We start from the raw sequence: 57,588 nt of genomic DNA, 5'->3' as shown, positions 1-57,588 counted from the left end.
CTAGATCCTATCTTGCAAGTCTATAGTCACCTATTATGTGTTATGATCCATTAACCCCGAAGTGACAATAATCGGGATACTTACCGGTGATGACCGTAGTTTGAGGAGTTCATGTATTCACTATGTGCTAATGCTTTGTTCCGGTTCTCTATTAAAAGGAGGCCTTAATATCCCTTAGTTTCCATTAGGACCCCGCTGCCACGGGAGGGTAGGACAAAAGATATCATGCAAGTTCTTTTCCATAAGCACGTATGACTATATTCGGAATACATGCCTACATTACATTGACGAATTGGAGCTAGTTCTGTGTCACCCTATGTTATGATTGTTACATGATGAACCGCATCCGGCATAATTATCCATCATTGATCCAATGCCTACGAGCTTTCCATATACTGGTTTACGCTTATTTACTTTCCCGTTGCTATTGTTACAATCACTACAAAATACCAAAAACACTACTTTGCTTTCGTTACTCTTTTGTTACCGTTACTAACACTATCATATTACTTTGCTACTAAACACTTTGCTGCAAATACTAAGTTTCCAGGTGTGGTTGAATTGACAACTCAGCTGCTAATACTTGAGAATATTCTTTGGCTCCCCTTGTGTCGAATCAATAAATTTGGGTTGAATACTCTACCCTCGAAAGTTGTTGCGATCCCCTATACTTGTGGGTTATCAACCCACATGTCAAATTATCAAAGTACCCGAACGTGAATCATATGAACATGATGAAAACTAGCTTGACGATATTCCCATGTGTCCTTGGGAGCGCTTTTCCTTATATAAGAGTTCGTCCAGGCTTGTCCTTTGCTACAAAAAGGATTGGGCCACCTTGCTGCACTTTATTTACTTTTGTTACTTGTTGCTCGTTACAAATTATCTTATCACAAAACTATCTGTTACCACTTATTTCAGTACTTGTAGAGAATACCTTGTTGAAAACCGCTTATCATTTCCTTCTGCTCCTCGTTGGGTTCGACACTCTTACTTATCAAAAGGACTACGATAGATCCCCTATACTTGTGTGTCATCACTCGTCTAGTCGCCCAAGGCTATACTCAAGTCGAAGGTATGGACTACGGTGAGACATATGCCCCCGTTGCTACACTTGAGTCCATCTGCATCTTACTTGCCTATGATAACCACCATGATATCACTTTATAACAAATGGACATTAAAAGTGCTTTTCTAAACGGTGAAATTGAGGAGGAAGTTTATGTTAAACAACCTCCCGGCTTTGTCAATCCTAAGAAACCCGATCATGTTTACAAACTTCACAAAGCTCTTTATGGTCTTAAACAAGCTCCTAGAGCGTGGTATAAATGCTTAACCAAGTTCCTTATTGAAAAAGGCTTTGAGATGGAAAGATAGACTCTATTCTTTTTACTGAAAGGGTTAATGGTGAGTTATTTGTGTGCCAAATTTATGTTGTGTTGGAAATATGCCCTAGAGGCAATAATAAAAGGATTATTATTATATTTCCTTGTTCATGATAATTGTCTTTTATTCATGCTATAATTGTGTTATCTGGAAATCGTAATACATGTGTGAATACATAGACACCAACATGTCCCTAGTAAGCCACTAGTTGACTAGCTCGTTGATCAACAGATAGTCATGGTTTCCTGACTATGGACATTGGATGTCATTAATAACGAGATCACATCATTAGGAGAATGATGTGATGGACAAGACCCAATCCTAAACATAGCACAAGATCGTATAGTTCGTTTGCTAGAGTTTTTCCAATGTCAAGTATCTTTTCCTTAGACCATGGGATCGTGTAACTCACGGATGCCGTAGGAGTGCTTTGGGTGTACCAAACGTCACAACGTAACTGGGTGACTATAAAGGTATACTACGGGTATCTCCGAAAGTGTCTGTTGGGTTGACACGGATCAAGACTGGGATTTTGTCACTTCGTATAACGGAGAGGTATCTCTAGGCCCACTCGGTAATGCATCATCATAATGAGCTCAAAGTGACCAAGTGTCTGGTCACGGGATCATGCATTATGGTACGAGTAAAGTGACTTGCCGGTAACGAGATTGAACGAGGTATTGGGATACCGACGATCGAATCTCGGGCAAGTAACGTACCGATTGACAAAGGGAATTGTATACGGGGTTGCTTGAATCCTCGACATCGTGGTTCATCTGATGAGATCATCGAGGATCATGTGGGAGCCAACATGGGTATCCAGATCACGCTGTTGGTTAATGACCGGAGAGCCATCTCTGTCATGTCTACATGTCTCCCGAACCCGTAGGGTCTACACACTTAAGGTTCGGTGATGCTAGGGTTGTAGAGATATAATATGCAGTAACCCGAAAGTTGTTCGGAGTCCCGGATGAGATCCCGGACGTCACGAGAAGTTCCGGAATGGTCCGGAGGTGAAGAATTATATATAGGAAGTGCAGTTTCGGCCATTGGGAGAGTTTCGGGGGTCACCAGTATTGTACCGGGACCACCGGAAGGGTCCCGGGGGTCCACCGGGTGGGGCCACCCATCCCGGAGGGGCCCATGGGCAAAAGTGGGGAGGGGAACCAGCCCATAGTGGGCTGGTGCGCCCCCCTTGGCCCACCCCATGCACCTAGGGTTGGGAACCCTAGGGTGGGGGGCGCCCCACCTGGCTTGGGGGGCACTCCACCCCTTGGCCGCCGCCCCCCCTAGGAGATCCCATCTCCTAGGGCCGGCTCCCCCCTAGGGGAGCCTATATAAAGGGGGGAGGGAGGGGCAGCCGCACCCTTGAGTCTTGGTGCCTCCCTCTCCCCTTCTACACCTCTCCCTCTCGCAGTAGAACGGCGAAGCCCTGCTGCGGTGACCCCTGCATCCATCACCACACCGTCGTACTGCTAGATCTTCATCAACCTCTCCTCCCCCCTTGCTGGATCAAGAAGGAGGAGACGTCACGTTGACCGTACGTGTGTTGAACACGGAGGTGCCGTCCGTTCGGCGCTAGGATCTCCGGTGATTTGGATCACGTCGAGTACGACTTCCTCATCCCCGTTCTTTGAACACTTCCGTGCGTGATCTACAAAGGTATGTAGATGCAATCCGATCACTCGTTGCTAGATGAACTCGTAGATGGATCTTGGTGAAACCGTAGGAAAAATTTTGTTTTCTGCAACGTTCCCCTATAGTGGCATCATGAGCTAGGTCTATGCGTAGTTCCTTTTGCACGAGTAGAACACAATTTGTTGTGGGCGTAGATGTTGTCAACTTTCTTGCCGCTACTAGTATTATTTTGCTTCAGCAGTATTGTGGGATGAAGCGGCCCGGACCAACCTTACACGTACGCTTACGTGAGACCGGTTCCACCGACTGACATGCACTAGTTGCATAAGCTGGCTGGCGGGTGTCTGTCTCTCCCACTTTAGTTGGAGCGGATTCGATGAAAAGGGTCCTTATGAAGGGTAAATAGAAGTTGACAAATCACGTTGTGGCTTTCACGTAGGTAAGAAAACATTCTTACTATGACCCTATTGCAGCCACGTAAAACTTGCAACAACAATTAGAGGACGTCTAACTTGTTTTTGCAGCAAGTGTTTTGTGATGTGATATGGCCAAAGTTGTGATGAATGATGAATGATATATATGTGATGTATGAGATGTTCATGCTATTGTAATAGGAATCACGACTTGCATGTCGATGAGTATGACAACTGGCAGGAGCCATAGGAGTTGTCTTTATTTTTTGTATGACCTGCGTGTCATTGAGAAACGCCATGTAAATTACTTTACTTTATTGCTAAACATGTTAGCCATAGTAGTAGAAGTAATAGTTGGCGAGCAACTTCATGGAGACACGATGATGGAGATCATGGTGTCATGCCGGTGACAAGATGATCATGGAGCCCCAAGATGGAGATGAAAGGAGCTATGTGATATTGGCCATATCATGTCACTATTATTATTTGATTGCATGTGATGTTTATCATGTTTTTGCATCTTGTTTACTTAGAACGACGGTAGTAAATAAGATGATCCCTCATAATAATTTCAAGAAAGTGTTCCCCCTAACTGTGCACCGTTGCGACAGTTTGTTGTTTCGAAGCACCACGTGATGATCGGGTGTGATAGATTCCAACGTTCACATACAACGGGTGTAAGACAGATTTACACATGCAAACACTTAGGTTGACTTGACGATCCTAGCATGTACAGACATGGCCTCGGAACACAGAAGACCGAAAGGTCGAGCATGAGTCGTATAGAAGATACGATCAACATGAAGAGGTTCACCGATGTTGACTAGTCCGTCTCACGTGATGATCGGACACGGCCTAGTTAACTCGGATCATGTTATACTTAGATGACTGGAGGGATGTCTATCTAAGTGGGAGTTCATTGAATAATTTGATTAGATGAACTTAATTATCATGAACTTAGTCTAAAATCTTTACAACATGTATTGTAGATCAAATGGCCAACGTTGTCCTCAACTTCAACGCGTTCCTAGAGAAAACCAAGCTGAAAGACGATGGCAGCAACTATACGGACTGGGTCCGGAACCTGAGGATCATCCTCATAGCTGCCAAGAAAGATTATGTCCTACAAGCACCGCTAGGTGAAGCACCTGTTCTCCCTGCAGAACAAGACGTTATGAACGCTTGGCAGACACGTACCGATGATTACTCCCTCGTTCAGTGCGGCATGCTTTACAGCTTAGAGCCGGGGCTCCAAAAGCGTTTTGAGAGACACGGAGCATATGAGATGTTCGAAGAGCTGAAAATGGTTTTTCAAGCTCATGCCCGGGTCGAGAGATATGAAGTCTCCGACAAGTTCTTCAGCTGTAAGATGGAGGAAAACAGTTCTGTCAGTGAGCACATACTCACTATGTCTGGGTTACATAACCGCTTGACTCAGCTGGGAGTTAATCTCCCGGATGACGCGGTCATTGACAAAATCCTTCAGTCGCTTCCACCGAGCTACAAGAGCTTTGTGATGAACTTCAATATGCAGGGGATGGAAAAGACCATTCCTGAAGTATTTGCAATGCTGAAATCGGCAGAGGTAGAAGTCAAAAAGGAACATCAAGTGTTGATGGTGAATAAAACCACTAAGTTCAAGAAAGGCAAGGGTAAGAAAACCTTCAAGAAGGACGGCAAGGGAGTTGCCGCGCCCGGCAAGCAAGCTGCCGGGAAGAAGCCAAAGAATGGACCCAAGCCCGAGACTGGGTGCTTTTATTGCAAGGAAAGTGGTCACTGGAAGCGGAACTGCCCCAAATACTTAGCAGACAAGAAGGCCGGCAAAACGAAAGGTATATGTGATATACATGTAATTGATGTGTACCTTACCAGTACTCGTAGTAGCTCCTGGGTATTTGATACCGGTGCAGTTGCTCACATTTGTAACTCAAAGCAGGAGCTACGGAATAAGCGGAGACTGGCGAAGGACGAGGTGACGATGCGCGTCGGGAATGGTTCCAAGGTCGATGTGATCGCCGTCGGCACGCTACCTCTACATTTACCTACGGGATTAGTTTTGAACCTCAATAATTGTTATTTAGTGCCAAGTTTGAGCATGAACATTGTATTAGGATCTTGTTTAATACGAGATGGCTACTCATTTAAATCCGAGAATAATGGTTGTTCTATTTATATGAGAGATATGTTTTATGGTCATGCTCCGATGGTGAATGGTTTATTCTTAATGAATCTCGAGCGTAATGCTACACATATTCATAGTGTGAGTACCAAAAGATGTAAGGTTGATAATGATAGTCCCACATACTTGTGGCACTGCCGCTTTGGTCACATAGGTGTCAAACGCATGAAGAGGCTCCATGCAGATGGACTTTTAGAGTCTCTTGATTACGAATCATTTGACACATGCGAACCATGCCTCATGGGTAAAATGACCAAGACTCCGTTCTCAGGAACAATGGAGCGAGCAACCAACTTATTGGAAATCATACGTACTGATGTGTGCGGTCCAATGAGTGTTGAGGCTTGCGGTGGTTATCGTTATGTTCTCACCCTCAATGATGACTTGAGTAGATATGGGTATGTCTACTTAATGAAACACAAGTCTGAGACCTTTGAAAGGTTCAAGGAATTTCAGAGTGAGGTTGAGAATCAACGTGACAGGAAAATCAAGTTCCTGCAATCAGATCATGGAGGAGAATACTCAAGTCACGAATTTGGCACACACTTAAGAAAATGTGGAATAGTTTCACAACTCACGCCGCCTGGAACACCTCAGCGTAATGGTGTGTCCGAACATCGTAATCGCACTCTATCAGATATGGTGCGATCTATGATGTCTCTTACCGATTTACCGCTATCTTTTTGGGGCTATGCTTTAGAGACTGCCGCATTCACTTTAAATAGGGCTCCATCAAAATCCGTTGAGACGACACCGTATGAGTTATGGTTTGGGAAGAAACCTGAGCTGTCGTTTCTAAAAGTTTGGGGATGCGATCCTTATGTCAAGAAACTTCAACTTGAAAAGCTCGAACCCAAGTCGGAAAAATGCGTCTTCATAGGATACCCTAAAGAAACTATTGGGTATACCTTCTACCTCAGATCCGAAGGCAAGATCTTTGTTGCCAAGAATGGATCCTTTCTAGAGAAGGAGTTTCTCTCGAAAGAAGTAAGTGGGAGGAAAGTAGAACTTGATGAAGTATTACCTCTTGAACCGTAAAATGGCGCAACTCAAGAAAATGTTCCTGAGGTGCCTGCACCGACTAGAGAGGAAGTTAATGATGATGATCATGAAACTTCAGATCAAGTTGCTACTGAACTTCGTAGGTCCACAAGGACATGTTCCGCACCAGAGTGGTACGGCAACCCTATCTTGGAAATCATATTGTTAGACAACGGTGAACCTTCGAACTATGAAGAAGCGATGGCGGGCCCGGATTCCGACAAATGGCTGGAAGCCATGAAATCCGAGATAGGATCCATGTATGAAAACGAAGTATGGACTTTGACTGACTTGCCCGTTGAGTGGCGAGCCATAGAAAATAAATGGATCTTTAAGAAGACAGACGCGGATGGTAATGTGACCATCTATAAAGCTCGGCTTGTCGCTAAGGGTTATCGACAAGTTCAAGGGGTTGACTACGATGAGACTTTCTCACCGGTAGCGAAACTGAAGTCCGTCCGAATCATGTTAGCAATTGCCGCATTCTATGATTATGAGATATGGCAAGTGGACGTCAAAACGGCATTCCTTAATGGTTTCCTTAAGGAAGAATTGTATATGATGCAGCCGAAAGGTTTTGTCGATCCTAAGAATGCTGACAAGGTGTGCAAGCTCCAACGCTCGATTTATGGGCTGGTGCAAGCATCTCGGAGTTGGAACATTCGCTTTGATGAGATGATCAAAGCGTTTGGGTTTATGCAGACTTATGGAGAAGCCTGCGTTTACAAGAAAGTGAGTGGGAGCTCTGTAGCATTTCTCATATTATATGTGGATGACATACTTTTGATGGGAAATGATATAGAGCTTTTGGACAGCATCAAGGCCTACTTGAATAAGAGTTTTTCAATGAAGGACCTTGGAGAAGCTGCTTATATATTAGGCATCAAGATCTATAGAGATAGATCAAGACGCCTCATAGGTCTTTCACAAAGCACATACCTTGATAAGATATTGAAGAAGTTCAATATGGATCAGTCTAAGAAGGGGTTCTTGCCTGTGTTGCAAGGTGTGAAATTGAGCTCAGCTCAATGTCCGACCACGGCAAAAGATATAGAAGAGATGAGTGTCATCCCCTATGCCTCAGTCATAGGTTCTATTATGTATGCCATGCTGTGTACCAGACCTGATGTAAACCTTGCTGTAAGTTTGGTAGGTAGGTACCAAAGTAATCCCGGCAAGGAACACTAGACAGCGGTCAAGAATATCCTGAAGTACCTGAAAAGGACTAAGGAAATGTTTCTCGTTTATGGAGGTGACGAAGAGCTCGTCGTAAAGGGTTACGTCGACGCTAGCTTCGACACAGATCTGGATGACTCTAAGTCACAAACCGGATACGTGTATATTTTGAATGGTGGGGCAGTAAGCTGGTGCAGTTGCAAGCAGAGCGTAGTGGCGGGATCTACATGTGAAGCGGAGTACATGGCAGCCTCGGAGGCAGCGCATGAAGCAATTTGGGTGAAGGAGTTCATCACCGACCTAGGAGTCATACCCAATGCGTCGGGGCCGATCAAACTCTTCTGTGACAACACTGGAGCTATTGCACTTGCCAAGGAGCCCAGGTTTCACAAGAAGACCAGGCACATCAAGCGTCGCTTCAACTCCATTCATGAAAATGTTCAAGATGGAGACATAGATATTTGTAAAGTACATACGGACCTGAATGTAGCAGATCCGTTGACTAAACCTCTCCCTAGAGCAAAACATGACCAACACCAGAATTCCATAGGTGTTCAATTCATCACAATGTAACTAGATTATTGACTCTACTGCAAGTGGGAGACTGTTGGAAATATGCCCTAGAGGCAATAATAAAAGGATTATTATTATATTTCCTTGTTCATGATAATTGTCTTTTATTCATGCTATAATTGTGTTATCCAGAAATCGTAATACATGTGTGAATACATAGACACCAACATGTCCCTAGTAAGCCTCTAGTTGACTAGCTCGTTGATCAACAGATAGTCACGGTTTCCTGACTATGGACATTGGATGTCATTGATAACGAGATCACATCATTAGGAGAATGATGTGATGGACAAGACCCAATCCTAAACATAGCACAAGATCGTATAGTTCGTTTGCTAGAGTTTTTCCAATGTCAAGTATCTTTTCCTTAGACCATGAGATCGTGTAACTCACTTATGCCGTAGGAGTGCTTTGGGTGTACCAAACGTCACAACGTAACTGGGTGACTATAAAGGTATACTACGGGTATCTCCGAAAGTGTCTGTTGGGTTGACACGGATCAAGACTGGGATTTTTCACTCCGTATAACGGAGAGGTATCTCTGGGCCCACTCGGTAATGCATCATCATAATGAGCTCAAAGTGACCAAGTGTCTGGTCACGGGATCATGCATTACAGTACGAGTAAAGTGACTTGCCGGTAATGAGATTGAACGAGGTATTGGGATACCGACGATCGAATCTCGGGCAAGTAACGTACCGATTGACAAAGGGAATTGTATACGGGGTTGCTTGAATCCTCGACATCGTGGTTCATCCGATGAGATCATCGAGGAGCATGTGGGAGCCAACATGGGTATCCAGATCCCGCTGTTGGTTATTGACCGGAGAGCCATCTCGGTCATGTCTACATGTCTCCCGAACCCGTAGGGTCTACACACTTAAGGTTCGGTGACGCTAGGGTTGTAGAGATATAATATGCAGTAATCCGAAAGTTTTTCGGAGTCCCGGATGAGATCCCGGACGTCACGAGGAGTTCCGGAATGGTCCGTAGGTGAAGAATTATATATAGGAAGTGCAGTTTCGGCCATCGGGAGAGTTTCGGGGGTCACCGGTATTGTACCGGGACCACCGGAAGGGTCCCGGGGGTCCACCGGGTGGGGCCACCCATCCCGGAGGGCCCCATGGGCCAAAGTGGGGAGGGGAACCAGCCCATAGTGGGCTGGTGCGCCCCCCTTGGTCCACCCCATGCGCCTAGGGTTGGGAACCCTAGGGTGGGGGGGCGCCCCACCTGGCTTGGGGGGCACTCCACCCCTTGGCCGCCGCCCCCCCTAGGAGATCCCATCTCCTAGGGCCGGCGCCCCCCCTAGGGGAGCCTATATAAAGGGGGGGAGGGAGGGGCAGCCACACCCTTGAGTCTTGGCGCCTCCCTCTCCCCTGCTACACCTCTCCCTCTCGCAGTAGAATAGCGAAGCCCTGCTGCGGTGACCCCTGCATCCATCACCACACTGTCGTGCTGCTAGATCTTCATCAACCTCTCCTCCCCCCTTGCTGGATCAAGAAGGAGGAGACGTCACGCTGACTGTACGTGTGTTGAACACGGAGGTGTCGTCCATTCGGCGCTAGGATCTCCGGTGATTTGGATCACGTCGAGTACGACTTCCTCATCCCCGTTCTTTGAATGCTTCCGTGCGTGATCTACAAAGGTATGTAGATGCAATCCGATCACTCGTTGCTAGATGAACTCATAGATGGATCTTGGTGAAACCGTAGGAAAAATTTTGTTTTCTGCAACGTTCCCCAACATGTTGATGATATCATATTTGGCCCAACTAACCCTCATTTTAGTGAGAAGTTTAGAAAGCTAATGTCGGAGAAGTTTGAGATGTCTATGATGAGTGAACTCAAGTTCTTTCTTGGTTTGCAAATCAAGCAAACAAAGGAAGGCACCTTTGTCTCTCAAACAAACTACACCAAGGACTTATTCAAGAAGTTCAACATGCAAGAAAGCAAAGGTATGAAAACTCCCATGCCTACTAGTGGACATCTTGATTTCACTAAGGATGGTAAACCAATTGATCAAAAGGATTATCGCTCTATGATTGGATCATTCTTATATCTATTGTTATATCATTGATTATGCTAAGTGTGTGCATGTGTGCACGATATCAAGCGGCCCCCAAAGAATGTCATCTTAAGGTTGTGAAATGGATAGTGAGATACTTAATACATACACCAAATTTTGGCATTTGGTATCCTAAGAGGACCTCTTTTGATCTTGTTGGCTATTCCGACTCGGACTATGCCGGAGAGAAGGTTGATAGGAAGTCCACTTCGGGTACTTGTCAATTTCTTTGTAGATCTCTTGTGTCTTGGTCTTCCAAGAAACAAAACTCGGTATCATTATCCACCACCGAAGCGGAATACATTACCGCTGGTTCATGTTGTGCTCAATTACTTTGGATCACCCAAACTCTTAAAGATTATGGGATCAATGTGAAACATGTTCCATTGCTTTGTGACAATGAAAGTGCTATTAAGATTGCTCAAAACCCCATGCAACATTCTCGAACTAAGCATATTGAAGTTCGTCATCATTTCATTCAAGATCATGTTGCCAAAGGGGACATTGATCTTAAGCATGTTCGCACCGATAAGCAGTTGGCGGATATATTCACCAAACCGCTTGATGAGAAAGTCTTTTGCCGTTTGAGAGGTGAATTGAACATCATTGATGCTTCAAACTTGGAGTAGGAAGTCCATTTGGATAAATGCAAGGCATGAATCTATGACTAATCCTTGATATTTCTCTTATGATGATATTCATATGTCTTGGATATATTTGCACCCTTGTATGTTATCTAACCCTTGTAGGTAGTTGGATGGATCTAAATCTATGAGATTGCGACTCACTCACATCTTGAGCAATCTCTACATCACCAAGTCTCTACACAATGGTGGTTGATGACGAGGAAGCATGAAACCCCTCAACATATCCTTTGACAAATTCTATATATCAAATTTCACTTGGTATCAAATTTCATGATTGTCATTTTGGATACACAAGTGCTCTTCCTTGCAAAAACTAACCCATGTAGGTAGATGAACTCACTTCCAAAGTGGTGCTCCAGACTCTTGATGAGCTACATCAACCTCGAGCAACTCACACAAGTTCAACTTCATGACTAGGATCAACACCACCACCCAAGGTATGTCATTCCATATTATAGAAGCTTTACGTCAAGTCATAGGTCAAAGCAACTCAACAAGATGTGAATACATCAAATGCTTAAACAAAAAATGGTAACCCCATTTTGAGCTTAAACGATGAGTATGACTTATGATCAAGTGTTCTCGCTGGACTCCTTAGTCAATATACTCTAACATAGGTGACTTTGTCACCGCCCAATTCTAGATGAAGTTCTCTAGTGTTTCCTTGAGTTTTTGCACTTGTCCTTTGCATATTTATTCCCTTTCCTTTTTCAAAAAAATACTTCATCTAGATTTTATTTTATCTGTTTTGTTCTACATTCCCTGCATCCAATTCATTGCAAATCCTTCAGTTAATTCCTTGCAAATCTTTGTGAGATCTTATTTGCCCAGTGAGCTGAGGTGACAAGTGTTCTCTCTGTGTTGAACTCGGTCACACCGGTCTGCCATTTTCGGTCAAACCGACACCTTTTGGTGCTACTGAAGTAAACAACTCGGTGTCACCGATTTCTACGCAGAAAAGACCATTTGCCACTTGTTCCTACACTTTTGTTCCAACTCCGCTCGATGATTCTTGTCCTCTACCAGCATCACAATCTATATGCTGCTTTGCTCTGTGACTCAAGGACCAAACCTTTTGACTCACATTCCAGAAGATTCCTTCTTGGAAATTGATGTCAAAGGGGGAGAGAGATCACATCAAAGCTTATTCTCTTCAAAGGGGAGAGAGAATAAAAGGGGGAAAAGAGAAATCACATCAGAGGCCCCAGATGCTTGGTGTTCAAGAGGAGAGAAGTCACATGTCTTTAAGAGGGGAAAGACATGTCTATGTTATGTTTATGTTTATGATCTGTTTTTGCTCTGATTTTGTTTCCCTACATTCTCCCATTATCCAATACAAGATTCAGGGGGAGAAAGACTGCTAGGGAAGGAAATCTTTGAATTCATTGCATATCTTTTTCCTTTGGGGATATGTCTTCATCCAATAGAGTACTCAGTACTCACTCTCTACATGTCATCCCAATCTTGGTACTCTTGTGGTTCCTTTTGTTTGCTCAGGCTAGTAGATGTATCCGTGTTATCTAACCTTGTTTACTCAGGTTCATCCCTTTCTAAGCCAACTCAAGACCACAAGGTAAGTATATGCATCACACTCATGTGCATGAGGATTTCTTGCTGATGTACATACTGTTTGCAAGAAGTACTCATGAGCATGAAGGTTCATTTCCTATACTCACATCATTTTCTCTGATGCATATAGCCAAGATACATGTAACACATTGCTTACTCTTTCATGATTATGCATTCACATGATCTTATATTCCACATTTACATGATTGCATACATATAGGGGGAGCCTATGCATGCTACATGTCTTTCCAAAGCTTTACTTGTTATTCTCTATATCTTTATCTAAAGCTTTGATGTATGTTGTCATAAATTACCAAAAGGGGGGAGATTGAAAGCACAAGTGCTCCCTGGGTGATTTTGGTAATTAATGTCAACATATCTCTTGTTGGACTAATGTTTTCATCTAGTATGTTTCAGATAAGTTCAACAATGGAGTGGCATGGACTAGAGGATGTGGAACCCCTTCAAGATGATAAGGAAAAAGGATTGGCTCAAGCTCAAAGCTCAGGACTCTACATTTTTCATTTTAGTGATCCAAGATCACATTGAGTCCATAAGTAAGCCAATACTATTAAGAGGGGATGAGGTGTTGCTTAATGGCTTGCTTGCTCAAAGTGCTTAGTGATATGCTCCACAACCCTCAACCACTTTCTCACATCCACATATGTCCCAAACCAAAAGTCAAACTCGGCCCCACCGAAACTTTCTATCTGGCGCCACCGAGTTCTCTTGACATAGCCACTGCCAGAAACCCTAATCAATTTGGTCTCACCGATGGGATCTCGGTCTCACCGAGATGGGTTTGCAAACTCTCTGCCGCCTATTGCATTAATTTCCGTCTCACCGAAATATGAAATCGGTCCCATCGAGTTTGCTTGGCCAACTCTCTGTTTAGCTTATTACCAAAATCGGGCCCACTGAGTTTGTGTAATCGGTCCAACCAAGATAAGGCTTTACCCTAAACCTAGCACATCGGTCCCACCAAGTTGATAATGTCGTTCCCACCGAAATGCCTAACGGTCACATTATGAACCAAATCGGTCCGACCGAGTTTTATAATTCGGTCCCACCGAGTTTGGACATTTGTATGTAACGGTTAGATTTTGTGTGGAGGATATATATACCCCTTCACCCACTCTTCATTCGTGGAGAGAGCCATCAGAACATGCCTATACTTCCAACATACATTTTCTGAGAGAGAACCACCTACACTTGTGTTGAGGTCAAGATATTCCATTCCAACCACATAAATCTTGATCTCTAGCCTTCCCCAAGTTGCTTTCCACTCAAATCATCTTTCTACCAAATCCAATCCTATGAGAGAGAGTTGAGTGTTGGGGAGACTATCATTTGAAGCACAAGAGCAAGGAGTTCATCATCAACACACCATCTATTACCTTTTGGAGAGTGGTGTCTCCTAGATTGGTTAGGTGTCACTTGGGAGCCTTCGTCAAGACTGTGGAGTTGAACCAAGGAGTTTGTACGGGCAAGGAGATCGCCTACTTCGTGAAGATATACCCTAGTGAGGCAAGTCCTTCGTGGGCGATGGCCATGGTGGGATAGACAATGTTGCTTCTTCGTGGACCCTTCGTGGGTGGAGCCCTCCGTGGACTCGCGCAACCGTTATCCTTCATGGGTTGAAGTCTCCATCAACATGGATGTACGATAGCACCACCTATCGGAACCACGCCAAAAATCTCTGTGTCTCCAATTGCGTTTGCCCACTCCAATCCCATCCCTTTACATTCTTGCAACTTGCATGATTTACTTTCCACTGCTCATATACTCTTATCATGCTTGCTCAATATGTATTGTGAATGTTTGAACTTGTGCTAAAACTCCACTTCAACTTAAAGAATTAAAAAACTGCAACTTTTCTTGCTAAGAGTCTATTCACCCCCCCTCTAGACACCTCTTCTCGATCCTTTCAGCCTGCAATGCGATCATGGAGCGCATGGGTTTTGGGTTAGCCTACCCGGTGATCGAGAAACGCTGGAGGGTTGGTTTGCCGGGTGGGGGCGAGTTGGACGCGGCTCACCATGGAAGTTGCGGTCGATTGGGGGAGCCGAGGAGGGGAGGCCAGGTGCACCGTGGAACAATGAAGGCGACGACGCTAGGGCTAGGGCTAGCCCCTAGGTGAAAATGGGGAATGTTTACGCATGGTTAGGCGTTTATTAGACTAGACTAGAGTAACTTGTTGGGACTTTGATATGTCGTAAATTTGTGTAAATACTCTTTATTACAATTGCAAAGAAAAAAAGAGTCTAATACCACAATGTGACAAACTAACACTTTGTTTATGTCATTTTCTTAGGCCGTCTTATCTTTCTCTTGCGGCAACTGATACGTCCTTTTTGCATCATGCTTTTATATCGATATTTATCGCATTATGGACTGTTATTTCACTTTATGTCACAATACTTATAGCTATTCTCTCTTATTTTACAAGGTTTACATAAGGAGGGAGAATGTCGGCAGCTGGAATTCTGGGCTGGAAAAGGAGCAAATATTAGAGACCTATTCTGCGCAACTCCAAAAGTCATGAAACTCCACGGAACGTCTTAAAATAAATAAAGAAAAATCCTCGCCAAAGATGAAGGCCAGGGGTCACGGAGGTGCTGCGACACCCTCAGACCATTGAGATGCATGATGGGTTGTTGCACATCCACGATGTTGAGGGACCAAAGGGAACCGGAAGCGTGGAGACGAGGCTCGAAGCAGTGGAGCAACAAATTTTCAAGTGCAAGGGGATAGTGGGGAGTGGAATCAACGCTAGCCACACGATGCTCGCGGAGTTCACTAACAACTACAAGCCAGATGCCAAGAACACCGAGGAGGCCATCTTCAAGCTATATGAGAAGATCGAGCACCTCCAAGCCCAAATCTATGACCTGCAAAACCAAAACTGTGAGTATGAATATAGATTCAAAAGAATGAGTTTGTTTGCAGATTCGAGGATTCCGGAGACTCGATCATCCTTCTATGATGGTGAACCTATGCCTTGGAAGATGGATGACAAGCCCGCATCATCAACAACACCTCCACCTTCTTCACCGACAAAGGAGATATAATCACTTGGGTATGGGCACTCCCCTTGGCAACTGCCAAGCTTGGGGGAGGTGCCCCGGTATCGTATCACCATCACAACTCCTATCTTTACCGTTTTTCTTAGTTCGATCCTATTAGTAGTATCTTGATCTAGTAGAATAAAGTTTATGGCATGATCTAGTTTTTAGTTTTGCTTTATGATCCCTCTATGTAATCGAGTCCGTGAGTTATATATAATAAAGATTAGTGTTGAGTCAAGGGCTTGATTATTTTGCCATGATCTTGGGTGAATAAAAGAAAAGATAAAAAGAATAAAAAGAAACAAAAAGTTCATATTGATCTTATTGAGAGTAATGACTTCACATAGAAAGAGTATTATGATTAAAAGTTGTTGGGAGTTGGCAGACATAGCTTTGGTCATTGTTGCAATTAATAGGAAGTAATAAGGAAGGAGAGGTTTTCACATATAGATATATTATCATTGACATCTTTTATGATTGGGAGCACTCATTAAAATATGACATGCTAAAGAGTTGATGTTGGACAAGGAAGGCGACGTAATGAGTCATGTCTTTCTTATATATGAGATAAAGTATGTTGTCATGGATCCTCTAACTTGTTGAACTTGCCTTTCCCCCTCATGCTAGCCAAATTCTCATCACCAAGTAGAAATACTACTTGTGCTTCCAAATACCCTTAAACCAGTTTGCCATGAGAGTCCACCATATCTACATATGGATTGAGTAAGATCCTTCAAGTAAGTTGTCATCGGTGCAAAGCAATAAAAATTGCTCTAAATATGTATGATTGATTGGTGTGGGAGAAATAAGCTTTACACGATTTTGTGATGTGGAAGTAATAAAAGCGACGGACTGCATAATAAAGGTTCCTATCACAAGGGGCAATATAAAGTGACGTTCTTTCGCATTGAGATTTTATATATCCAACCATAAAAGCGCATGGCAACCTCTGCTTCCCTCTGCGAAGGGCCTATCCTTTATTATTATCTTCTACCTTATGCAAGAGTCATGGTGATCTTCACCTTTTCTTTTACATTTTATCCTTTGGCAAGCTCAGCATGTTGGAAAAAACATGATATATATATATATATCTAATTGGATGTAGGGGAGCATGAACCATTATTGTTGACATTACCCTTGAGGTAAAAGGTTGTGGGGCAAAACTATAAGCCCCTATCTTTCTCTGTGTCCGATTAAAACTCCGTAGCCACAAGTATTGTGTGAGTGTTAGCAATTATGGAGGACTAAATGATAGTTGAGTATGTGGACTTGCTTTTTAGCTCTGACATAGACTCTTTCCGATGTTATGATAAATTGCAATTGCTTCAATGACTGAGATTATAGTTTGTCGGAGCCCAATAAGGTTTATGATTTATACTTATGCATTGTGAATAGATCATCACTTGAATATAAGTAATCATATGACAAAATCTATATATGATGTTGTTATGAGAATAATCATGATGCCTTCATGTCCGTATTTTATTTTTATCGACGCCTCTACCTCTAAACATGAGGACATATTTATTGTTATCGGCTTTTCGCTTGAGGACAAGCCAGGTCTAAGCTTGGGGGAACTGATACGTACATTTTGCATCATGCTTTTATATCGATATTTATCGCATTATGGACTGTTATTTCACTTTATGTCACAATACTTATAGCTATTCTCTCTTATTTTACAAGGTTTACATAAGGAGGGAGAATGCCGGCAGCTGGAATTCTGGGCTGGAAAAGGAGCAAATATTAGAGACCTATTCTGCGCAACTCCAAAAGTCCTGAAACTCCACGGAACGTCTTAAAATAAATAAAGAAAAATCCTCGCCAAAGATGAAGGCCAGGGGGCCCACACCCTTCTCACGAGGGTGGGGGGCGCCCCCCCCCCTAGGGCGCGCCCCCTACCTCATGGGCCCCCTGGTGGCTCTCCGACGCCCATCTTCTCCTATATGAGGTCTTTCGATGAGAAAAAAAATAGGGAGGAACTTTTCGGGATGAGACTCCGCCGCCACGAGGCGGAACCTTGGCGGATCCAATCTAGAGCTCCAGCAGAGCTGTTCTGCCGAGGAAACTTCCCTCCGGGAGGGGGAAATCATCACCATCGTCATCACCAACGCTCCTCTCATCGGGAGAGGGCAATCTCCATCAACATCTTCACCAGCACCATCTCATCTCCAAACCCTAGTTCATCTCTTGTATCCAATTCTTGTCTCAAAGTCCAGGATTGGTGCTAGTAGGTTGCTAGTAGTGTTGATTACTCCTTGTAGTTGATGCTAGTTGGTTTATTTGGTGGAAGATCATATGTTCAGATCCTATATGCATATTATTACCCCTTTGATTATGAACATGAATATGCTTTGTGAGTAATTACGTTCGTTCCTGAGGACAAGGGAGAAGTCTTGCTACGAGTAGTCATGTGAATTTGGTATTCGTTTGATATTTTGATAAGATGTATGTTGTCTAGCATCTGGTGGTGTTATGTGAACGTCGACTACATAACACTTCACCATTATTTGGGCCTAGAGGAAGGCATTGGGAAGTAATAAGTAGATGATGGGTTGCTAGAGTGACAGAAGCTTAAACCCTAGTTTATGCGTTGCTTCGTAAGGGGCTGATTTGGATCCATATGTTTCATGCTATGGTTAGGTTTACCTTAATACTTTTGTTGTAGTTGCAGATGCTTGCAATAGAGGTTAATCATAAGTGGGATGCTTGTTCAAGTAAGAACAGCACCCAAGCACCGGTCCACCCACATATCAAATTATCAAAGTATCGAACGCGAATCATATGAACGTGATGAAAACTAGCTTGACGATATTCCCATGTGTCCTCGGGAGCGCTTTTCCTATTATAAGAGTTTGTTCCGGCTTGTCCTTTGCTACAAAAGGATTGGGCCACCTTGTTGCACTTTATTTACTTTTGTTACTTGTTGCTCGTTACAATTTATCCTATCACAAAACTATCTGTTACCACTTATTTCAGTACTTGCAGAGAATACCTTGCTGAAAACCGCTTATCATTTCCTTCTGCTCCTCGTTGGGTTCGACCCTCTTACTTATCGAAAGGACTACCATAGATCCCCTATACTTGTGGGTCATCAGCAACTCTTCCAAAGCAAAGAAATAAATGTCACATTTGCTATTCGTAGGCCTGAAAATGGCTGGGGGTATAAGTCCATTTTCCTAGGAGAAGAAGACGAGGCGACATGGAGCTCTGAGGTTGAGATAGGGGCAATGCTACTCGCCGGAGACCTAGCCGGAGACAGAGATGTTGTGGTGTCACCGGCAATGGAGAGGAAGAAGATTCACAGGTGTGGGTGTAGGACGGGGTCCGATCACCCGGGCCGGAGAAGGATGAGGCTTAGGATGATCGGAGAAGCAACAGAGTGATGCAGGAGGTGACTTGAAAAGGTCGAGGCGGCGAGGCGTGCGCAGTAACACAGCCGGTGTCTGTGGCACAATGAGGAAGACGAAAGGGAGGAAGGCAAGTTGGCTTATACCAAAAGAAACTCCAGTCACCTACATACAAGAAAACGAGTTGAGCATAACTATGCTCGAATTAGTGACGTATAAATGTGTAGCCCATATTTCTCCATCAGCTTGAGCTTTTGGGTGAACTGGCTGGTGCGTACAATTCTACATGGTATCAGAGTCAAGAGGTCTTGAGTTCAAGACCCGACTGGCAAAATTAAATTGCAGACCACTTTCGGTCCACGTGATCCTAACGGTCTCACCCTTGTACTCAAACCTCCTCACACAAAGCATATACACCATCAATCCAATCCAAGCTGAACTGGGGTATTTACCTCCACTTGAAGGGCTTGGACTTGGGTAATTTCTTTGTGTACACTCTCATCTCGCCTTTCGTCTACGCACGACACCCTACCGAGGTTATGCTAGCATTATGCACCGACACCTACCATTGCCCCCAAATGTAGCTCCAGGTATCCAATGAATTCTTTTCTTCAGAAGTAGCAATATGAAAGTAGCAATATGAAAACAAAGATACTACATCTAAATAAATTCTTCGCGCGTTTGAGAGGACAAAGGTAAATGAAATAGATCATCCAAGAATTCATGTTGTAAGACAAAGGAAATTATCATGTTAGTGTTCTTTGCATAACTGAAGAGATGTGGGAACTAAACACATGTAAGCAAGCATCATGCCAGAGCCAGTCTAGAATAAGACACTTCTTTTTAATTCACATGTTGGAGGGTAAACACCCTTCTTTCATAAATTTGTGTTTGAAATTTTAAATATGTTGTCTAGAGGGGGTGAATATGCGCCTACAATTTTTAATCTTTTATTTACAAATTTAGGGAATTTAGGATAAATCAACTTATTTGAATATGCAACTATATATAACACCCTATACGATGACCAAGCAACAATATAATCGCAAGTAAATAAGTTAGGGATAAAAATAACTAAAGCACATGAGGACTAAGATGTAACTCGTTGTTCACTTTCTTGGAGAGAAACCAATCACTAGTGGAGGGGCGGTGGTCAAACAAAGCACCGCACAACAAAAGTCTAGCCTTCTTCTCTGTGAGCCTCGACAAACAAAGGCCAAGCTCAATCCACTAATTGCAGGACTTGAGGTGACCTCCAAACCTTCCCAAACTCCCGAAAAATGCACAAACTTGGGAACATTGCTGGTGATCCCTACCGCTTAGGAGTCTCCAACACCTACCAGAGTTAACAAGATTAAAATCTTGGAAATGTTGCTCCAATCTCAAAAGTAAATGATCGAAGAGCGAGGTAGTCTTGAATCTCACTAGGGGTAGCTCCTCTCTAATCCCTCGAGAACTTAAAAAGTAGGGCATGGGAAGGGTGTGGGACGTTTTTTTCCTACACATGAAATGAATGGATGAGGGGGTAGCCCTAGACCAAATTGGGAAGGGTATAAACTAGAGATCTATAAACTAGTCGTTTTCTACATACATTATATGTCCGAAAGGTCCAACGAGCAACTTTGTAGCTAGTCAATGAAACTGACTTCTTTTTCACGGCCCCAGATAGTTTGACCCAAAGCCCGGATGATTCGGCGAGGAAACCAAGTGACCTCGAATGGTCACAGACGTAAACCCGGACAGAACACCGATGGGCATCACCCAAGGTCAGACTTGGCCACTACTCCAGCCACGGATGGTCTGTCACAAAGGCCAGGATAGTCGTGACCAAACCAAGTGACCCTAGATGCACACCGAACAGAACTCCGTGCAATCTGATGCCAAGACTGAGAGCCCAGGGATCAGATTATGTTTTTATGCAAGATCTTTTTATTAGGCTTTGCCGCCATATATAAAACATGTATGATGTAGTTTTTTTACTCAGATTTTTACAGTTTGCATGGGAGCATATACTCAATGCGTCACCCTAGCTATGATCCCTTGAATAATTGAATTGATTGTTAGCGAAGAAAAATAAACAAAGTGCACACTACTTGTTTAAGAGCATCTCTAATAGAAGCCCTAAATTTTAACTCCCCAAACTCCTCATCAGATCTGAGGAATTAAAACAAACATGGAGGTAACCGACCCCCTAAAACTTAACTTCCTAAAAATATGCCCATGTGGGATATATGCCATATGCAAAGTAGTAGTTAATCTTGTGCTCATGGCCATTGACACCATAGTTGCAAGGCCGAGCATCTCCAGTAATAAGCCTTCTCGACGATGGTGATCTTGAAAGGACATCAAGGTCATTATGAGGGCCATGCACCAAAGTATGAAAGCCAAATCCATTGATGCAACTACCTTGAGAATGATGACTGGATTTTTTGAATGCCCTTTGTACCAAATTTTTCATCCTGCGGGGCAATTCTTCCATGTCAAATGCATGCAATCAATTAAATTCAACACCCCTAGCCATCCTTGTTCTTCAATGAAACCCATGAGCCTCTCGATGTCTTCATCATTTAGTGCCTTCAAGTACTCCGGTCTGAAGATCTCGATCAGGATTGTGTGAATCTTCTAACCGTCTTGAGGATTATATCTTCCCCAATATATATGTAGTCATCGATGGCACGCCTAAGCATCCATGGGCCATCAGTCAAAGAGTCGTGACACACTTCAATGGACTCGCACTAGTTTCTCCAGCTGCACTCCTTCTCAATGAAAACCAAGGATCGTGACCCTCAACGACTCTTGCAATGGCGTCGAAAGAGATCCCAGTGCATCCAGAATAGCCATCGAAAATACTTCTTCGGATATGTTGCATTGGCCGCAAATTAATCCTTGATAAGTTTGGCATGGCCTTCTACGCTATCATGATTGATATAAAAGAGGCCTAGTTGAGATCATCATCTCGGTCACCCCCCTAACGATCACGACAATGGTCATCTCAAAATAATTATCATCTTCATCCTCTTTAGACGAAGAGTTGCGAAGTACATCTCCCTCAACCTCTTCATCTAGAAATTGCAATGCTGAATGCTTAATCTGATTGCAAAAACAGGAAATAAAACCAAGAAAGGGAAAATGATCTACGTAGTAAATTTATCCAACACTTGGCGGGCAAGGGAGGTGAGAGCCATGACGTCTGGCGTTGCTATAAGTCGAGATTGCAACTGGAAAGTGGGGCTGAGGGGATGTCATGCATGCTTCGACGAGCGTGATTCCCGTCTAGTTAAGCTATGCCCAAGGTTTGCTGAGGAAGCCCACCTTGGCTCCACTTCGACGTTCAAAAGGCTGCCAGTGTGGCCGAGAACCCACCACCATAAAGCTCGAGCGTGAGTGCTCTACAACATCCAACTCCTTTGACATTTTCCATTCATGAGGAAACGAGGTGACGCGGTAGCTTGAGCCATTGCTGAACTCATGGTGGCGGACAAAGCAAAGGTGGAGTAGTAGGTCGAGGGGATGCGGTGTATCGATGGACCTGCATGGGTAGGGGTGTCCACCAGAGGCAAGGAATGCGGTGGAGGAGACGCCGACGTGGATGAGGCCGAGCAAGAGAGAGGGGTGCGGGAGAGGAAATCTTTTACTAAAAATCGATTTGGACTGGTTAAATTTGAGTAGCGGAGACTGCTTCTGCTCAAATTTGAAGGGAGTTAAACTTATTGGAGGTTTAGCTAGAGGATGTGGCTAGGTCTCAATCAACTGAACCAAATCTCAGTCAAGTGATTTAGTATTACATAAGAAGAAGAAAAAGAAAAAAAACTAAAAAGAATGTTGCACGAATCCTCATGCCAGATAAAAAAATATAGCATTGACTGAGACATATCGATGTCTTGGTCGACTTAGACTTAGCAACATTGTTAGTTAGAAAGGTTTAATTCCTAATAAGATGCGAGCCTCTAAAGCCTTTTTTGGTTCATAGGGTAGGAAAATCATAGGAATAGAAAAGTCATAGGAAATGAGATGACATGTATCTCAAATCCTATGAGTAGGAATAGGAAAGAAGATGCTCTTTGATTCACATCATAGAATTTTTTCCATTGAATCTAGTCTAATGTTTATTTTCCTATGAAATGTGGAGGATAGGAAGAATCCCTCTACAGGAATAGGTTTCATTCCTACAAACCAAAGGGCTCTAAAGAAATTTTTTCTATATAAATCCTATCATATGAAATTCCTACAAGATTTCTCTAAACAACAAAGGAGCTAAGCTTGGGTTAGAGATGCACTAATGGGTGGACGTTCACCGCATACACGGGGGCGCACTCGACCTTCCCTCCTGGAACTGTTCCCCCACTCCTTCCCATCTGATTCGCGGAGTCTCTCTATCCAGCAGGCGGCCGCCGCACCGCACCGCCTCGTCTCTCCCCGTCCCGCCGTCCGCCGCCGTTCTCTTCTCCCCTCGTCTCCTCGCACGTCGGAGCCGCTCAGGGCACACACAGGTTCCAATCCCTCTCTTCCCGTCTGCCCTCGAGGATCCGGATCTAGCCCCCTCCTCCTCCCTCCCATCCGCACAGCGCGGTGCCGCCGGTGCGGCGGCGGATGTTTGATGACGTCTGTTGCTGACACTTACCATCTTCTTTTCTTTTTTCATCAGGTGCCAAATTCCCCAAATCAGAGACAGTGAGCCGCCGCCGATGCACGGATGCATTCATCAGACAATTGCGGGGAACAGACATCGGGCCCTGCTCATGCAACCAATTTCGAACGAGTATGTATAGCCACCAATAAATTTGCCTGGGGATTTTCTTGCATATCGCTGAAAATCTTGGACTGTATGAGCGTGTACCTAACCACAGGTGGAAATGAACTTTCACGAAATTGGTGCAGGTTGTGATGACCTATCAGGACAGGGCCGTAGAACCGAGCCACTCAGGAGAAGGGCTGCGAGTGGAAAAGGTATCCTTCGACGCATCTGCTTTACAATGTGCATTCCTCTGTTGATGATATACTACAAGAAAAATATCCACCTATCAGAATCAAATGGTGAATTGCTCTCACATGACAGTAAAATTGATGGGAAAGCAAGGACATTCGCAGTTAACTGATTACAGTATTCATCGCCATTACTGTGTTTTCCTTCTGTGGTTGAACTTCTGCTCAGCACCCGTAGTTGGTAACATTATGGGTTTCTGGTGGTAGAAACCGGGGAGGGCCTAGGCTTTGACACCTTTCCCTTAAAAACATCATTACTGTACTGACTATATCTTTTAGAATGCCCTCATGCCTGGTTTGACTAGGAAATAAATGGTTACTTACACAGGAACACGCTGGCAAACAAGCAAACCCGGAAGGAAGTCAACAGCCGATTGGTGAAATTAATCAGGTATGGAAACCAAACGAAACATGACAAGTACCGCTCTGTCAAACAAGTGGAATTCAGTACTGCATTACATTGTGGCTTAACAGAGATTGTTCTCTTGCCTGCAGGAAAATGCATCAAATGGCATTGGCACAACTGTGCAAGGACTGTTGGCAGATATGTTGCATAAGCAAACCAACTCGGTGGACCCTACAGTGCAGCACGCTGAAGAACAAGACCAGTTACACGATGTTACAGAAGGGCATGAATTGTGTAGCAATGATACAAGCAGTGGAAGTGATGCAGGTAGCAGCTCTGGGAGCGAGTTGGATACTGAACTAGGAAAATGCTTTTACCCTAGTATCGAGGCATTGGAGAATTCAAGACCGCCGGAAGTTGGCATGAAATTTCCTACCCTTGAAGATGCAGAATGTTTCTATAGCACACATGCTATGCTAACTGGTTTTGCAGCAAGGAGGGGAACTAATTACAAGAGAAAGAAGTTTCACCTACTATGCAACAGAAGTGGTAAATTAAAGCCAACTCAGGACCTGCAGAGGAAGAGGAAGGTTAATGTTTTGGGCTCACAGTGCCAAGCAAAGGTGATAGTGAAGCTCCATAACGAGCAATGGGAGTTCACAGGAGTTAAGCACGAGCACAACCATCCACTATGTCCATCCCCATCGCTCACGAGTTTCTTTTTGGATCATAAATACTTGTCAAGTGAAGAAAAGTTATTTCTAAGAGTTCTGCAACAAAGTAGGGTAAATCCAAGGAAAGCTATGAATATTTTCCAGAGAATGAGAAGCAACTTTGGAAATGTATCATCATCAAACGAGAAAGATATGAGCAATTCACAGTGTGTAGACCAATGGAGAAAAGAAAATTCAGATGTTGAAACCGCACTGAAGCGCTTCAAAGAACTGGAGCTGCGGAACCTAGGATTTTCCTACACCATGCAAAAAGATGAAGATAACATAGTTAGGAGTCTTTTCTGGACTGATGCAAGGTCGAAAGTAGATTATGAGATTTTTGGAGATTTCATATCATTTAGCACTTCCTATAGCACTAATAGGCATAATATGCCTTTCACCCCTATCATTGGAGTGAATAATCATGGGCGAATCCTTGTGTTTGGATGTGCCTTGCTACAAGATCAGAAAGCTGAAACCTTCAAATGGATGTTCCAAACTTTCTTGCATGTGATGAGAGGGAAACTGCCAAAAACAATCATAATAGACCAGGATGAAGGTATGGTGAAAGCAATTGCAGAGGTCATGCCACAGGTAAGGCACAGGCTTTGCAAGTTCAGTGTGATGCGAAAAGCACAGGAAATGCTAGGAGCCTTCATGGCAGCAAGGGGCAACATGAATGCAGAGCTGCACAGCTTGGTAGACAACTCACTGACAGAAAAGGAATTTGAAGAGGGATGGGCTGTGCTCATTGAGAGATATGATGCAAGTGAAAACGAGTACCTCCGGCTCATGTGGAAAACAAGGAAAAACTGGGTGCCTGTTTATTTCCAGGCAGATTTCTACCCATTCGTCGAGTCAGCTGAACATGGTGAGGGGTCAAACTTATTATTCAAAGACAATGTGCTTCCTAAGGACAGAATCGAGAAGTTTATCGAGCAATATGAGAGGATACAGGAGGGCATAGTAAAAACAGAGGAAGAGGATACATTGCAGTCAGCAACTGAACCAGCATACTTCTCCATGCAGCCAATAGAAAAGCATGCAGCGCGTATATACACAAGGCAAATATTTCTGAGAGTGCAGAAAGAGCTATACTATTCTACGGCACTCAATGCACATGAGATACAAGGTGGAGCAGCGTATAGACTCGAAAAGGTCTTCGACTACGAGAACCCTGAGTTTGACAGAAACTCTTTTGAAGTGCTAGTTGACCCTGGCACCCACACATTCAAGTGCCAATGCGCAAAGTTTACCAGGGATGGGATTTTATGCTGCCACATATTCAGAGTTTTCACACAGCTTGGAGTCATCGAAATACCAGCGCAGTACATAGTGCCCAGATGGGCCCGAGAATTCAGAGAGGAACGGCTGAAAGAGTACGAGGAGAAATGCTCGAAGAGAACAGAAGAGAGAAAGAGATGTGTGATGCTATTAGGTAAAATGGCCGACATCGGCAAGGGGATATGCGCGGACAGTGCGAAAAGCGGCTGCTTCATGCTCGAACTAGACAAGGTTCAAGAGAAGTTGGTGGGTGCCGATGGTCAGATCGTATTGTGGAGCAAATGAGAGTTGGCGAGTTTGGTTCACAGATGTCTTTATCCTGGGACGAAGTAGAATAGTCAGCATGTTCAATTTAGCGTATGATAGAGGTAAGATTCCAGGAAATGTAGGGTAGTCTTGTGAGACTCGATAGTGATGAGGATTGGATACCTCTGATCATCCAACATTTTTGCCTGCTATGTGGTTTCTTCTGTTCCTCCTCTTATATGACAGCACATTCTGTCGAGTTCAGGTCGTGTATCCTGGTTGTGGCCATTATCGAGGAACTTGATAAAATGGCATTCTTTTCTTTGGCGCTTGAAGATTCAGGAGCAACACTTTCCTTTGCTTAGATAAAATGGCATGCATTTGGTTGGCAATTAGATCAAATGTTTTTTTCCTGCATTTTGAGGTCTGGGTCCACATGTCAGCTATTTTGTATGAAATTGCACCTCCTGTCAGCAATAGGGCCAGCCAATCACAAGGCAGCCCGGTCCTACCACAAAGAAGTAAAAAAAATATTTCTCTTGAATTGTGTAACAGACTAACAGTGGTCCTCCTTCTGAATGCATAATAGCATGGGTGCATTGCTTTGGAAAGTTGCTGTGACAGCAGGAATCCCTACTTCACCAGCAAGGGCTGCTGTGAAAGTTGCAAAGAAGATTCGCTCCAAAGAAGAGGCAAATAGTCTAAAATGTCATTTTGAAGCTTGGGATGATCACACTTTTGGTCTGAATTTGTGCTTTTCGATGTCATTGTGATGATGTCATTGGGGGGGGGGGGGGGGGGGGGGGTGAGATGATGACTCAAAACTTATGGTTGAAATGTAGCTACTGCCTGTTGATATGGAAATTTCTTTTGGCTGATGGATGTAATCAAAATTTTGGCGGCCAAAAATGTTAGACATGTCCTGCCCTAGTTTTGTACCACTTGCACACGTCAAATGAAGATATTAATAGCCGCGTATCGACCATGATTCTGTCCACATTTTTTTGTTACATCCATACCAACAGGCAGCAGCTACAGCCAGAATTTTATCAAACAGCTGCAGAGAGGGAGCAGCGAGCCTGGAAGGCGTGTAATTTCGAATGCAGTGATGACTCCAGTATATATTATAGGTCGTTCCCCTGTTGAATTTGTGACAATTCGCATGTTGGTGCAAATGTTTGCCCCGGAAACTTGATGCACATGGCTCCAAGATAAAAGTTTCCAAACCCACCACAATTGCCTTATAACAGTGCCAAAGCACATTTGGCACTGGAAAGGCCCGAGAGCCTGTCAGCAGCTAACCATACAACAATCCTGATAACACCTTGCAAAAAAGCGTAGAAATCTACAAGATATCTGCCTAAATTCAACGGCGCCTTACATCCCAGCGATTCGTCGGGAACTGACCGATACGACTCCAGGTAACTTCCACATGGAAAATGAAAACCGCACCCATATTTACAAGTTTCACCAGGAATTTATCTGTCTGGCATCATCTCGTCTGCATTTGTTGATGTCAGCAACACGTTTGCATGCTACTAACTGTTAGTATCACCAGAACCTCTTTCGTCCCCAACTGACTGGAAACAGAGTGGTCAGGGAAGAAGAGTCTTCAGCTACCGTCGGCGACATCCTCCAACCTCTGCCCGACGACATAGCGGGCGTCCCTGATAGAATCATGGAGTTTGGCACACACGAAACGGTACACCGCCGAGTTCATGGCAACGGAGTAGCCGAATCTTGGGAAGACCCCCTTGGCAAGCACATAGGGAACACCCAGAGCAGCGAGCAGCTTCGTGACGATAGGAATGCACACATCTTGCAAGAACCACCACATTGGTGCGATCCCTGAATCCCAATCCGCCTTTGCCTGATTAAGCTTTGGGCCCCACCTTTCGTCGATGAAATAGGCTCGCAAGCATCTGGCCCTTGTCCGACAAGCCTTCAAGCCACAAAGACAAACCCAGAAATTAAATAATTTTCCTATTTTCGGACGATAACCTAATCAATAAAAATGTGAATGTGTTATTTTTGGTATTCACTTTAGCAGTGGGATTTTCACAACCAGTACAATTTGTGTGCCATGTAGCAATATGTCAAGTTCGGTACATACGTGACAATAATAATATAGGTTAAGAGGTCAGAAAGTGAGATGTGAAATTGGACTTGGAACTCACCTGCTTCCCCCAGATTTTCAGAGATAGACACCCCAGGCTCCAATAGTAGGAAAGGCCTACAACTGGAACGTCATCAGCAAGCCCAGTGAATGGTGATATTAGTGATAAATCAACCAACAGCCCGGTCAGGAAAGGAGCGATGACAAGCTGACAGCAGACATAAGTTATTCAGCTACAGCATAGTAGAAAGTAAAATATGAAGGAAACCACCTGAAGTAAATTGCTCACCCATAAGAACACAACCAGATAGCGATTCAGGGCTAGAAGGTCTGTTCTCCCAGAAGTCACGTAGGCAAATGAATCTCTAGAGGCGGCAATAACAGTTGATATGGTGCCAAATCCAATAGCCAAAGCAAGCATATCTAAGAGAAAATATCGACAAGTAAGCCAAAACAAGGTTAAAATATTTTCTTGTTTTTAAGGAAGTCCAACAATCCAAATTACCATCTCTGGACAATCATTACCATCGGATTTCAGTCCACCTGCTAGTGGCAGCCGAGTGATGGCACGCCCAATTGAGATTGGAAAAATGAGCACAGCCAAATTGAATACCACAATAGTCAACCATGCAAGCACCAGACTTAGGATTGTAGCAACTGCAACTGATCTCCTGGTACAATGTACAAGAAGGTAAGTATCCACTCAAAAGTTGTGCAAGCAACACCTCTTGGTTTGCAAACGCTTCAATGCACTGAATTGTGAAAGTAATAAGTGAGCAGACAAGTATAACCAACAAACAATGAGATTAGAGAAAAGATCATGCGGAGCGATTGGTAAAGGTCTGGAGATCAGGTATAGAGCATTTGCTGAATAATTGACGAGTACACACTACAAAGTGTCTCATAGGGAAAATTCGACTTGACCCCTAAGAACAGGATCTTTACTTCCCTAACAAACCATATCCTTATCTTCCTATTTTAACCTATTTCTTTCCTAACGAAATGTATCTATTTCCACAAACCTAACTACAATACTTACCATCATTGACTTAATTATTCATATTTTAATAGTTAATTGCTGCCACAAGGTTGCTTTGCCATCACAGTTTCTTTTGACACTTCAGAACAAGATTGTTAGAGTACCAACGATCCAACAAGCTTGTTTCTCACAGAGCCTTTTTCACATGATCCATAGTGCTGATATGGAAGTCATGTCAGACGCAAAACCTTCTTTGGAGCTGTTTGATATATATGTGATCAGCATGGTAAGCATCATGTGTCAAATGGCAAGGTGTCATCGCTTAATAATTACCACTATGCAGAGCACACTAGGGAAGAGTATCACAAATACCCCAGTAGGTAAAATGAGCAAAGAAAACATATTTCAGAAGCCCAAAACTGCTTCCTATCCACCAATACGCAAGTTCGTAAATAAGCAGTGAACAATGAAATCATAAGGTAAGAAATAGATAACATTAGAAAATGGAACTAGATGTGGCAAGCTAAAAATGATGTGCAGTGTGCAATTCCGTAAATGAACAAAACTATGGGGGTTTACCTTCCATCCTTAGCTTCATTGATCCTATCATACTGGTCTTCTGGTGCGACACTACTCCCAATCTCATCATGTCCAGATGCACCAACGGGCCAGATACTCAATGAATCTGACAAGCCTAGAGCATGTCCAGCAGTGACAAAGGAATACTGGGTTACCTTCTTCACCAACCACTCAAGGTATACGAGTGTCTTAGTGTTATCAATGAGAAACTTCAGAAGAAGAGCATGAGAAACTGAATCGACATAGTTTCGTGGTGCTTGCCAAAATGATATGCCCTTTGCACCACAACTGAAGTAGCTGCAAATCACAGACAGTAAAACAAAGTGTTAGTCTTCAAAATCAGGCAAATACATCAGATAAAAACATAAAATAAATTTAGAATACTTACGTGATATGAAATGGGAACAACTCCGGCACCAATAGCCCGCCAATTTGAATAGGAACAAGAATGACCAAAACCATAGAGATGATTCCAACAAAAGGAACATGAAGCTTCTTGAAATAAAATTTGTAGAATGGTTCGTGAGCTTCATAGTGGACAAAGGGAATGGCAATTCCTGGCCTCAGTATCTATTGACAAACAAAATCAGCACCCATTATACCCTGAACTGTATACTGGACATACTATTGACATAATGAGGTCACAGATATAACATGGTACATACCTTATCAAGAAGTCTGAAGAATCTAAGGCCTAGGTGCCAAAAGATGCATCCAAAATACCAATGAAGGACAGTTGAAGCAAAAGATGAAGCAAGCATAAGCTTGAACCTCTGGGACATTGTTGCACCAAACATTTCTGAAGTGCAGATATCAAGCGCCCAGCCAAAGAACACCGGGTGTAATATTTTTGCGCTCAGCAGATTAAGACAAAAATTGGCAGCAGGAATAGAACGCACGACCCCTCTGAGAAATATACCAGGCAGCCTTAAAATGAATACTGCAGTTTGAGCAACAATCGAGGCGACGAAGGGGATAGAACCTACGACCCCTCTGAGAATTATACCAGGCAGCCTTAAAATGAAAATTGCAGTTTGAGCAACAGTCGAGGCGACCGAGGGGCGGAGCCGGAGGGACAGCAGATAGTGCACTTGAGCAAAGGACCTGGCAAGCGCGAGGAGCCATGCCCCGAGGGTGATGAGGTGCATGACAAGTGCTGGGACGAGGCAGATAAGGAGGAGCAACAGATCCATGAGTTTGTGGGAGAAACCCGCGATGAACTCGGAAACAGGCAGCCTCGCAGGGGCGTCTGCAGCGTACACAGGTCGGATGGAGATGTCGTTGTTGCACAGCTGAAATGATACCATCAATCGCATCAACATCACAAAAAAATCACATCGAGATGAACACGAAGATGAATTAACCGCAATCCCAACAAGAATATGACAAGAACTTTGAGTATTACATTGCAAAAGGGGGACATTTTCAGCGAGGAATCATGGCAATGGCAATGGCGATTGACAAGGGTGGCGATTGACAATGGCAATGGACATTTTCAGCACACAGACAGAATCACAAGGCATCTTTCAGTAGTTGGAGTTGAAATTAGTTGCGCAAAGGGTGGGTCACTCACAGGCACGCAGCAACATGATGAAGGGGATCATTCGTGGAGGATATACAATGCTGACAACGTATTTACATTGCAACAGTATGGCAATGGCGCATCACATTGAAAAGGGGACATTTTTGGTGAGGATTGGAATCATGGCAAAACATTCACCAAGCACGCACGCACGCACGCAGCATCGTATCACCTAGACATCTAGTGGCACACGGGACTGAAACTAGCTGCAGCGAACGAGATGAACCTGAACGGAATAAAGCACGCGCAGCCACAGCAACAGCACGAACTCAGCAACCATTCAAAGCGGGCACGGACGCCGAGAGAGGAGAAACCCTAGGCGGGCGAGGAGAGGTGAACGGAGGCGATACCTCGCATCGGGGCCCCTGGCGGGTGGCGAGCCACCGGAGCTGGCAGTCGTCGTGGACGAACCTGATGCTGCCGCGGCAGGCGCAGGGGTGGCGCAGGGGGCGGCCCGCCTCGGCCGGGAGGCGGCAGATGCGGCATTGCTCCTCCTCCCCCTCCCCCTCCTCCCCGTCTTCGTCCCCGGGGCCGTCCGCCGCGGAGAGGCGCCGGCGGCCATTGGCCCTGCCTGCCACCCGCGAAGGAAGCTTTTCCCGTCGCCTCGAGCACGGCGAGAGAGGCAGTGGGGTTTAGGCAGATAAGCAGAGGAGATTGGGCCGTCTTTGCAGTCTTCCCGTTGTCTCGAACGGACAATAATCCCACCTTCCGGCCCAAGAAAGCTCCTGGTCTTCTTCTTCTGCTTCCTTTGTTATGTTTCTTTTCCTTTTTTTTGTTTTTCTCTCTCGAAAAGCACTCAGTCTGCCTATAAATGAATGAATTAATTACACCAAAGTCCATGGAACCGTTCTTTTTAAAGTTTTCTCCCATGTGTTCCATCTTATATATCAGAAAAATACCATTAGAAACTTTAAACATCGGCGGAGCTACGTGCAATCTTAGCCTAATTACTGAAGGGAAATTTTTTTAGGGAGTTAAATTAAGCAGAGTTTACCCATTTGCCCCCCCCCCAAAGATGCATATTTCTTGTCCCCCCCCCCCCCCCCCCCCCCCGGAGACCTTCTGCTAGCTCCGCCACTGACCTTAAATGCTATATTTTATAATGATGTTTATTGTGATATATAATTTGGATTAAATTGGTGGATTGTCGATTTAGGGATGTGTGTGGGCCTTTAAAACCGAAAATGAAGGAGTATATATATGGTAACATTTTTACATGTTGTGTAACCATTATATTTGATGATATGCATCAACAAATCTCAATACTATATGAGTTAAATATAAAACTAGATGGAATCCATTTTTACCTACCAAATGTTGGAAGTATATTATATATATTAAGTAAAACATCTTGGTCGTGCCCATAGTAAACCTCCTCCTTCAATTCATTATTGTTGCCTCCTGTCCACCTACATATAATTTTTGCCCCTGTGGTTGGCCTTCAAAACTAGTCAGCTCTTCAAGTTGTTGACATCCAACTTACTATCAACCACTTCTCTGTTCCTTTTCTTTATTCCTCACCCTTTCCATCTCGTCCCATATCGATCGCCTGGCTTGAACGAAGTCATAGCTTTCACTCACTAAGACCAGGGAGTGAACATATTAGGTGCAATTTTGTTGTCTTTTTATGTGTGTAGGGAGTGAACACATGGAATGCGCATCCATGTTGTTTGACATTCTAGTTAAAAATGGCGTAAATTACTTGGGTAAAAAGATGACCGTTCAATCACATTGCCCCTTAAGGCACTAGATTGCCAGAGCCAATCGAGTGACAAGTTTCATGGCAAGCTAGCTCCTATAATTGAGTCACTTTGTGTCGGAGCCACAAACTGACCATATGCCCTAGCTCTGGCAGCTCTCTTGGTAGCGGGGGCAACGAGCTGGCAAGGGCAAAGTTTTCCTCCATAATCCACATGTGTGCAATAATTTGGGAAAATGCACCCTTTGAACCATGACACTTATTTTGGAATGGAGAAAGTATTTAGTATATATAGCTTAACCTTGTTTATCAAAAGTTTGACTCATTTGGCCTCTAAACGTTGATTCCCAGCTCTGTCACTGTGCGCTAACTCCGTTGGATCTTTTGAAGAAGACGACAAAGATTTCAAGCCATCCCACTTTATAAAGATCTAGCACAAAAATGAAAAATCCAAAAGCGGTTAATTTGAATAGATGCTAGCCTACACCCAAGACAGAACTAACCCTAGAACCTAACCTATACATCTTGCGACTTGGGTAGACTCTCAAAGAGAGGGGCAGAACAAAGAGAATGAGAGAGGGAAAATGAAAACCCTAGCAACCTATTTGGTGGCCATTAAGACAAGAGAATGGGAGTTTGTACGTGGGAGTTTGCATAGGGATTAGACTTGGGAAGTAGATTTTACTTCCATTCCCTTGTTTGGTATAAGTTGAGAATTAGACCGGAATAGAGCTCTGCCCACAAATTAGCAGGGTACCCCATGGAAAGAAGACAATGGGAATTGGCCCTCTCAACTCCCATTCCCTTTTCCACTTAAATTTTCCATGCCCTCTGATCAATCAAAGGACTTTTAATCTTCTCACCTCTCAACTCCCATTCCCCACCTTTAATTCCCACGAATCAAGCACGCTGTAGAGCTTAGAGGATACTCCCTCCGCTCCTAAATATATGGTGTTTATGTTTTGGTAGTTCAATTATGATGTTTTGATAGTTCAACATATATTTTGAACTATCAAACATCATATACCGAACTATCGAAACATTATATGTTTAGGAACGGAGGGTGTAGATGATAGGATGTATTCCCCGTAAAAAAAGAAGAAGATGATAGGATGTATTGAAGGTAACGAAAAGATTTGGAGCCATGGCTGAAGAAAAGAGACTTCGAGCCGTACCATTTTACTACGAGCCCTAGGGATGCGCTAGAGATACTCTTTAAAAAAGAGAGAACGGGCGAGGTGAAACGAAAGCCATAGTAGAAAAAAAGAAAGATTTAGAGCCACAGGTAAAGAAGAGAGGAAAAGATTTCGAGCCGTTCCACTTTACTACTACGAGCCCTAGGCAAAAAAGAAAGAGGGAAAGCGATTAAGAATTGGGCAGGACGCGACGGTGGTAGCCCGACCGAAGCAACCCCAGTGCCTGCCGCCTCTCCCTCCGCCCCACGCAAGGCACCCGACCCGACCTCCCGCTCAAAAATCCCCCACACCCCACCCCACCCCCGACGCCACTCCACCCCCGCCCCCGCCCCCGCCCCCGACGCCGCATGAGCCGGCCCGCCTCCCAGCCCCACCGGCGTCCGCAGCCATGGGAGCCCAGCAGAGCGTCAATGCCGGCAAAGGTCCGTGCCCCCTCCCCCACCCCCCGCGGCTCTAGCTCGATCCCTACCTCGCCCGCTCCGCCGTTTTGGCGTTCCGCGACTGCGCGTGGCTAACGTGTTTGCGTGAATGCCGCAGCCAAGGTGGATTTGCAGGTCGACCTCACCCACATGCTCTGCGAGGCGCTCCTGCTGCCGCCCATGAGGTGCTCGCCCTTTTGCCTCCACGACCGATTGGCCGGCCGCGGTCGGGCCGCACGCCGCGGTTTTTTGTTTACGGACCTTGGATTGCTGACTGTGTTGTTTTCTTGGTCTGTTTTTCCTTTCAGCAGCTCCAGCGCCACCATCTCGCAAATCGTCGGAAGGTGGGGTTGCGTGTCCTGATTCCGCTGCTAGTAAAGTTTATGTTCATATGCGTCACAGAATTCATTCAGGCAGGCATAGTTGGCTGATTTGTGCGCGTCCATGTGTGCGTGCACGCGTCGGTGTATTTCACTTCACACGCGTCGCAGAATACCCGTCTGGATTTACGAATGATTGCTCTCTGTTTAAACTTTGTACCACTTTGTTCCGAGTTCTGAAGTTGTACCATCTTGTTCTGAGTTCCGAAGCTGTACCATTTTGTTCCGAGTTCTGAAGCTGTGTCATTTTGTTCCGAGTTCTGAAGTTGTACCATTTTGTTCTGAGTTGTGAAGTTTGGTCTGCAGGATCTCCCTCAAACACCCAAGCCTATTTGGGAGGAGTGAGAAGTTGGACGTGATTCTGGATAAGGGTGTCAATGACTCTAATGTTGTTGTTGCCTTTAGACGCCCAAGGCCCGAATGGTTATCGCAGCAGTCGTTTGTCATTCAGGTCTGCATTCTGTCTGATTGTATCTCGGCTTCTTAATTGAGCCTTCTGTCTGAAATTGAATATATATGCTGCAGTGCTATAGCAGAAACATGGTATAGTGTTTTAAATTGTTGCTAAGCAATTTATACTTCATTGATCTTGTTAACAGTACTCATTTCTCATTTTCATTGGTATTCTAATTCTCTGGTGTTCTCTGCACTAGAAATGAGTAGAAGAGATGTAGTAGAGTGATAGTTGGCCCTGTTAACATCTCTTCTATAGTAGATGTAGCAGTAGAGTGGTGGATACAATATCATGAGAAATAGGAAAATTTTAAACTCAAACACCAGATGGCATGTTTAACATTTAACATGACTAATCACTGTAAACAACGTAAGGCTCTCAAGTTAATTTTATTTTCCTGAGCACAGAGAGATACCCTGTCTTCTTTGATCAAAATCAAAACAGGGTCTCGAGTTACCCAAAAACCATTGAAAAATCTGAAACAAAGCATACTAAGTACAACAGCACACCAGTATACACTGAGATTTAGACAAATGTTTGGCAGAAAGGAGTAAAAACACACCTTCTGCAGCACACATTCTCACTATCATTGTTGTGTGATGGGCCTGCAACTCAACTACTCAATGCTGTCTGTTGTTCCTGATTGGAATGGAGAATCAATTTTTAGGCCTCTCTAGTTGCTGTGTTGGTTATGGACCTGCCCTACTTTACTTGTTGCCGGACCATTACAATCCCTTTTGCTTGCAACTGACCTGAGGTAGCCGCCCTGGCATGCTGGGGCATCGGCTCCACCAGTGTCTGAATTTGTAATTGAAGTATTAAGCAGAAGACGTTATTCGCCGTAGTAATTCTAGCAATTAATGGTTCCATTATCTTGCAAGTTGATTGGTTTGGTGACCACCTTATCCTAGAACGGGTTTGCCCATCATAAGACCGTCCCATGACTGTTGGTGTTGGTGTGAGGACACCATCCCTCATCTTGTCTTAATTTTGTGCTTGTGAGGGATAAGGTGATAATGGACCAATCCATTCCGCCCTTCAAACAAAACAAGTGGATTACGTTTGGAATTAGGATTGGATGGTTGCTCGTACCATACACTTGGCTTGATCTTTGTCATATTACTTCCATTATGAATGGTTACCTTTCATGCAAGTTGATCGGGTAATTATTTTTATGAAGTATGTAAGTATGAACTTGTGAAAAGTGGTTAGGCGTTGTATGCTGTCTTTTCTGTTCACACACCTTTTCTTGTTTGCGTGCTGGTTTGAGCAATCAGCACTCGATGACACCAGAAATTGCGGTGCATGGTTTTCCGGCTGACAACTTCACACGGTCAGGGAGCAGAGGGGTGAATCTAAGCCGGTTGTCGCTTGGGGTGGAGATTAATGAACCGACAACATCAAAATGGACTTCTGGAACCAGTGTTAAGTTTGAGGTGAGCATCTAGTCAAATCCAGTTGTTTGCATCATCTTCATGCTGTACAACTTCTCTTATCAGATGTCCTTTCCCTCCAGCATATCCGTCCTGTTAATAATGATGGGCGCTCAATAGCTAGGGACCACGAAGGCTTTCCCCTAACATGCAGGTGATAACAGTATTTCTTTGGAGGTGCCCTTTGATACAATAAAAAGAAGTCTCATTGTTTAATGTTCTTTTATGATGCAGTGGTAACCTCCATGACAACATGATTATCTTGAAGCAAGAGTCTGGTTATGCGGATGTTAAAGATAATAGCTTCTTAAGAGTAAGTTTGTGTTTATTTCATCTCCATCTTTCCTTGACTTGACTGTAACTCCATCTTATATAGTTCCCAATGACAGGTTAATTTTCAAATGGAACAAGGATTGCCACTTGTACCAAAATCACTAACTTTTAACAGAGTTAAATGTGCTGTTTCGAAAGGCATTAAACTGGGGCCAACATTTTTGGTTACTAGGTACTGCATCTGCCTACTGTAGTGCAGCAACACTCTTCTATGAAAGTTAATTAATCTCTTCCTATGCTGCAGCTTGACAGGCGGTTCCATTGTGGGCGACATGGCACCGTATCAAGCATTTGCAATAGGTGGACTTGGTAGCGTCCGGGGTTATGGCGAGGGTGCAGTTGGTTCAGGAAGACTGTGCCTAATTGGTAACTGCGAATACACGGTTCCTTTGGTATGTAAATAACAAGCCATATATATTATATAATCCCCCAAACAGTTTATGTAGTCCGTAAATCAAACTTGGTAATCCAAGAACCAGAAGTAACTAGAAGTTGCATCCAAACATGAAATGGATAAAAAAATGCAATCAATTAGATGCGTACATATTTACTTGGACTCTTTTTTTTGCCATCATTATTAATTTGTATGCTTTATGCAATATTCACCTTTTTTTCTTTCTCTTTTACCCATTGTGGTCTTTTACATTTTCTCCTGTTGCATATATGGGTCAAATTTATGGGATGATAGGTGGTGTCTGCATGCAAGAGGAATATACCAAATACTGCAAAGGACTGCGATGAGGAATTGATAGTCGAAGGATAGAATTTTAGGGTTGAAAGTTCAGAAGTTAGCATAAATGGGAATTTCTCTCTTCTAATAAACCTGCTTAATCTTGATACTGGAAGAAAGATAAATTCAAACTATATTAGCGGAATATAACATGAAGGCTTGCAATTGGTTCTTCTTCGAGAATCAGCAAGTCCCGTCTCTCTAAAACAAATTAATACTGTACTAATTTTGGTGCTTACTAGATGACTTTATCCATTTTATATTTGTATGGTAGTTAACCGGTGCAAGTTTTATCAGATCTGCATAAATGGAACCAAAATTCTGAAGAAATCATGTGGCCATATCATTTTCAGCCTTTTAAATGCAACTAGCACAATAAGGACATTTCTTGTGGTTACTTAATTTGTGCTAGAGTTTTGCTGGATAGAGTTACACACTAATCAGTTCATTAATATTAAGATATTGCATAGCGAACATACCACTCATGACTGGAACTACTGTATGAGAATACACAATTTCCATTGAATTTACACATGCTTTGGCAAACTCTAGCTAGACTGCCAGGCAAAAAGAATTGTCCTGGGATTGTTCTAGTAGAAAGTGAACTCACCGTTGGTGCTGTCACTTATTTGACTATTAAAGCATCCTCCACCAATGGAAATCCGTACTGGTTGATATTGGGTTTATCTTCTTGTGGTAGTCTTGTCCATTTGGATTATCAATCAAATACTGAAACGTCTGTTTCTGTGAAGGCAAAGAATCTCGAAGGTTCTCTTTTCATGGACTGCGGTAGTGATTTAGGATCTGCTCGTCATGTTCCTGGTAAGGGCTTCGCTTCATCTTTGCATACTTGAGTACTTAGTAATTTCTATTTGCCTTTTTTTCAAAATAAAATAAAAATCTAATTGCAACTAGAAGAAAATGAGGCTGATATACTTAAGCTTTTCCGATGCTTTTAAAATTGAACAGTGTAATTCATAAAGTAAAAATGAGGGGCTTGATTTACAGTTGCTCGCTACTCAGCTACACTAAATTTGTGCAGTTTTGTGTCTGTGTGGAAAGCAAGCACGCCTTTCTCAAACAGTTAGAGCTTACTATTAAATTGGTTTGGACTTACAAATTCAGTAGTACAGTAGAAGCTTAAATAATAAAAAATTCTGGCATTTTGTATGGGATAACCAAGATCAAGATGTCTCTGCGGTGGAAAATCATGCAAATATCATTGACGTGATGTATCAACCAATGAAGATCGAACTAAGTAAATCAACACATCACCTGATTTGACTGAAGGAGTTAAGCTTATCAACATGAGGACAATGCAATTGACATCAGCATACTGTACCATAGAGCACAGATTGGACAAGAGTTATAGTAGAGTCCTCAAACATCCTTTTGTTTTATGCCCACTCCTGGTTATGAAACATTTAGTGCAACATATCAATGCTGAGTTGCATTTGATGTTTTTTTTCTTCATATCTCAGTATGATAGTATTTCCTTGACCATACTCGTTCCGTCCTGCTGTGATTTTTTGTTCAATGATCATTCATCATTCACCAAATGATGGCAGGCAATCCGGCTCTTCGGCAAGGGAAACCGGGATTCGGTGTCGGGTTTGGATACGGCGTCCACTTCAACACGGACATAGGCCAAATCCGAGTCGACTACGCCATGAACGCCTTCAGTCGCAAGACCTTCTACTTCAGCATCAACACTGGCGGTGCTGGCTCATAGATCATCAAGAACATACCTGACATAGCATAGAGTTACAAGCCATGACATGCGAGCACCTCTCCGCCAACATGCCTCGGCGCAACTGTCCAAGGCATCCGAGGGTTGTACAGTCGAGGTTGTTGTTATCTTCTGCTGGATGCTGAACGGACAGTTCATGAGAATGTGAGATGACATGTGCAGAGTGCAAAGCTGTGGCCTGCGGAGCTTTGGCTGAAGGTGCCCCATACCGTCTTATTCTTTGCTAGTGGGATAAAATGCATCATCATCCATCGGAGATGCTCAAGCTGATCGAGAATAATATTTATTTTTTATTCTTTCTTTTTCTTGTATATTTTTCATGAACTGTACAGCGTTAGGAGGAGCTGTCTGATTTGCCGCCACGGTTTTCTGGCCCAATGTTGTCGCAATCATCGGTAATTTGACCTGCCTTGTGGTTGGGATGCGCTGATGTTGCTACACACATTTCACCAACCAACCAAAGCGACGGCAGGTCTTCACCGGTGCACTGCTCGCGCCGAAAGGGAAAGAGATATTGTGACGATTGTCCTATTTTTCCAAGTTGATCGCCGTCCACAGGAGAGGTTGCACGTTTAATTTCTCGGCCTGAAAGCGCCAGCTTCGCTTCACCGCCACATAAACTGGTCTCCAGTTTGCAATTTGCTGACCCTGAATTTTGAAAATGTATACGCATCGTAGCAAGGTAGTTCAAAAAAATTATACGAGGCAATCGAGACTGAAAATGGTGCACTCGGCTTCGGTTTATGCCAATGTTTCATGATAATCTTCTTTTCTGAAAACTTGACCTTGCAATTTAGTAGTACTACACAGAAGTAAATTTGCTATCACTAGTGGTAATTTAGCTTGTACTAGTGGAGTACCTCTTAATTTACACAAGTCATGACTCATGAGCTATTGGAACCAGTCGCATGACCAAACCCGAATCTTTTGTAGGTAGAGGGGATCTCTCCTTTGGTTTAGAGAAATTTCATAGGAATTCTAGAGGATAGGATCCTTATAGGATTTTTTCCTTTAAAGCCCTTTGGTTATAGGAATGGATTCCTATTCCTACATAGGATTGGTTCCTATTCTTCACATTTCATAGGAAAATAAAAAAGAGCCTAGACTCAATGAAAAAATTCCTTTGGTGTCAACCAAATGACATCTTGTTTCCTATTACTATTCATAGGATTTGAGATACATGTCATCTCATTTCCTATAAGATTTCTATTCCTATGATAATCCTATCATATGAACCAAAAGAGGCCTTAATTTCTCAGTCTGAAAGCACGGCCTTCTCTTCACTGCCACACCACGTTGTTCCCAGTTTCCAACTCGCTGACTCTGAATTTCCAAATACGCACACCTCGTGGTGAGGTAGCTCAGGTGGATCACCAATATTATACGAGGCAATCGAGATAGAAGACAATGCAGTCGGCTCTGGTTTATAGCATCGTTTTAGGATGAATTGCAGTCAATTTTTGAAAATTTTACCACATTAGAGTAAATTCAGCGCGCGCGGTTACGCTTTGCACCAGATATATCGCTTAATTGCAGTAGTCATGAGCGATGGATCCGAATCTTCAGTAGGTATAGAAGACTTTCATAACACCCTGTTTAACAATTCCAGATAGTACTTTTATAATTATATCAAAACTAATGTAATAATCAAACAGTGCAGTGCAGTGGAGATCTTGTCCATGTTCACTCAAAGCTACAAGCTCGATCCAATCCAAGCTTTGCTTGCCAGGCAACAATGCCAGCCAGGAGTCCGTCCGCGAGATGCGCATCACCCACCCTGCCTGCCTGCGCAGACCAATGGAGGGGGACAGAGGACCAGGCAACCACGGGGAGCCTAGTGGCTACCACTACACCGGCGAGGTGGCCTCGAGGAGCAGCTCCTCGCCGAGGACGCCGTCGAGCTCGTCCCCGGTGATGCGGCCGAGCACGAGCACGATCCCCATGGCGAAGGCGGCGTCGAAGCCGGCGCGCACCCACAGCACGAACACGTCGCGGCCGAGCACCACGTGCGCGCCCTCGTCCACCTTCCTGCGCACCTCCGCCACCACCGTCTCCTGGTCCTCCCCCTCCTCCACCTCGCCCGCGCCGCCCGAGGAGGCCACCGCCACCACGCGGCAGCACCGCCTGGGGAAGGACCCGTCGACGCGGAACTCCTTGGCGGCGGGGGAGTGGGCGGGGGCGAGGAGGTCGACGAGGACCCCGGCCCCGGCGCCGAGGATGGAGGAGCGGCGCGCGGAGAAGAGCGGCTTGGCGCCGCCCGCGGCCCCCCCGTCGCCCAGGAAGCCGTCCCAGCGGTGGTGCAGGCTGGGGCGGCGCCTGCGGACGGTGAGCACGGGGTCCCCCGCGGCGCCCAGCAGCGCCAGATCCCCCGCCGCCGCGCCCCCGCCGCAGGCGCCTCCCCGGCCGTACGTCTCGAGGCGGAAGGCCAGCGCGCCCGTGCGGTGGTCGTAGGCCTCCAGCCCGTCCCCCGGGGAGAAGAGCGTGGTCTTGCGCACCGTCAGCTCCCTGTCCTCCGCCTCGCAGTGCTCCTCCCCCACCACCACCGTCGCCGCCGGCGCCGGCGCCTCTCCCCCCTTCATACCTCTCTCGCGCGCGCTCGGACTAGTCTGGCTCTCTCTGCTCTCGTCTGTGTCGCCGCGCGTAGAACGAGGTGGTAAATAGCGTGGGCGGTGGGGCGGCTCGGCTAGCTTTTCTTTCTTTCTCTCGGTGGGTTCCGGGTTCGTGGGGCCGGGTCAGCACCGGGCCCACCCCACGAGCGGGTACACAAGGAGGTGGTGGCGATGGACGGCTCAACGTGGCAACGAGTACCCGCTACCTGCGAACAGATAAAAATCCTAATAGAATAAGGATATGAGAAATTAAAACACCTATGGGTTTTTAAATGAGAAAAATCATACCCAATGGGTTAGGCGGGTACGGGTATGGGAAGGCAATACCCATACATGCAAACCCTCAAACCCATATAATAATAACCATATCAAATAGGTCTCATGTGTCATTGACTTAGATAAAAAAAGCCTAAGCTGCTACTGGACCCAACCACGCCCCGCCCCCTCCAAATTCCGGATCCAAAATTGCGCCCCACCCCCTTGCACCTCATACACACTATCAAATCGCACCCACTTGCTAACCCTAGGCAGTTGAACCTCACACACACCATCAAATCGCGCCCACTTGCTAACCCTAGGCGGTCGGCGCCGTGCTGCCGCCAAGCCACCGCCGCTGCGTGCATGAAAGCAACCAGCCGCCTCCGGCCTGCTCCTTCTCCTGATCTCCTAGATGGGTATATGTGATGGAATATTGTATGTAGGTGCTGAGATGCTGTCAATATGTGTCAAAATACGAAAATGTAAATGCTCAAACATACACACCTAGCTGGGTAGTTTTTACCTGCGGGTACGCATACGGGAACAGTTTGAAACCCGGTGCGTGGGTACGGATACGGGGATGGGTGAATTTTTTTGAGATGGGTGCAGATATGGGCACGTAATATCCATACCCAAACCCTGCAGGTGTCATGTTGATGGACCGCGATGGACAGGGATTGGGTCTCGCCGTGCGCCCGGGGGCGGTGGGCAAGTTCGTTATCGAAGGCAGCTTGGGCCTGTTTGGAATGGGGAAAGGGACCGGACTGAGACCGCGGGGGAAAGCAAAGGAATAAGAGGAATAATGGGCTGGGCACGGTCGGCGGGGGATGCTGGAAGATAACGTAATTAGGAGGCGATTGCGATCGTAAACGAACCAGCTCGAGCGCGATCGTGGTTGGATTGGATGGGAGTTCGGTTGGAATGTTTGTTTGTGTTTCTCCTCCGTACCGTACCGTATCGTGCAAGGGTGCTGGGAGGAGCCAGAGGTTCAGGTCTTTTTTTTTTTTGAGGTAAAGCGAGAGGTTCAGATAAGATTGTTTAGTATGGCGGGATGAGATTACATATCGGCCTGTGCTGCGAGTGGGGTTCGTCGGTGACAGGAAGGACGTGTTTGGTAGCGTGCATATATTTTAATCAGGCCCGTACGAAAAGAATCCAGCCACTTTTTAAAGCATCTTTGGGCTTGGCATGCTGAAAACGTTCACATCAGCAGTTTCTTGCGAGCCAAGCAGAGATGAGCGCAGGCGAGCGGGCCCTTGCACAAGCGGAGACGTGAGGGATGCGAGGTGATTAGGTGAGGTCTTCTTGAACCTCGGGTAAACTTCTCTCTAATCTCCTTTCCTCCTTGTCTCTTTGACCTACACAACGATGCTTCGATTCGAGATAAGCTCTACACGAAAAAATGCATTTCGATGCTATGGTTCCATTTAAGCGATCGGTTCGTAGTTTGGTCAGTCGGAGGTACTTTATTTCGTGTTCTCGTTTGAAGCTATTATGAAAGAATTATGTCAAATTCATTGCCCACGATCGATTATTTAAAATTTCCTTTGATCAGCAGCCTAATCTCATAGTTCCTCACCACATTCGTGTTGTAAGTTTTTGGTTTCGACGATCATAGCTTCATCTCTCTTTAAACAACAGTCTATTGCACTAACGCCGCCATGTCGAGCTCCTCTGTCCTCTGCTCAAAGCCCTCCTATTCGCCCCCCTCGACGCCGACGCCCTTCCCCTTGATCTCTTTGCCCACGTCCTACTACACTAGAGTCATTTCCGGTGTCGCTCATCTCGGCATACTCTCTGTTGTCCTCCTACTGCATTGACACTGCAATGGCGCACACACTGTTTTCTTGTGTCCTCTGCCTCCGTGCACACTGCAGTTCGCCGCGTCGTCGACAGGGTCGATCATCTTGACCTCCTCTCTCGCGCCCTACTACACTAGAGTCGTTTCCGGCGTCGATCATCTTAGCCTCCTCTCTCGTTCACTGCACTGACGATACCATGGTGCGAGCACTGCATTCTCCTCCTCTGTCGACTGGCTTTGCGCGAGCGCCGTAACTAGTTCGCCCCGGTGTCGCTCGCCGTGCCGTCGACGGGGTCGCTCGTCCACGACTCCATGCTTGCCATGTCGGACACGGCGCCACGGCCACTAGCCACCGCAGTCGCCATTGTCCGACGCACACTGCATTTCTTCTCCCCTCCCTCTGCTAGCTCTTAACCCTGTGTGCTAAGTGCAAGTGCTAGTTCTTAATCATATCACATGCGGGCAACCAAACACCGTGTTCATGTGCCGCTTGGGCTAATGCTGGCAACCAAACAAAGTGCATTTGTGTATTATCTAATGCAGGAATACTATAAGAAGGCAACCAAACAATTTACAAATATCGCATATGTTGCTGTTTTTTCAGAACCAGACTAGCTGAAGATGAACATGAAATGCAACTACTATTGCAAACTCGAACCAAACACGCCCGAACTGACTGAACTATCGAGGTCGACGCCATATGACGCATGGGCATGGGCACGCCGGACGGGCAGAAGACGGCAGTGCGACACCGCAACGCTCGGGTCCGCGATTCGGATTCGATTTAGGGCCAGTTCAGAATCGTCCCTCTCCCCAGCTTCTCCCAGAATCACTACTCCATATGTTTTTTTTACAATCCTAGCTAATTAGACCTTAACTAGATATGCTTGTAAAATATATATATATATATATGAAGTGACGATTCTGGAAGAAGCTGGGGAGGGGGACGATTCTGAGAAAATCGCTGAAAAGAACTAGCCCACGCGGGCGGAGGCTTGGGAAGGAAAGATTCTTGCGCCTGAGGCGGAGGGACCCACGCAAAGGATCAAGTGGTCCGGACAGAGCCTTTGGGTCCTGTCCTCTCTCCCTCCGTAACTCGGGGACCCGGGGTGCGCCGGTGTAGACCCTCTCCCTACGGTGAGACTGGTCCTTATTTTTTACGGCATGTCTGGTTGCTTTGCTCCAGGCTCGCGACGATTTCTATGTACCCTCCAACATTCTTGTTCCATCAATAACCAAAAAAAAAGTAAGAACAACCCTAGATCCCCGAAAGCACGCACCCTCCAACATTCTTGTTCCAGTAAATCCAACCATCACGATCCAAGAAACAGCAAGAGCATAGCAGGTCCACATATCTGGCTGTAATTTTCTTTACCGCTAGTGTTGTATGCACTGCCATAATTGATTATGCATAGATCGAAATTCTCTAGAGAAAAAAAAACTCTAGATTCTTGAAAGCACGCACCCTCTAACATAATACTTCATCCATTCCTTTTATGTAAGGTGTATAATTTTCAGCACAGTGACCAAGGCATATAATTATACACAAGTTAGGACAAAATTAACCCTAGCTAAATCATTTATTAGTGTCAAGTAAATCATTTAAGCTAGGAAAGTAAGATATATGCACAATCAGGAGAGAGATCCTTTATCCCTTTACAAAAAGAGATACATGCATCGGGGAAAAGACACTTTCCTTTTTACTAGAGGGCTAAAAACAGATTTTTAAGGAATTGGAAGAAATGCACCTTACATTATGAAACTTTATTAAAAAAATAAATACATCTTATATAAAGGAACGGAGGGACTAATTGCCAATATAAAGGCTCGAGGGTAACAAAACACTCTTAACATTTTTGCCAAAAAAGATAGCACTCTAACAGATTGCCTAAGCACCCTTGTATCCCTAAATTTTTAAAAAAGACATATGAAGGAGCCTTTATACTAGTTGAAGGAGAGAGAGAAAAAATATAAGACACTTTAAAATTGGGATTGCTGGCGCCAATAAACTTTCACGCCGAACCTAGTTCTCCCAACGCCCCCGTGCCACCGTCGGACTACGTCCAACTCCCTCCGCGCGCCGGCACAGCCACCAACCAATGCCATGCCGGTGACAACGTGACCATCCCTTTGGCACCGGCCCCACGTGTCCTCCGAGTTGTTCAGCGTGTAGTCGCTCCCTGATCACCTTACGCCACCACATCCTCCCCTATCACGACATCCAAGTGCTTCACGCCATGTCTCGACGTTGCTCCGCCACCCCGTCTCATCGCACCACCGCCGCCTTCGAGCTACAACCGCGTGCTTAGAGCCTGCCATGCGGCCGTCACCAACCCTCATTCATGGCATATGATGATGGTGCCCTGACTAAGGGGCCTCTCATCACGGGGGGTCACGGTCTGGTTCCATCCAGGGCCACTTTGGGCGGGCCATGGTGTACCACGCGAAGATTCCAAAAGGTTTGACGTGCAAGATAAGAAGCCAGGGTCATGGAGAATTCTACCTCCCCGTACATAGCCGACTAGGATCCATGTACCCTAGGACCTCGAGTATGCTACATAAGCCAGGCACCAGGCTTGTAGATAAACAACTTACAATGGTACCCTCGATGCACTCCAACGCAATAAAACACAACTAGGACGTAGGGTATTATTTCCTCTAGAGAGCCTGAATCTCCTCGTCTTTGTTACCATCGCGCCAAGTAGCCTAGTTTAGGATACACTACCGAGGGATCTGTTGGATTTAGTTTTGATAGTTGTGGCCCATGCAAGTCCTACTAGGTGAACACCACGGTGCGATGGAGTGCAAATGAACGCTCAAATTGGTTCCATCACGATCATCGCGCTTGGCCCAGATGTTCGTCTTAGGCAACATCACCCTTGTCGCCAACTTAACTAGCTACCTCGGCCAAGTCGAAGCCTTCGCTCTAGGCTTGATCTTAAGATTCAGCAACACAGAGTACACCGTGGTTCCGCGGACAGCTGATCTTCTCAGGTTGGCATCTCACCGGATCGAGGAGCAGTAGACGTTGGATCTTCCAATATTTATGTCAAATCAAATCCCGGAGTTGCCAGAGAAAGTCAATTTTTTACCCACCCAACACCCAGATCACTGCCAACGTCAAAGATCCCACCGACGTCCTCGAAGGAACCACCGATGAGGTTGACACCACAGAAGAGGAGGTCGACGAGTCCATGAACATCCAACCACCAGCCACAACGCCCTCAGGCAAGTGGAAGGAGACCTCTACACACGACATCTACATGGTGGACATGCCAAACACCAATGGAAACAGCATCAGCGCCCCTGACAGCCCTTCAAGTGATGGTTCACGTGATGAGAATGGGGATCCCAATAATGTGTTTGGTCCCTTTGATGAAGACATTCTGAATGAATCGCTCGACATCCCACGCCACGATGAATATCGTGAGAGGCTGGCCAGATCGGCCAATAAGGTAGTCAGGGACAACAAACCGGTTGCTCCAATGGATGTAGGCCGTCGATGACCGCTGGCAGCAGATATTGCAGTACGAGGATAATCTGAAAAACAAGAAGAAGTAGGAGGCGACCAAGAAGGCATCGGCCAAGGAAGGCCGTAACCCGATGAAGGACTTGGACGCCACTGCAGACTACAGTGTGGTTTCTAAACACAAGTGGGCTACAGATCTGCACCCTAGTGTAGGAGATTGGCCTCTCCGTTGTGATGGCCGACTGGAGAGTTATTTATCCAAAACTATCACACTTGGAGCTAGGGTAACAACTTGGTACCGGATTTAAGCCAGGGCACAGAAAACTACCGAAATTGTGCCTAATGCATAACGCGGAGCACTAATGCTGTGATAATCTCGCGAAAACAGCGAAACTGGCCGGTTGGACTCACTTGTCGGTCCGATGTGGCATGTCTACTTGTACAAATTGCTTAGGTGGACACGGGTCCCACTGGCAACCCCCACCTACTTCTTCCTCCTCCCGTCTCTTCCCCTCTCTATGTACGAACTGGAGGGTCAACGACGAGCATGTCAGACTCCCGGCGGAAGAAGACGACCACGACGGCTCGACGCCGCCCGATCCAGCGAGGGAACCGTCCCAGCGCGTCCCTACGGCTACCTCCGGCCGCTAGATTCCGTCATCCACCTTCTTCCCCTCTGCCTCAAGCGCCAGATCCCCGCCTCCCTTCGTCGGACCCGTTCCCGAGCGTCCGGCCACCACGCCGTTCTTCCTTGGCTCCAGCGCCCCTGCGACGAGGTGCGGCGCAGGAAGTCGTGTCCACCCGAGCCGAGTGTGTCCACGGCCTCGACGGGAGCGCCGCAGTGGCCGAGTGCGTCCACGGCCCCGACGGGAGCGCCGCAGTGGCCGAGTGTTGGAGCTGGTGTGCTGCTGCGCACGGCGGACGGCGGCGCCGTCGTGCCGAGCTGCTCCACCAGCCGCCGCACGAGCCGCACCTCAGCTCGCTGTTGCGCCGGCCGTGCGCCGCCCACGGGTCTGCCATGTGCGCCCACCGTCTTCTCCTGCCTCCGGCCGTTGGCGGCGGGTGCGCTAGCGTCGGCGATGCTCGACAAGGGCGGCCCGAGACCACCGTCGCATCCCCAACTGCATAAGAACACCATGGGCGCCGCCCGAGCTTTTGCGCGACCCGTGCTTCAGGGGCTTCTCGGGCACGCCTTGCACGGCGCCGAGGGAGGCGGCCAGTTCCACCACACGGCTCGGGAACGCGACCTGGTCTCCATCGCGTGTACGTGTCGCCCGGCGGCGCACACAACTCGGCGACGGAGAAGAATCAGTCACGACGGAGCTCGGCCGGAGACAGGGAAGAAGCAATGGACGCTCACAACATGTTTGTTGAAATGCCCATGGAGGAAAAGAGGGAAGAAATAAAAAGAAAAGGTAAAAAAATAAACACATGAGTCATTGACAGGTGGGACCCTTGTCCAGCTCAGCATATTGTCCACCTAAGCATGCCACGTCAGCCTGACAGGTGGGCCCAACTTGTCAGTTTCACTGTTTTCGCGATGTTATTAGACTATCAGTGCCCCGCGTTACACATTAGGCACAATTTCGATGGTTTTCTGTGCCCTGGCTTAAATCTGGTACCAAGTTGTTACTCTAGCCCCAAATGTGATGGTTTTGGATAAATAGCCTCCGACTGGACAATAAGAACAAAGGCGCTCCCGAGGTGGCGGGACGTCGCACGAAAAGCCATGCTGATGTATCTCACGATGTGGGCAGCATGGACATCTGAAGTTGGGCAAGTCAAGATCCCATCCAAGAAATGTCACCCGACATCGCCCAAGGACGACACACCCTGGACGATCTACCAGTCCGGGCATACCACGCCACGCCCCCCCACGCTGCCATGAGACGTCAGCTGAGCAGATAGCTAGGCTACACGGGCAGGCCACGGTCTGGTATAGGCCGGCTTTCTCCAGATACGATGAGGATGCTGGCATCAATGACGCACACCAAACCATTGACGCTCTCCGAGAAATAGGGGGGCTCTCCAGGGTGTGCTCGTCGTCTTTCTAGGATTGGGTGGTCGCCCGTCCCTTCCCGCTGAACTTTTAAGCTCACGAACTATGTCAAGTACGACGGTTCCACGGATCCCGCGATTTGGATAGGTGATTATATGCTCGTGGTCCAAGTGGTGAACGACGATGACCTACACGCCGTGAAGAACCTGCCGCTTATGCTGAAAGGCTCAGCTGGGCACTGGTTGCACACTCTGATGCCCGGCTCAGTCAATACCTGGCCGATATTTCAAAAAAGATCTGAAGCAACATCATAGAATTTTGCGCCATAACATGTCATAAACAAATGTAGGTATATCATGTATACAGGAACCAAAACAGTGAAGCACATGACATGAGTATGCATCAAATGCAATCACACATGGGTCTGTAGCCGATCCTGCCACTAGGGAGACTGGTTTTTCTACCATGCACGGTATCTACCGTGCATGCATCCACCACTCCCTTGTTTCGTTGGGATATGTGCCATCACAATATTAAACAGGTAAAATATAGCATCCTGACATCACACACATTGATTTCTTTCACATAATATGTCGTAACGTGATATTTCCTAGTTAGTTTCATCTAGTTGAGTTTTATTTAAAAATTAAATGTTTCATATTATTTATAACAAAATTATACTCCCTCCATTTTATAATTTTTGTCATGGTTTTAGTTCAACTTTGAAATTTGAACTTTGTCGAAGCATATTCAATATTGGGCTTATTTTGAAGATAAAATCGAAATAAAAACACATGTACAAATGGAATATTTTTCTGAAGTTTATTTGAACATATATAGTTGTTCCAATTTTAAGATTGAAAACAAATGCATGTGTACTAATGAGTAGGAGAGAGAACTCACCCTGTGTGCATGTGGTGTGAGAGAAAAATGAGGAGAGAGAAGCCGTAAAGTTGATTGATTGATTGTCAGAATATATAATTATATTACTCTAGGAATAACAAATACTACTGGTAAGTTTGCATGCATCCTAAACTCAAACCGAGTCAACGGTTGATCCATGCACGGGACGTCCCGTGCATGGTAGAAGTGCTTTTCTCTGCCACTAGGTTCAACTGCACCAATCCTAATCATATAGGAGAACGTTGTCCCTTGTTTCAGGTGTTAGGACATAATAAACTACATGGATTTGTACTTCTCCATGTAATCTGCATAAAAGGAATCCATTAACACATCACTTTAGATATATGTCAGACAGCTGAAAATTCTTTTTGGGTCGGTCGATTTTATGGCCGTCCGATTCTGCTTTGAGAAGTGTGCTGTTTTTTTTTTCTGTGTCATTTTGGTGGTGAGTTGGGCTGTGTGTAATCTGCATAAAAGGAATCCATTAACACATCACTTTAGATATATGTCAGTCAAATTGCTTCTTGAGCTCGTTTTTGCTCTCCTGGGCTGCGTTTTTCTTTTTTCCTTTTCCCCCTTTATTAGTTATTTTTTTGTTTTTTGTAGGTTTTTGGCTGAGTGTGATTATATACATACAAATACTATATAATATGTGCCAAAGTTTTATGATTATATGATTATTTTTTGCAAATTATGATAAAGTGCAATTTCGGTGCAAAGTAGTGCGCAGGTTTTTTAAATTTTCTTTCTTCTTAAAGGAAATACATTATTTCAATTACACCATGTGTAAATTATAGTAGGATGCAAAAATTGCACCATTATATGCTTATTCTTTACATATTTCAAAAAGTGCAATTTCAGTGCAAATTGCGTGCAAGTTTTGAAAGTGTTTTTCTCTTTCATTTTCTTTCTTCTTAAAGGGTTTCATTCTTTCTTAGAAAACTTCATTATTTTGTTTTTGTTTTTGTCTTCCTGAAAGGGTAATGCCAATGCCATGAATTTATTCTTCCATAGAACAAACATCATTTTTTAAATTTTGTTTTAGTTTTTCATTTTTTGTTTTTGTTTTATTTTTCATTTCTTTTCTTTTGTAAGGATAATACCGATGTCACTAATCCATTACTTTTCAAAAAACATTTTTTTTGCAGAAATCTCACTATATTATTCTCAGTTTTGCATAGTAATAACATTTTCCAAATATATGCATGCATAAAAATAAACTTGTGTGAGAGTGCTATTCATCGGTGAGATTGCACATGTATAAAAATAATATACATGTGTGATTGCACACATAGCCACTAACCATTTGCATGCAAATATGTGTGAGAGTGCTATTCATTGGTCATCTACAAATGCTTGACCAATACTATGCTAGAGCAGGCCGTAATTAATGTACAAAAGAATAGGCTGGCTTGGACGTAATATTGGACTGGAGCAGCCCATGGTCCAGCTTGCACCTGTGCGGACGCTGCGTGGGCTTATGTGGCTGCCTAATTAATCAGGCTTAATTGAAACAGAGTTTGGAGTCAATCGACTGACCCAAAATTCACTTTGAGTCGATTGACCAGTAGCCACACCCTTAACACAAATGAAAACCATTCTTAGAAAAGAGTTTCAAGCTATAATAACACCATGATTACAAGGAAAATACAACCCAAACCCAAGGGGGTGTACATTTCATCAAAGCATGGGCAATGTATGAAGATATCTAGCTACTTTCCTTCGCACGTCATCTGGCTGGGTGCTTCTAGTGAAAAATAGCTCAGCCAATGGCGAGGCCTTCCCTTCCACGCATATCAACTCAGTTTGGCGGCTGATATCCTTTGAGGTCCAATCAACGGAATGACTGACATCCATGGCCCTTAGAGATTGCGCTCTAACCATAGGATACCTTGCAAAATCTATCTCTCCAACCGTACCACAATATCCACTCAGTCGCACATGCGTTAGATGCTTACTTTGCAAGATGACCATCTCGGATGCCGGTTTCCAATCTCCACAACCAGCTTCATTATTTGGACCGAAGTAGAAGCACTGTCATAAACACAAAATTGTAACATAGTTGGCACTTGTTAATGTAGAGGTAATAAAAATGTTTGCCTTTCATCATCATTCTTATAAATGTTGAAGCTAGTGGTGAGTTCATATGTAGAATGAACAACCTTCACAAATAAAGAAAAGCACTCCTATCCAATGTGGACTAATACTTCAAATGACATAAATAAAACAATGTAATTTTACTCACATGTGGGGCCTAATATAAAAACACATGCACTCTACTTTCATGGGAGACCAACACTCATGTAAAAATTACAAACAATAACAACCGAAATGAGCTACAAGTCAAAATCATGCTCTAGGTGTTAGTTTATGTACCCAACCAATTCCTCTAGTTATGTATCACACTGAACATGAGCAACCAAATTGTAATTCCAATGCAATAACAAACCTTGTGTAGTCAACTTACTAATGTCCATCATATGTTTAAAAATTCCAAATATTGTCTCACTTAAAATATTACAAAGGACCTAATATCCTCTCTTAAGATTCTTTAACTCTAGCCACATGATCTGTCATTCTATTTTCGCTATCTTTTTAATTGTGAACCATGCAACAGCCCTGAGACATCAACATCCTTTTGGAAGTCTTGTAAGCCAGTGGCCTAACTCCTTGCTAGTTCTCCATTAACCATTGAGTCATGTATGTGTGTGTAAAACGAGAAGCATCCATTATGAAGCAATTTGAATGCAATCAATTAAAAGAATATCAAATGAATTTTCTTAAAACCTTCCAATCTCTCCATCTATCAAAAAATGTCAGTTGATAGTTTTATTTAAGCTTCTCTGTGCGAAACTGATGAATACAATGGTTGACCCTGAAAAGTAAAGCTAAAGGAAAATTAAGGATTTGGTGCGAAATTTAGAACTATTGATAACTGGGTACAAGTTTAAACATGATTTTTTTTAATAAACGTATGCCTATAATGGACACATTAAAAAGCAAGTTTGTAAATTCTAAAAAAACTAAGTTTGTAAAAACCTTATTTGATGGTAAACAAAATTAAACCATATATATATATAACACAAATTTAAGTTGCATAGGGAACTTAAATTGCAAATGAAGTAAAACAATCAAATAGAAAGCAAAGCATGCGGCATAGTTACCAATATCTCGAGACGTCGCAAACATGTGAATAAGGTTAAGAGGTGTATAGCTTTGGTCAGCTCTTCGCCGTTTGTGAATTTCATACCGAAACGAGCGAGGTTACAAAGGGCAAGGGTTTCTGCATCAAGTAGAAACCAAAAAATATTTAGATATCTATATGTTTGGCCGCTAAAATTGATAAACCAACAACATAAAATACGTTTTGGACTTAACTGAATTATCGCTAATTGATCAGTCACTACAAAGTTACAAGTGCTAATATAACAAATAGTCAGTGCATATACCTTATTAGAAAAAGTAGTAAGGCTGGGCGAGCCCAAGCTCGGCAGCTTAAGCACAAGCTCTGGAAGCCTTCGCTTACCAAAATTAATAAAATTTGGTATACGCCAAAGATCAATGTGCGTGAAGGTGATGCTTTGAAGGGCGGGCGTGTCCCTTAAGGCATCTTCAATGGTTGTAAGATAGTTGTTGGTAAATTTTGCCACATAGGATTTTTGATGATGTGTCATATAATAAATGAGGGAAGAGAGAAGGGTTGTATGTACATGAACCAACATCCTTTGCACAAGCTCCAATGTAGAATGAGAGAGCACCTTATTTATTATCTCACATCCTAATGGGCAAACTACATACAACCCATTGAAGTTGTTGTATGTTAAAGTGTTGGTCGATGACATGATATATTTACCAACAAGCTAACATACAAACTGTTGAAGATACCCTTACGAAGAACTCATCGAGAGGGACACAGGGCGTGCTCATGGACATGGTCGTCAGGGTGCAGGAGCGGAAGCAAACGTGGTGGAGTCCATGGATCATGAAGAGATGCAGCTCTCGGAGAACAGGGCAGACCTCGATCATGCGGTGGAGCGCTGCCTCGGAGATGATCACGTCGGACAGGTAGAGATAGTCGAGGTTCGGCAAGGCCGGCACCGGAGAATAGGGGACATTAGAAGGGCCGAGGCGGCAGCAGTGGAGATCCAGATGGCGTATGGAAACCGCGGCCTTGCCCAGCAGGGTGCGGGGCACGGGGTGCTGGAACCTGCACGCCCACCGCACGATGAGGGTGTCGTCGATGCGCCGCTCCGCTAGGGCTCGAAGCCAGGCGCAGGTGCCGACGCCGTCGAGGGTCGTCACTGTTGGTGCTAATCTTGTTACAAGGTCTGCCAAATGTTGCATTAGACTTTAGCTCCATGCATTAGTTCATTATAGACTAGTTTGTACCTGTATGTGTTTGTACGTGCATGCATTGGCTTTCCATTTAATTAGTTTGCATGTAGCAAATAATTAGGACCTGTCACGTGTGTGTGCACGCATAGGATTAGATTCGATGAGTTGGTCAGCCTCCTGGCGATCCTCCGTGGGATGGCACGGGTGAATAGGATCATGCGGAGACTTAGCATGTAATGGCCACGTTCTGTTGGGCGTGCAGCCGAAAGAATAAAGAAAAAAAAACAGAAAAGAGGACGGCAGTTGCGCCTCGCAAAATACCGGTGTCTTCGTCTACCTCTCTCTCGTTCATCTCCCTCGTGTCCACGTGTTTACTCCGGCCGGCGATCTATCAGTCACACAGAAGCGGCGGATGGGGCCGCGGTGCGAGGAGAGGACGGAATTGATGGACTCGGCGGTCAGGAAAGGAGCGTCCGAATCGGCGTTGTGTTGTAGGTCTAGCGGCAGCGACGGCCAGATGTGTCGCCATCGGCGCGAGAGCAGCGTGGTGCGGGCGGCGGCCTTGGGCGGGAGCATGGAGACGATGGTGCCTAGAAGGCAGTCCGGGAGGAGGCCGATGCCGTCCGCCTGCTCCTCCATGGTTGAGAGTTGAGATGGCGGACACACCTCGAAGCTTGAATCACAGGAGAGGAGGAAGAAACGCCTCACGGGCTTGTGTATATAAGGGTGGGGTGGGCCGAGAGGCCGTAAGAGGATACGAATCCTCCCCCAATGCGAATCCCCCCCCCCCCCCCCCCCCCCCCCCCCAAAAAAAATTCTAGAGAGAGCCTCGCATACACCATTTGTCTTAGTGGGTCGGACCTACAATATGGTTTTGGGAAATTTTTACGGACCTGGATAACTTATAGGAACCTTTTGCCCGATTTTGTAAATATTCTCTACGTTTTTTTAGTTTTTACTATGTTATCTCTATTGGATTTCAAAAGTTTTCTTTTGGTTTATTTATTTATTTTTACCCTTTTCTGTTCTTTTGTTTTATTTTTTAAAATGCATGTTATTATTCTTACAAATACATGGTGAACAATTTTTTAATACAAGTAAACCATTTTTCGTATAACCGTCTAATATTTTTAAAAATTTATGTTGAACATAAGCTGAACATTTGCCAAATGGACGTTAATTTTTTTAACTGCATGCCGAACATTATTTAAACACACTTTGTACAATCATAAACATATTATTTAACATGATTTTTTTAATAAATGTCATGATTCTTTTTTAATGGTATAAAATATTTTTAGAAAATTATACGAACAATATTTTTACATTGCATGAACAGTTTAAAAAAAGTTTTAATATTTGTTTTACATTTTATGATTTTTTAAAATGTTATGAACATATTTTTAAAATCTCGTCAACATTTTCGAATGCTACAATTTTGAACACAAATTAAGTCTACATTTGTTTTACATATGTGTTAATTGTGTAAAAAATTTCAAATTGTATGTACCTTTTTTTGAAATTGTGTGAACAAAATTTAACATTTCACAAACATTATTTAATGCAAGTAGTGTGGCTTGACACTTCTAGCTCCTGTTCCTCCCGGACGGCATTGTGTGCTGGTACCTGTACCGCCGAGCCCATGGTTATCCGGCCCATTCGAAGGCACAGGCTGCTCGCCGTGCGAAATAGTGGGCGACGCAGGACAAATCCAGCCGGTCTGGTTGCGGGTCATGTAGATATGTGTCTGAGGCTGGTCATAGTGGGGAGTCTAGTGTCATGCATATGACATTAGTCTAAATTACTATCTTCGTACTGCAAAGTATCTTAGTAGTAGTGTCATAGATTGTTTCATTTATTGCTTTATAGACTCATTTTACCTCGAGAA

General features: G+C 44.7%; 4 protein-coding genes and 1 pseudogene across 5 annotated transcripts; 2 read left to right on the top strand and 3 right to left on the bottom strand.

Moving 5' to 3' along the window:
• Positions 1 to 23,393: 23,393 nt before the first annotated feature.
• LOC125524103 (protein FAR1-RELATED SEQUENCE 3) lies at positions 23,394 to 27,011 on the top strand. Its single transcript, XM_048689181.2, has 5 exons — positions 23,394 to 23,594; positions 23,750 to 23,863; positions 23,983 to 24,051; positions 24,416 to 24,478; positions 24,583 to 27,011. Exons 2-5 carry the CDS (start codon positions 23,798 to 23,800, stop codon positions 26,713 to 26,715), a joined length of 2,331 nt encoding a protein of 776 aa, XP_048545138.1. The 5' UTR covers positions 23,394 to 23,594; positions 23,750 to 23,797; the 3' UTR covers positions 26,716 to 27,011.
• Positions 27,012 to 27,468: 457 nt separating this feature from the next.
• On the bottom strand, positions 27,469 to 32,555 carry LOC125524091 (putative E3 ubiquitin ligase SUD1; the record flags this gene model as incomplete). Its single annotated transcript, XM_048689176.2, has 8 exons — positions 27,469 to 28,618; positions 28,854 to 29,000; positions 29,082 to 29,215; positions 29,318 to 29,463; positions 30,351 to 30,647; positions 30,739 to 30,920; positions 31,016 to 31,642; positions 32,283 to 32,555. Coding segments are annotated over 8 exons (2,136 nt in total), but the record flags the coding sequence as incomplete, so codon positions are not given.
• Positions 32,556 to 35,097: 2,542 nt separating this feature from the next.
• Positions 35,098 to 40,750, top strand: LOC125524082 (Outer membrane OMP85 family protein). 2 transcript variants are annotated; one of them, XM_048689164.2, is made up of 11 exons: positions 35,098 to 35,249; positions 35,365 to 35,431; positions 35,558 to 35,590; positions 35,933 to 36,077; positions 37,358 to 37,516; positions 37,597 to 37,667; positions 37,748 to 37,826; positions 37,903 to 38,018; positions 38,091 to 38,238; positions 39,329 to 39,398; positions 40,145 to 40,750. In XM_048689164.2, exons 1-11 carry the CDS (start codon positions 35,216 to 35,218, stop codon positions 40,306 to 40,308), a joined length of 1,086 nt encoding a protein of 361 aa, XP_048545121.2. In that variant the 5' UTR covers positions 35,098 to 35,215; the 3' UTR covers positions 40,309 to 40,750. The 2 variants fall into 2 exon arrangements, with proteins under 2 accessions (XP_048545121.2, XP_048545112.2); XM_048689155.2 differs by having other exon boundaries at positions 35,555 to 35,590.
• A 1,137-nt stretch (positions 40,751 to 41,887) lies between these two features.
• On the bottom strand, positions 41,888 to 42,979 carry LOC125524071 (protein LURP-one-related 5). The gene has a single exon (XM_048689145.2). The coding sequence runs from the start codon at positions 42,903 to 42,905 to the stop codon at positions 42,174 to 42,176; it is 732 nt and encodes a 243-aa protein (XP_048545102.1). The 5' UTR covers positions 42,906 to 42,979; the 3' UTR covers positions 41,888 to 42,173.
• A 10,066-nt stretch (positions 42,980 to 53,045) lies between these two features.
• LOC125533017 (putative F-box/LRR-repeat protein At3g18150) lies at positions 53,046 to 56,339 on the bottom strand (annotated as a pseudogene).
• Between the last annotated feature and the right edge of the window lie 1,249 nt (positions 56,340 to 57,588).

This window comes from Triticum urartu, chromosome 1A, assembly GCF_056163025.1.
Source record: "Triticum urartu cultivar PI428250 chromosome 1A, HENAU_Tu73, whole genome shotgun sequence".
Classification (NCBI taxonomy): Eukaryota; Viridiplantae; Streptophyta; class Magnoliopsida; order Poales; family Poaceae; genus Triticum; species Triticum urartu.
Note: the sequence above shows the minus strand (reverse complement) of the source record. Positions and strands in the feature narration are given on the sequence as shown.

What these genes read in the sequence shown, in the direction of transcription:
- LOC125524103 (XM_048689181.2), top strand. Translation starts at nt 23,798, where the DNA reads ATGCATTCATCAGACAATTGCGGGGAACAGACATCGGGCCCTGCTCAT. An exon ending in ATGCAACCAATTTCGAACGA is followed by an intron (nt 23,864 to 23,982) that starts GTATGTATAGCC and finishes AAATTGGTGCAG; the next exon opens with GTTGTGATGACCTATCAGGA. An exon ending in AAGGGCTGCGAGTGGAAAAG is followed by an intron (nt 24,052 to 24,415) that starts GTATCCTTCGAC and finishes TTACTTACACAG; the next exon opens with GAACACGCTGGCAAACAAGC.
- LOC125524082 (XM_048689155.2), top strand. Translation starts at nt 35,216, where the DNA reads ATGGGAGCCCAGCAGAGCGTCAATGCCGGCAAAG. An exon ending in CCAACATTTTTGGTTACTAG is followed by an intron (nt 38,019 to 38,090) that starts GTACTGCATCTG and finishes CCTATGCTGCAG; the next exon opens with CTTGACAGGCGGTTCCATTG. An exon ending in ATCTGCTCGTCATGTTCCTG is followed by an intron (nt 39,399 to 40,144) that starts GTAAGGGCTTCG and finishes AAATGATGGCAG; the next exon opens with GCAATCCGGCTCTTCGGCAA.
- LOC125524071 (XM_048689145.2), bottom strand. Translation starts at nt 42,905, where the DNA reads ATGAAGGGGGGAGAGGCGCCGGCGCCGGCGGCGACGGTGGTGGTGGGG.